Source organism: Cannabis sativa, chromosome 7 (genome assembly GCF_029168945.1).
Source record: "Cannabis sativa cultivar Pink pepper isolate KNU-18-1 chromosome 7, ASM2916894v1, whole genome shotgun sequence".
Taxonomy (NCBI): domain Eukaryota; kingdom Viridiplantae; phylum Streptophyta; class Magnoliopsida; order Rosales; family Cannabaceae; genus Cannabis; species Cannabis sativa.
The window spans coordinates 57820784-57884164 of NC_083607.1; the positions used below are offsets into that span (position 1 = coordinate 57820784).

The 63381-nt window shown below is 34.1% G+C and overlaps 2 protein-coding genes across 3 annotated transcripts; one reads left to right on the top strand and one right to left on the bottom strand.

The window, feature by feature from the left end:
* Positions 1-24043: 24043 nt before the first annotated feature.
* Positions 24044-28184, bottom strand: LOC133039776 (uncharacterized). Its single transcript, XM_061118724.1, has 2 exons — positions 27455-28184; positions 24044-27300 (listed from the first exon to the last, which is right to left on the bottom strand). The coding sequence occupies exons 1-2, from the start codon at positions 28182-28184 to the stop codon at positions 24044-24046; spliced, it is 3987 nt and encodes a 1328-aa protein (XP_060974707.1).
* Positions 28185-50562: 22378 nt separating this feature from the next.
* LOC115697832 (auxin response factor 6) lies at positions 50563-57560 on the top strand. Of its 2 annotated transcripts, none has more exons than XM_030624973.2 (16): positions 50563-50865; positions 51269-51531; positions 51618-51662; positions 52215-52327; positions 52826-52924; positions 53006-53062; positions 53151-53306; positions 53712-53796; positions 54009-54099; positions 54285-54449; positions 54533-54655; positions 54760-54835; positions 54948-55095; positions 55217-56382; positions 56463-56653; positions 57145-57560. In XM_030624973.2, exons 2-16 carry the CDS (start codon positions 51501-51503, stop codon positions 57341-57343), a joined length of 2745 nt encoding a protein of 914 aa, XP_030480833.2. In that variant the 5' UTR covers positions 50563-50865; positions 51269-51500; the 3' UTR covers positions 57344-57560. The 2 variants fall into 2 exon arrangements, with proteins under 2 accessions (XP_030480833.2, XP_030480832.2); XM_030624972.2 differs by having other exon boundaries at positions 51272-51531.
* Positions 57561-63381: the final 5821 nt, after the last annotated feature.

Here is a 63381-nt window from a genome sequence, read left to right on the forward strand (position 1 = left end):
GTTACTGATCAAACCAAACTTTGGCATCAAAGGTTTGGTTAGTGAAAGGGGAATCACTGAACTTGAGAAGCAAGGAATTTTGAAAAGCAATCTGTCTCGAAAGCTATACTTCTGTGATGAGTGTGCTTTTGGAAAAAGGTGCAAACTAAAATTCTCAATTAGTTTACACAGATCTAAACACCTTTGGGGACCTTCCAGATTTAAAACAGATGGTGGAACTAGCTACTTTGTTTGTATAATTAATGAATACTCTAGAAATGTATGGATTTTCTTACTTAAAAGCAAGGATGAATCTTTTAATATATTTGTAAATTGGAAAAGGCTGATTAAAAATCAGATTGAAAAGAAAATTAAGAAACTTAGAACAAACAATGGTCTTGAGTATTTTTTAGGCATGTTCAAGGATTTTTGTGCCAGCGAAGGCATAACAAAGCATCATACATCTCCAAAGACCCCTCAAAAAAATGGCCTTGCAGAAAGAATTAATAGAACACTCATAGAAAGAGTGAGATGCATGCTAAGTGGAGCTAGTTTGGAAAGACAGTGTTTGGGTGAGGTAGCTAAAATTGCCTGCTACTTGGTGAATAGGTGTCATTCTACTAGAATTGATTTTGTGAAACCTCAACAGAGGTGGACTAAAAGAGCTCCTAACTGTGATCACCCGAAGGTGTTTGAATGTTCTTCCTATGAGCACATAAGGTAGGACAAGCAACAACCAAGAGCCATGAAATGCCTATTTCTAGGCTACCTTGATGGAGTGAAAGGCTATAAGCTTTGGTGTATTGTACTAGGCTTTCAAAGATGCATCATTAATAGAGATGTCATTTTAATGAAAATGAAATGTCTATGAAATTATAGAAGAAAACATACACTCAATGTGAGGACAGCAATAGAAGGGCTTAGATTCAACTTAACAATGGCACAACTAAAAATGAAATGAGAATAAATGAATATACATCCACTAAACCTTCCACAACTCAAGGCGGACTTGAGACATATCAACTAGCCAGAGATAGAGAAAGAAGAGAGATTTACCCTCATGATAGATTGGGCTTTGCTAAACTAGCTGACTACATTGGGTTTGCATTATCTGTGGCGGATGAGATTGATATTGTAGAACCAAAATCCTACAAGGAAGCTATAAATAGCAGAGATGGTGTAAAGTGGCTCTTTGCAATTCAAGAAGAAATGACATCCTTGATCAAGAACAAGACCTAGATCATTGTAAAGAAGCCACCAAGATAGAAACTTGTAGGCTACAATGGATTATGAAGGTAAAGGAATGCATTCTAGAAATTGAAGATAAAAGTAACAAAGCAATGTTAGCTTCTAAAGGATTTACTCTGAGAGAGGGTGTAGACTACAATGAATTTTTCTCACCAATGGATAAACAAGCTTCCATAAGAGATATAATGGTTAAAGCTGCAAGGTGTGAATATGAAATCCATCAAACAGATGTAAGAAGAGCTTTCCTGCATGGCAAAATTGAAGAGAAAACCTAATGAGACAACCTGAAGGTTTTTAAAGTGGAGATCCATAAGAGGTCTGCCTGCTGCAAAAATTCCTTTATGGCAAGAATTAGATTCAACAAGAGCATCTTTGACCCTATGTGTCTACTCAAATGGTAAATTTTTTTTCTTCTATTCTATGTAGATGACATACTCCTGGTTGAGAAAAGCATGACAGAAATAGAAGTTATAAGAGGTCTTTTAAGTAATGAATTTGAGATGAAAGACTTGGGAGATGTTAAGAAGATACTTGGTATAAAAATTACAAGGAAGAGACCTAAAAAGATTCGCCTATCTCAGAAGACTTTTCGAAAAGGTCTTGAGCTAATTTAACATGAGTAGTGTAAAAACCTGCCAGTATTCCTTTGGCTGCTCATTTCAAACTCTCAAAAGTCAGTCTCCTCAAATTGAAGATGACAGAAAGATCATGGATCATATTCCATATGCAAGTGTTATAGGCAATTTGACGTATGTCATGGTCTACACAAGGTCAGGCCTAGGCCTTGCTCATGCCATGAGCATCATAAGTGGGTTCATTTCTAACCCTGGAGAGCAACACTGGGAAGATCTAAAGTGGATAATGAGGTATCTTTATTGGTTTAGTCTACAATGCTAACAACGAAACAAAGGAGGAAGTTACAGGGTATGTGGATAGTGACTATGTCAGGTGCATAGACACTAGAATATCCCTTACAGGTTATGTTTTCATACCTCAAGGTGGATATATCAATTGGTAATCAACTCTTTAGAAGGTAGTAGGTTTGTCATCCAAAGAAGCAAAATATATGACAGCAATTGAAGCTATCAAAGAGCTCGCCTAGGTGAAGGGTTTAACTAATGAACTTGACTTCATGCCAGACAACATCACAGTGTATCGTGATAATCAAAGTGCCTTGCACTTGATGAAGAATCAAATATTTCATGAGAGGTCAAAACACATTGAATCAAGATGCATTTCATCTAAGACATTATTGCCAGAAATGAGGTTCAAGTTAGCAAAGTGAACACTAAAGATAATCATGCAGACATGTTCACTAGAGGGGTTCGCATTAGCAAGCTAAGGGATTACCTAAGAATTCTAAACATCTGTAACAATAGCTAATGCCCATAATGGAACAATTATTAAACATAAGGCTAATTAGGATTCCCCCGAACTTTGACATGTACCAAATCATGCCCTCTGAACTTTTTTGACCATTAAAAATTCCCCCTGAACTATTGAGATTGTTAAATTTAAGGACTTTTGTCTAATTTAATTCAATTTTACTAGTGTTTCAGTGATTGTTTATTTACTAAATCATGCTCCCTAGACTTTGATATCTACCAAATAATGCCCCTCGAACTTTGATATATGCTGAATCATGCCCCTAAACTTTCATCCAAGTTAGAATTTTTTTACTAAAATTGGACAAAATTCCTTAAATCTAACAATCTCAATAGTTCAGGGAGAATTTTAATGGCCAAAGTTCAGGGAGCATGATTTGGTACATGTCAATGTTCGGAGAGAAAAAAAATCCTAATTAGCCTAAAAATAATTTTTGTAACACTACCTTCAACTAAAGGTGGATTTGTGGAGTTAGTAAAAATTAGTTAAAATATATTTCTATTCCCTTCAAGAAGTGAGCTAGCTTGACTTTAACTTAGGCAGCTATAAGAAAATCAGTTATGAAAATTGGGCCATCTCCATCTATCTTGGACAAATTCTATATACAGTGCATTGATTGATCTCATTCATCACCAATTCCAATTCCCTCTCTTCTATATTGTATGGACCAATAAAGTAGAGAACTTGAACCTATTTGTGAGTCTTGTAGTTTTTTTATTTTATATTCCAGTGTATAACACCATTATAGCACCAAGAACTCAATCCATAAAGATTCAAGCCTAAGGTTGTTCTCCTGGAGTAGACAATTGTCACTGCCAACAATTAATTGATCGAACCTTGCAAACTTTGTGATTTTGTTTTTTATTTATCTCTTTTCTAAAGAAAAGATAAAGAAATAATACAAAAACTGTTTATTATGGTCATAATGCAAAAATCTCAACTCGGCTCATTTATTTCTATGTTGATCAGTCTTTGGAATTTGATCTTGAAATTGCACTAACTACTTTGCTCTTGTGATTTTCCGAGGTGTTTCATCACCATATCATGTTTATCAAGTTTTGCTTAAAAACTTAAAAAAAAAAAAAGGCAAACCTATCACATAATCACATTTCAAACATCTTAAACCCGGATTAAAATGAAATAAGAAAAAATCATCTTCAAAACTCAATATCAAAGAAAATAAAAAACATAAACCATATATCAGATATATGGGTTGGTCTCACAAGGGAAGAGTTACATTGGAGTGGATTGTGTTCGACGGAGCTTAATTCATGCTTGACGAGCTCGAGAGAATAGAAAGGATAAGAGTAAGGAGAAATAATAATAGATAAAAAATGGTGGTGGTGGATTAGGATCAAACTGAGAAAGAGAGATGGTGGTGATGGTTTCGATGGATCAATGAGAAACAAGGGAGATGTGGGTGGCGCTTTCAACAGACCCGAGAGAAAGAAAGAGAGATAGTGTCGGTAATGGTTGGAAGTAAGGGTGTTGATTAAACTGCCCGCACCACACCGCACAAAAAATGTAGTTTGAAATTCTTTGCGGTACGGTTGTGGTTTACATTTTTGCCAAATCGCGTAATGCGGTGCGGTTTGCGATTTTGAATTTAATAATCACGATTCAAACCGCACCGCATTCTATTTTACAAAAATACTAATTTTTACATTATGATTTCTCTTTTCATATATGAGCAACTCATATGCTTACAAACTCCAAGCTATAAAATTAAATTTAAAAAACATCCATATAAATTATTCTCATTTTTATTTTTTCTAACTTCTTATTGTTAATATATTATTACTGATATATATAATATGTAATATATATGTATATTATATAAATTTTTAGAGACAATTTAATACAATAACTCAATTAGTGTATATATTATGACATTAAAAGTTTGATAAGATAGTTTATTTTTTATTTGATTACTAATTTTTTAGTTTTTTTTTAATGTTTGATAATGATGTTAGTGTAAACCGCACTGCACCATATTTTTGCGGTGAGTTTTCGCGCGGTTTTAAAGTCTTGCAGAGCAGTTGCAGTTTGAAAAATTGCAAAAACCACATGTGCGGTTTGATTTGAAAAAATAACTTAAACCCGCACTACCCATACCAATACCACGAACAATCTTAAATTTGGAAGCTTTTGTCCAATTTTTGTCAAGAGAAAGAGAATGAAGGGAAAAGAATTATATTTTTGAAAGGCGTGTAACATGTAATGTTTTTTTTTTTTTTTTTTTTTTTGTATTAAAGTGTATAGAAATTCAAATCTTTCATATATTTTGCCACAGTTTACTATTTATCACATTATTATAATATTATATTACATTATAAATAATATATAACAAGAGTTACGTGATTGGGAGGAGCATATATATATATGAGTTTTCTAGTGTAAATTAAAACAAGAAATATATACAGAGATTATTTTCTTACTTATTATTTTGTTGGGTGGGAAATGATAGCACTATAGGTGTAAAAGCAAAATGTTAGACTAAAACACTCACAATATATATTATATAATATATAGTATTTAATTTGTATGGATTAGAATAGAAGATGATGAAGACCAAAATTATTCAAAGTGGAGGATAATACTGTCCCTTTCAAACCTCACCTAGCTAATCAATTTCTTATACTACGAAAGGATGTTTAGCTTTAGATATCCATTGAAGCAAGTTTACGCTATTCACAAAAATCACATAATAATTTTTATATGTATATTTATATATATTCCAAGGTGCACTGATTTCTTTATTGCATGTCATCCCTCCAAAATCACTTTAGTTCTTAACTCAATTTAATTGGAATTTTTATTATTTAATGTTTTAGGGCAAAAAGTGAAAAGAAACTTTTCCATGTGAAGATATTGCTGGTTCTTCAAAATTCTCCCATATTTTGCAAATGGTCAAAAGAGCTAGCTATATGTGTTCCATATGGTGCCTATATATATATAATATATCACCTACCAAGATGAGACAAATTAATAGGTATATTCTAAAGTTAATTGGCCTTTCCTCATAAGATTAAGGCATGAATTTTGGTAATCTTTTGCATGAGTATGTTCTCCTTAGTTTATTTTATTCAAAAAAAAAATATATTATTATGATAATCAAAGATAAGGAGTAATATATAAACCAATATGTAGTGTAGGCACCAACCTAATCTAGCTAGCTTCTTTGTTAATAAAAATTTGGTTTAATTATACATATGAACTAATAAAAAGATAAGAGTCTCTTTCTAAAAAAATGAGATTAAGACCTAAACTTTCTAAAGTAAATTTTAGTCAAAAATGAATGTTTATTGGACCATATTGAATATTTTTAGGCATATCCAAATTCGATTCAATTATATATTATGTTAACCCTAAAGATTGAGACTTGTGATTTTTGAGGCTTGTCCATTAATCACATGTCAAAGAGAATGAAGGAGTACTTCTCCCTTGAAGACCGAGCACTCGCGAGAAAATCAACTGCATGGCCTCTTAAGGGAAATGAAAGAGAGTGTGGTGACTTGGGGATAGATGGAGAGAGTGTGGGTGGGACATGGTGAGGGTGTGGGTGAGACATGGGGAAAGATGGGGAGAGTGAGGATGAGATGGGGAGAGTGTGGGTGAGTTGAGGAGATGGGAAAGAAGAGAATGGAGAGCTGGGGAGATGGGAAATAATAGAATGGAGAGTTGGGATGATGGGGAAGAAGAGAAGAGAAGACACTCGACATGCATGCAACGAGGGCCGCCTAGCATCTATGCCATACGCTTGATCATTGTAACAACTCATAATGTCCCTTAATAAAATGACCAACTATTGGTAAATTTTTAGACGAAGAATCTAAAGGACAAGGCAAGCACGTGAGTGAGAACATATTAAGGTACAACCACACCACCTGCAACACCTGAGCTCGGGGAGAGGACGAGTAATAGAGAAGTCTTGCATGGAAGCTCTGTTGTCTTGACAAGAAGTACACTGCAATCACTACTCCTGCACCCAGAACCACCTGGCAAAAATTAATACACGCTGGAAGACCACCTCCTATAGCTGCATCCTATATCCTACATCGTCCTTTCCTGATACCTTGGGACCACCATGGAATCAACTTGTATTTTGAAGCCATTAAAGATCCTTATAAAAATCTCTCTTTTTTATTGAAGAAGGGGTTTGAAACTCTTTGTAACAAAAATCTCTCAAGCTGTCAATATAAAAAACATATTTTTCACCATTTTACTCTGTGATTTCTAAGTTTTATCTTCATCTTTATTTGCATTACAAACTGATGACATTTATATAGAGTTTCCAGCCACTCACATTGTTGAGGAGTTCTTACTATCAACATATTGTATGTTAGATTTCGCCAAATAATTTGATCCAATTAATTTCAATCTAATGCACTTGCGATCCAGAAATTCCAACCATTTAAAATTCAACAAATATCAATATGCATATACATATGTCACACACATAATCCTATCACAATCATCGTTATATTACTTTTCCAACATGCTTTATAATAATCTAAGCAGGTATTTCAATAGTAATTAATACAAACAATTACCATACCATGAGTCAACCTGTCTTCGCAACAATGTACATATTCGAATAGTCTTCAAAATTTTTAGAACCATAGTTGCTCTGATACCAAGCTATAACACCCTAATCTATGGGGACACCACGTGTGTAGTTTTATAAACTAATTTAGTAATAATAGGTTAATTAATTATTAAAATCTTTGATAATATTAAAAACTTCACGAAAAATAAAATCCAAATAATAAACAACATAACGACACTAAAATTTAATTCGGAGGATTCATGTTACAAAATTTTTACAAAATGACTATATGCAGTAGTAACTAAAATACACAGCAGATAGAAAATAAGAGGTTCTATGGGAATCAAGGTAGAGATGGATGTTAGAACTATTCTAATTCTGAGTGTCCTCGTTGTAAGAAACATGATCTTGGGGAATGTAATTGGAAGACATGTTTCCAGTGTGGAATGGTGGTTCACTTTAAGAAGGATTGCCCTTAATTTAAGAAAGATTAATTGGAATAAGAGGCGAAACCCACTCTAGCTTGGGTGTTTGCCATCGCTTAGGCAGATGCTGTCGCTAGTCTTTCTATGGCAACGACCGGAGGGCAAGGAATCATTTATATTTGTTGGGTCTGTTCACGGTTCTCAATTCCAATCATTTTAGTATTAAAGGTTAAGGATTTACTACACAATGGATGTGTAGAATTTTCAGCTGTTGTGATTAACTCCAGCAGACCCAAAACATTTGGGCCTAAGCATGTTAGGGTGGTAAAAGGGTTCTTCGATGTATTTCCCGAGGAGTTACCATGATTACCACCGTAACAAAAAATTGATTTCATCATCGATTTGGCACATAGATCAGAGCCTATTTCAAAGGCATCTTATCGAATGGCTCTAACAGAACTCCAGGAGCTAAAAATACAACTTTAAGGGATATTTGATTTAGGTTTTACTCGACCCAGTGTGTCACCCTGGGGTGCTTCAGTTTTATTTGTGAAAAGGAAAGATGGATCCATTTAGATGTGCATTGATTACTGGGAATTGAATAAGCTAACTGTTAAGAATAAGTACTATTTGTAAAGGATTGATGACTTGTTCGATCAACTTCAAGGAAAAATAATTTTCTCTAAGATTGATTTGCGCTCAGGGTATCATCAGCTGAGAATTTGAGAGGAAGATATTCTGAAAATTGAATTTCGGACTAGGTACGACTATTATGAGTTCTTGGTGATGTCATTTAGGTTAACAAATGCTCTGCCAACCTTTATGGACCTTATGAATAGAGTATTCAAGGATATCCTCGATAATTGTGTTATAGTATTTATTGATGATATCCTTGTATACTCTCAGTCAGAAGGGGAGCACGAGCAACATCTTTGAATGGTTTTTCTATGAATTAGAGATCACAAGTTGTATGCAAAATTTAAGGAGTTTTGATTATCATTAGTGTCCTTTTTAGGGCATATTGTAGGAGAGGATGGAATTATTATTGATCAGGGGAAAATTGAATCAGTTGAGAATTGGCTGAGACCAAAGACAGCTACTGAGGTTTGAAGTTTCCTTGGATTACGGGATATTATTGATGTTTCGTGGAAGGGTTTTCTTAGATTTATATGTCGCTAACAGAATTGACTAAGAAGAATTAACGGTTATTATGGTCTGACAAGTGCAAAATTAGTTTTCAAGAATTAAAGCAGCGATTGATTTCAGCTCCAGTGTTAGCTTTGCCATTAAATCAAGAGAAATTTAAGGTGTATTGTGATGCATCCAAGTAAGGTCTCGGATACATTTTATGCAAGCTGGCAGGGTCATTGCTTATGCTTCTCGTCAGTTGAAGGAATATGAACAGTGCTACCCGACACATGATTTAGAACTTGCTACTGTTGTATTCCCTGAAGATTTGGCGGCATTACTTCTACAGAAAATAGTGTGAGATTTATACCAATAAAAAAAATCTCAAGTACTTCTTCACTCAAAAAGATTTGAACATGAGACAAATATAGTGGTTGGAACTGGTCAAGGACTATATGATTGTGAGATTTTCTTTATCATCCCAAGAAAGCCAATGTGGTGGCGGACGCTTTGAGCAAAAAAAAGGTCCCGGACAGGTTTTTAGTACCACAATGATCTCTCCTCAATTTGTTTTCAGGTATGGTTAGGACTGTTATTGAATTTGTGGTTGGAAAACTACATAACCTAATGCTTCAGTCAGATTTATTAGAAATAATCAAAGAGGTACAATTGAAAGATTTTGAGTTAGTCTAGATTCGAGAGGAGATATTAGCTGGTTGGGCTAAGGATTTCTCCATCTCAAATAATGGGATGTTACTTTATAAGGATCAAGTATGTGTTCCAAGCTATGATGAGCTCAGGAATGAAATACCGAATGAAGCACATTCTACACCTTATTCATTACACTCGGGTTGTAACGTCCCCGCTTCAAGCCTCCATTGAGTCCTTCCACCAACGGAATGAATGGCTCTTATACACGAGTACGTCACTCTGACTGCTTCATGGACTGACGACTAGCCCTATAGACCAACATGAGTGTTTCCAGCATGCTTTGTCCTCACTCGCACGCTTCCTGGGAAAACTTCCTAGGAGGTCACCCATCCTGAAATTACTCCAAGTCAAGCACGCTTAACTGTGGAGTTCTTTCGTGATGGGCTAACGAAAAACAAGATGCACCTTGTTGATATAGGTAATACCAATCAATCTATTTAAGCCCTCTTCAACTATGTAGTCTCATACCTGCACAGTCTCAGAATCATTACACTTGACCTTCCCTAGGCGGTGTGGGATTGCACAACTTACCCGGTGTTTCGCCTTACGAATCACGGAACTACTGACTGTCACAATCACCCCCCCTTACAGGGTTCGATTGTTAGAAATATTTTAGCAGGACCTAGATTTACTAACAAGTATGTTTCATTAACATCCTAATATGAATTCTAAAACAATGAAATAAACACATATAAAGTTTTGGAAACCTTACATTGGGTGCAGCGGAATATAATGACTCCTTCCGTTCAGATCTCTATCCCTTGATTCCTTTCTGTAGTAGAGCATCACCAAGATCTGAACCTGGATCTCTTTCTCTCCTTCCTTTGATGCTGATTCTCCTTCCTGTTGTTTGGAATCTCCTACAGTCTTACACACTATAATTGAGATACCACTTGATGTGTGTGGGCACTCACTCATTCACTAATGGCTGAAAATATTTAGTGTGAAGATAGGTTTAGTATTTCGAATTGAAGAAGAAAGAAGAAGGAAGAGGTCTCATCTAGGTTTTTAGCTTTGGAGGCATTAGTTGGATAATGAGACCATAACCTTCCTTTTATACTATTCTTCAATAGGGTTAGGGTTGAATTAAATGGATTAAAAAAGAATAAAATATTGGGCAAAAATACCTCTTGGCCGTACACAATAAGTGGACCACTCTCTAGTTACAATTTTGCCACTTTATTTCAACCACTTATTCTTCTTTTCAATAATACCATATTTTTCCAATTCAACCTTATAAATGCCAAACTATTTATTTAATAATTAAAATAACTATCAAATAAAATTGTCATTTATAATATTTATTAATTAGACTTCATAAAGTCTATTAATTAACAAATAAATCCCAAAACACTATTTCTTCACAATTAAGCCATAACATAGTGAAAATTCATAAACTAGACATAGTCTAATTTTAGAATTATAATTGATTAATCAAAATCAATTAACCGAGTCTTACAAGCAGTATGGTCTCAACTAGTATGGGGACCATGGGTTTATATATCCGAGCTTCCAATAAGCAGATCAAGAATTTATATCTTAAATTCACTGACTTATTAATTCTTCGTTGAATCCACGCATAGAACTTAGAATTGCACTCTCAGTATATAGAACACTCTATATGTTCCACCATATAGACACGTCATTAGTTATCCATTGTTATAATCCTAATTTGATCAATGATCCTCTATATAGATGATCTACATTGTAAAGGGATTAGATTACCGTAACACCCTACAGTGTATTTTATCCTTAAAACACTTAACCCCGTATAAATGATATTTCAGCTAAGTGAAATGAGTACTCCATCATTTATTTTCGTTTGGTCAAGCTCGAAGGAAATTATTCTTTACTTTCGATTTGTCAGATAGAAGCTATAGATTCCATATTTATGTTAGCGCTCCCACTCAATTGTACTATCATGTTCCTAAAATGTACGTATCACCCTGACCCAAAAGTAGGCTTAACTAACAAATCAAAGAACATGTATAATACTCTTGAGATCGAACCTAAACATATCAGGATTAAGATCATTTGATCTAGGATCAACATGTGATATTGAATTGAATAGATATTAAGGTAAATTTAATATATCTAATCAAAGTTCAATATCGACCCCTTCCGATGTATACTCCATACATCCGATGCTGGTAAACTTTTCCAATGCCCTAGAAAGGACATAACACTTATCCAAGGTGTAAGAATACCTATCGCTGATTATACCATGCCAGTCTAAATCCAGTGAACTGACAAATCAGGGAATAAACTTCCGAACATATAATTAAGATTATATTCCACTGTGTTGACAACACTATAATCATTAACAAATTCATATGTTCTGGACTTAAATAGAATTCATACATTATGTACATATAATCATGAAATAAATCATGTGAACCATGCAACATTAAATGTTATTTCTGATCTTTATTAATAAGTAAATCTGATTATATTTAAATGGGTTTTATTTAGGGCACAAAACCCAACATCGATGTCCTCGTCGACCACACTTCTGGCTGGGTCAAGGCTCTGATACCATTTGTAACGTCTCCGCTAGCTTCAAGTCTCCATTGGGTCCTTACACCCACTGAATGAATGGCTCTTAGTGACTGCTTCATGGATTGACGACTGAACCTACAGACCAACACGAGTGTTTCCAGCATGTTTTGTCCTCACTCGCACGCTTCTTGGGAAAACTTCCCAGGAGGTCACCCATCCTGAAATTACTCCAGGTCAAGCATGCTTAACTGTGGAGTTCTTTCGTGATGGGCTACCAAAACACAAGATGCACCTTGTTGATATAGGTAGTACCAATCAATCCATTTAAGCCCTCTTCAACTGTGTAGTCTCATACCTACACAGTCTCAGAATCATTACACTTGACCTTCCCCAGGCGGTGTGGGATTGCACAGCTTACCCAGTATTTTGCCTTAGGGATCATGAGACTACTGACTGTCACACGGGTATTATTAAGATGTACCAAAATCTGAAACCTCTTTATTGGAGGAGCGAAATGAAGAAGGATGTAGTCGATAATGTATCTAAGTGCTTGACATGTCAGCAAGTCAAATAGAACATCAGAAATCGGCAAGGTTACTATAACCTTTGACACTTTCTGAGTGGAAGTGGGAAGATGTTATATTGGACTTTATAATTGAGTTACCTAGAATCGTGGGAATGTATGATTCGGTAGTGGGCTCTTTTATAAAGTCAACTAACTTTTTTTGGTAAAGACAACCTATATAGTGGATTAGTATACAGAGTTGTAAGTAAATGAGATAATTTGTCTTCATGGAGCTCTAAAATCCATTATTTTAGACAGAGATTCGAAATTCACATCTAAGGTCTGGGAAAGTCTTCAGAGAGCTCTGGGTACAAAACTGAAGTTCAGTACAACTTTTCATCCTTAAACTGATGGACAGTCTGAGAAGACAATACAAATATTTGAAGATTTGCTACGAGCCTGACTATAGACTTTGAGGGTTCATGGACTAAATATTTGCATTTGATAGAACTATCTTACAATAACAGCTATCATAGTAAAATAGGGATATCTCCCTACGAGATGTTGTATGGTAGGAAATGTCGTTCCTTTATTCATTGAGATAAAACTGAAGAAAGAAAATATTTGGGTCCTGAATTAGCTTAGTAGACCCGTGAGGCAATAGAAAAGATCAAGGCTCGATGCTTGCGCTGCAAAGCAGACATAAAAGTTATGCTAATCTTAAGCACAGAGATATAGAATTTCAGGTAAGAGAACATGTTTTCCTGCGAATCTCACCAATGAAGGATGTCAAGCGCTTTGGAAAGAGGGACAAGTTAAGTCCTAGGTTCATAGGGTCATTTGAGATATTCAAGTCATGGTGATCTCCACTAATCTACGCTCAAGATTGTGAATGAGAGTTTCTATATATATTCTTCTTCTTCTACCTTTCTTATATATATATATATATATATATATATGTGTGTAAATACATATATATAGTGAAGTATATGTTGTTGTAATATTTATTTAATCTTTTTGTTAGTCCTTGTATTATATTGCAGGTAGACTATTTGATTAATGATATCTCTTGACACTCTTTTTTCTCTTGAGCTTTATTCTACTAAATTTAATTTTAAAGGTTTAATGAGGTCATTTAAAAAAAAAACAAAATAGATAAATAAATATAAAAAAACACAATTAAAGAAAAGAAAAATGACCCAAGCAAAAGAAGAGCATAATCACCGAATTTTGTCCTTATATATACGTTTCTTTGCTATTAAATAATAAAAAAGAAAACAAAGAGTTAATTATTATTTTTATTACCTTAGACCATTCCTTTGCACAATGATATCATATTATTGTAGGCTTTTCACAATATCTATAGGTACTAGAAAATCGATTTGGTAAATTTGCCAAGGGCCAATGCTAAACCTTATGTCATTTTATTATATTTTGTTTTTCTAAGTACTAGGTTAGGAGATTTGTTAAAGGACTTTTTCCAACCAAGTCTCCCTTGTCCCCTAAAGATAGGGAAAGAATTGCTAGCTAATCTAATATTGTAAGAGAGAAACTTTGGTTATATATATTAACTTTATTATTGTTGTTGTGGGTCTTCATTTAATTACCCTAGCTAATAATTACTAAACCCTATCTTATAAATCATGTCATGTACTCTCTCACACAATTAATATATTCAATCATATAATATGTGGTGAGAATATAAATTGAGATCATCACCATTTGACCTAATTAAATTTCTGTACGTTTGAATCTTATAAGTTTATAGTTTAAGTAGGGTTTTTTTTTTTCTGATAAGTAAGACTTTTATTAAAATCGAAACTCAAAGAGCAGCCACAAGGGGCACTGCCTCCCTTACAACAGATCTTTCACAAACAAGGTTAACTCTAATGAGGTAGGCGAGCCTATCCGCAATTGGGTTTTTCGCACGAGGGATAAACATAAAAGAAGGTGAATAACCATTATTTTGCTTAGGTAGGTCGATTTGTGTATATGATCTTATCAGAATATATTGACGTCTCGTAGAATATATGTGGGTGAAATTATTGTAAGATCTAGCAAAATTCACTATGATAGAACTATGTATGTAAATAAATTGGTGGCGAAAATACTTAAGTAATCAATTTTGTTATGGTTAACTATTTATATAAAAAAATTAATAGCAAAATTCGTAAGTAAAATTATTTTTTAAAAATAAATACCTATATATAAAAACAATTCAAATTAACTTTATAAAAAAAATAATAATAACTCAAAATAAAAATTAATAAATTTTTTAATTATTAATATATTTTTTTAAAAAATAATATCATTAAATATTATTATAATATGTATAAAATTTTAATTGTATACAAGCAATCTTATCGTAAGAATATACATCTTACATTATAATAGCCACATGATTTAAAATTAATAGTTAAAAAAAAAAAAATTCCTATCGATAGGGAACTTTTGATAGTTCCTACCATAATCTTACCATGCCATATACATATAAATGATGTGCACATATAGATCATACATAAAAATAATAGTTACTTTTAATAAGTTTATGTACATACATTTATATATTGGTGATTTTATAATGCACTCCTATACAAAAATCTATCGATATTGTTTTGGTTTTTAGGAGAATTTTTTAGTCAAATTTTTTTATAGTCGTTTATGTTATAATTTTTTAAGACTACTTATAAAATTTTAAAAAATTTAAAATAATTTACAATATAAAAAGTAATGTTCAAATAATTTATTTCACGCGTGTATATAATAAAAGAGTCATAAGTGCAATAGATTATTTGAACATTGTTTTCAGCATGTTAAATTCTTTTAGATTTCTAAAAATATTGTAGAATATCTTAAATAATTGCAACGTACATAACAATAAAAAAATATATTAAAAATTTTTCTTATTAAATACCAAAATAGATAAAAATATAGGGACACGATTTTGTCCCGTGATGTACGACAGCCATTAGATGGAGGAGTTATTTGATCTGCGGGTTAGGTTGATCTAGAGATAATTAAGGTTAAAAAATGGTAACGTACCCTGAGACTCATCTAATGTACCACGGAATACATTCCGTGAAAGTACATGACGGAAAAAAATCGTATCTGTAAAAATATATCAATACACATCTTTTAAAAATTGTATTGTAATGTGTCAAAAAAAAAATGTATTATAAGATGTATCTTGGATAAGAGAAATACCTTATCCTATTTTCTCTATTATTGTAAATGACTGTTGATTTATAATAATATTGGAAATTTCTCAAAAAAAAAAAAATACAACTAGTTGAAATTTCTTCATATAATATGTACATCTATTTCAAAGAGATGTAGTGTAAAAAATTTCAATATTTTAAACTTGCAAAATTCATCCAACCCACTTAGTTTGGCCATGTTCAAAACAGTCTCTCCATCGTTGTAAAGCCAAAACAACACCCTTCACTTTGCTCATACTTCTTAGAATTTCCGCATCTCTACTTTGAAGAATTCTCTCTCGGACTTTCATGACAATCTAGTGATATATAATTATTCGTCTTTTATAATCTGAATCAATCTTTTTCATCTCATTTTTTCAATTTATAGTCCTAAGTCTTTTAGATATAACTATAACCTCAGTGAAAAAAACTCATCCAAAAATATATTGTGAAAAGATTGAAGACTTTGAATATATTGCAATTGCAATTATGTGTAGAACAAAACAAACCCTATAATTTTTACTAAACTAATTTTGGATTATTGTTAATCAGAAGATTTTGAGAACAAACCATGGAAATTTATTATAATTTGGAAAAAGAAGAAGATGGAGAATGACACATAAGATTGAGACAGGAATGAACCCAAATTATCCACTTTTTCCGTTCTCTCTCTCTCATTGTCAAGTCAAGTTGGTTTGAAATTACTAAAATGCCACTTGGGTGGGTAGTGGCGGCAGTGGCTTTGCAAAACGCGTTGGAGGGTCAATCTTGTAAAATCACGTATTGATGCCGGTTTCGTATATCGGTTCCGTACAAGTGACAGTGACCCATGGGGATGCATCACACTCAAATACTCACTCACTTGTTGGTCCTCAAGTCTCATCCATCACCCCATGCGAGTAGCACTCCCAAAGTTGTCCAAAAATTTCACCTCATCTCTAAATATAGGCTAATTAAGATTTTTAATACCCGAATTTTGACATTTGCCGAATTATATCCCCTAAATTTTTAAGGTCGTTAAAAATATTCTTTAAACTATTGAGATTTGTTGGATTGAAGGACTTTGTCCAATTTTAGTAAAAAAAAAACTTACATGGATGAAAATTCAGATGGCATGATTTAGTACATAGCAAAGTTCGACGGGCATGATTTGGTAGATATTAAAGTCTGTGGCATAGTTTAGTACATAAAGAATCACTAAAATAGTAAAATTGAATTAAATTAGACAAATGTCTTTAAATCTAACAATCTCAATAGTTCAGAGAGAATTTTTAACGCCCAGAAAAATCCAGGGACATGATTTGGTACATGTTAAAGTTTAGGGAGTGAAATTTCTAATTAGCCCTAAATATAACATACAGAAATGTTAAAGGGTACTACCTACGGTGTCTAACACCTTGTGATGTGGTCTCGTAATCTATAATATTACTATTAGGGTAATTTAATATCATGTCTCACTTATTTTACTTTGATAAAAATTATAAGAGTTTTTACAAAAATATTAAATTTTAGGTAAAAGTTTATAATTTTACCGTCATATAAAATTTTTTACGAAAATAATGTCTTTTTATAAAACAATCGCAAAACAACAAAACAGAATAATTAAAATAACAGTAGAACAACTAAAAAACAACCGTGGAACAACAATAAAAACTTAACACGGTATACAGTATAAAACTTACACAGTATTTTTGAAAAAAATTCTGCCCCTACAGTAAAAAAGTAAAAAAAGAAATTAAAAATTTCAGTATGTTGTGTAAAAAACTCAAAATTAAAGAATCGCTAGCTAATTATAAAATTCTTAGCTAGTTATATGAGTGACGATAATATTTTTACACAGAACATGAACAAATATGGTGAAAAAGGACATATCTGCCTTAACCGACAAGTAAAGATTACACATCCTTGTAATTTTCCATTCACTATAAAAGCATATCCAGAGGTTGTCACATAATCCATAATAAGACTAACCAATCTTTTCGCAAAGCCAAATTTTCTCATAATTTCTCTCAAAAAACTCAACTCCACCCTATTATAAATCTTGCTCATATCCAACTTTGGCGCCATAAAACTCCTTCTCTCGTTATTTTTCTTAAATATCAAATGGAGCAACTCAATCCCAACAATCACATTATCATGTATTGATTGACCTAGCACAAAGGCACTTTGAAAAGAGGAAATAAGAAGACCAAGAGTGCCTTTCATATGTATCACCAAAGCTTTCGACACAATGTTATACATTACATTGCATAAAATTATTGTTTGATACTCCTTGACCACCTTCCGTTTGGCTACTTTAGGAACTAGAACCACATTGGACATATTAAAAGAGTGTACCGACTTCCTGTCATTAAAATTTCTAAACACATATCCTGGGGTTGTAACAAAATTCATAATAAGACTAACCAATATTTTCGCAAAGCCAAATTTCCTCATAACTTCTCTCAAAAAATTCAACTCCACCTTGTCATAGGCCTTTCTTATATCCAACTTTAGTTCCATAAAACTCTTTCTCTCGATTTTTCTTAAAGCAAATGGAGCAACTCAAACCCAATAATCTTAATTGTCTGTATTGATCGACCTAGCAAAAAGGCACTTTGAAAAGAGGAAATAAGAGGAACAAGAGTATTGTTCATCCCTATTGCCAAAGCTTTCGACACAATTTTATATATTACATTGCATGAATTTATTGGTTGATACTCCTTAACCACCTTTGGTTTGGCTACTTTAAGAACTAGAACCACATTGGACTTATTAAAAGAACGTACTGACTTTCTGTCATTTAAAATTTCCAAACATATAGATGTCACCCTAAGACCGATAATATCCTAATAATTATGAAAAAATATTACATGAAAACCATTAGGCCATGGCGCCTTAGTTGCACCAATTTCCTTGTCCACCATATAAATGTCATTAGATGTAAATGGAGCCACTACAAGATCATTTTCTGCCTGGCCAACATGGGACTTAACCCTAGGAATACCCTCCTCGACAACTTCAACTATCGCCATGATGTCTGAAAAATCTCAACAAAATATCTTTCTATCTCAGCCACAATACTAGCCTCATCTCCTATCATTTGCCCCACTTTAGTCATGATTTCTTTGATGACATTTTTCTTCTTCCTCGAGCTCGCCTTATTGTGAAAATACTTAGTATTACGATCACGTGCTATCATCTACTCTGCACGAGATCTTTGCTTCTAGTAAAGCTTTTCCCTAACCATCAAGTCTTCTAATTCCTCCTCTAATCGTTTCACGTCATCCATATTGACCAAAGGGGTGACAACTTCCATTAAAGAACTTTTTTTTTTGTGTATAAGCCACCTAGATAGACCCAAATTTATTTTTGCTCCAATGGGATAGTCGAGTAGCACACGTATCAATAGCCATATGCAAGGCCTCTTAGCAATCGAGGGTTGATGTTGACGAATACCACAAACCAGCTACATATCATGGCGTTCACTCCAGTGTGTCTCGAATCTAAATGATCTTCTACTACAACGAGTTGGCTATCCCACCACATTCTCTACCACAACAACAACAACATGGCAAGCATCTGAGATAGGAAAAAATTCATGTCAACTCTGATTACACACAAATCGATAAAGCCTCTCCTGAATATGAGCTTCCCCATTTCTTTTATTCATCAAATTGGAACCTTGTACCCCAAATCGTCGAACAAGCAATGAGCCAACACATTTTGAAAAGCACTCATTGTTAAAATACTTATATCATTCTCACCCTTCTTCTCACTTAGCAATAAGATCTCATTGAAGTCCCCGCCACAAATCTAAGGGAGAGCAAGCATGTCCTTAAGCTTACTTAATAGACGCCATGATTCACCCTGTAAGTGAGCTTTTAGGTGATGACCATAAAACCTAGTAAACTGCCATAAGTCCATGTCAGGACACTTAACAAGTGCATCAATGTGTCCCTTCGTAAAGGACTTAACCTCTACATCCCAATCATCATTTCGTATCAAGATTAACCCACCACTTTTCCCCAAATAGTTCACATGAAAACTATATGCAAAACCAATCTGTATTTTAACCCCTCCATTCAACCGCCATTAAGTTTAGTCTCTGACAAAAAGACTAAACTTGGGTAGTACATACGAACAATTGCTCGTAAAGCAGTGAATGCACCAGGGTTCCCCAAACCCTGGGCATTCCAACATAGAATACTCATTGTTATCCGTGTTTCCGTATGAGAACACGTGTAATTCCAAAAGTGGTACAATTCAATAACTTTAGGCCCAATAGTAGGCCCAACCAAGATAGTGGACCATGTTTGTTATCCAAGCCATGTCCTCCACATGTTGTATAGAAGATCCGTCCAGGCAAGACAACCCTCCAACATAGCGAGTATCCAAAAGACCTTAGTCAGAGTATCAGGGAAAGTAACAAACGAGTCTCCAAACATCTATCTCATAATCATATTCATTAATTACCAAATCTCGCGATATCAAGACTTAATTTCTAGGATCTCATCCGAGGATCATATCTTCCCAATATGGAAAGATAGTAATTGACGGTCAAGAATTAAAGTGTCTTTATTATCCATAAAAGTAGGACACAGTTTGATAATTATCAAGATGTGGTCTCCATGTTATCAAACAATCAACGCCTCATGGACAGGGCATCACCAAATCAGCCCAAAGTCATTATATTATATGTATTTACCCCATCGGTGGGCAAGAACCTTAGCACTATAAATATTAAAAAAAAAAAAAACCCAAGGTTAGAATTTCAATCCTTGAGTACTCAGACAAAATCTAGCGTTTAAATACTTGTGTAAATCATAAGGCATTTCCAGTCTTATAGTAATAATAGTGACTCGTGGACTAAGGCACATTAACATCCTAAACACATAAAAATTTTGGTTTCACCCTTCATTGATTATTATTTCTTTACCTTTCTCATATTTTATTAGTTTTTGGAAATTTCAATAAATACTCATGTCTCTTGGCGGGTCTGCACCACAAACTTTGCTGATATATCTTCATCCATAGCCAAAGAGTCATTTGGAACCACCAGTGCCTTACTTTTCTTATTTTTCTTAGCACAGTTAGAGCTAGTTTGGCACAACTATGTTGTGGAAAAAAACAGTTGTAGCTGTGCTGTAAGAAAAAATAGTTGTAGCAAAATTATGAAAATAAACTGAGCTGAGTGTGGTAAATTATAATCTAGTTCATTATAATCACAAATATATATAAAAAAAAAATTAATTCATTATAATCACAAATATATAAAAAAAAATTGAGCTGATCATTATAATATTATAATCTAGTTAATTATAATCATAAATATATATAAAAAATAATGTCTCATAATTTTTTTTTTATTTTTTTTAATATATTTTTAATTATTTTTTCTTCATAGTATAAACTTATATGCATTTGATATGTATAAATAATTTATAATATTTTTAAATTATATTTTTATCACATTTGCTTAAAAAAAATTATATTTTATAAGATGACTCTAGGTTGATCGGTTTGTTAAAATATAAATATATAAAAAAATTGAGCTGATCATTATAATATTATAATCTAGTTAATTACAATCATAAATATATATAAAAAATTATGTCTCATAATTTTTTTTTATTTTTTTTATACATTTTTAATTATTTTTTCTTCATAGTATAAACTTATATGCATTTGATATATATAAATAATTTATAATATTTTTAAATTATATTTTTATCACATTTGTTTAAAAAAAATTATATTTTATAAGATGACTCTAGGTTGATCGGTTTGTTAAAATATAAATATAAAAATAAACATAAAATATTTTTTAAAACTGAACAAAAAATAAAAATTTTAGTATTACTTATTTTAAATATTTTTCTTTCAAAAAAAATATTTTTATTTTTTGTAATATATAATAAATAATTAAATACATTTTTAGTACAAAATAATCTATATATATACATAAAATGACACTCTAAAATTTTTCTAAAATTATTTTTCTTTTCTCTCCTTAAATCTCTCATTTTTAATATTTTATTAGAGCATAAATCTATAATTAATATTTTACTATTATTTTAATAAGTTATTTTTCTCTTCTCTCTATAATTCTCTCTTTTTTTATATTTAATTAGAACATAAATTTAAAAATTGATAATTTTATATTATTTTAATAATTTTTTTAAGAAAACACATTATATATATACTATCACACGTTGTTATTATTATTATTTTTTTTAGAAGATACAATTCTACCAATTTTTTTATTATTAATTAATAAATTTTATTTAATATATTATTTTTATAAAAGAAAATTATGCTGATTCACTTATTTATAAAAGTGAGCTGTTTACTCATTATTTGATTTGTTTTATATATACAACAAAATATATTGGGGTCAAGCCTAGGATCATGTTATACAGATGAGATATGATTTTAAAATAATATGATAAGTTTTCTATAAATTTATTAATTTTTATAATAATTCGAGGGGTCAAACCTAACATTATGTTATACAAGTCGTGTCTGACTTCCATTATAATAACGAAATTCGGTAAATACGAGTTGGATCGGTCTGTTTGTACACACCTAATTTTTCATACAAAATTATATGAAAAAATAGATTAAAATTTGATACAATTCATTATTTAGCTGTCATTATTAAATAAAATTTATGATTTATTATAAATATATAATTTAAAATTTTTAAACATCCGCCACGAAGCGCGGGTTGTTTACTAGTTTATTATAGAGTCTTTTAATCAAAATAATTTTTTCTAAAAGTTGGGTTGTACCAACTTTATTTTTTAGCTGTAGCTTCTCCATAAATTCTTCAATAAGCTGTTTTTAAACTGTTTACCAAACATTTTTTTATTACATCTTTTTTTTTAAAAAAAATATACTTTTCTAAAAAGTTGTGCCAAACAAACCCTTATCCAATTCTAATTGAGATATCTATATAAAATAAAAATAATTAGTTAAAGTGACTTGTCATATAAATGTGTATCACGTGTATATATAGTTTATGTGTGCAAATATCATTAGGGAAATTTGATTTTTTATCCTTACATTAGAGAGAATTTTTTTCCCTAAACCTATAATACATTATATTGGTAAGATGAGACAACATTTACTATATTCCCACATTACCTCCCTCATTCAAATCTAACCTCTCTCTTTCCCCTCTCTTTCTCTCTCTCTCTCTGTCTCGCATCTCTTCGCCACACGCAGACCGCCCATAGCCGTCAACGCAGACCGCCCACACCCGTCCACGCAGACCGCCCACACACGTCCACGCAGACCGCCAACACACGACCGCCCCCACCGTCCACGCAGCCGCCCGCCCCACGTCACCCACAGTCGACCGCCCCCCACTGTCCCCTCTCTTTCTCTCTTTCTCTCTCTGTCTCGTATATCTTCTTTTTTTTAAAAAAAAAATTCATTCAATTTTTGGTTCTTAAATTGATGAAATAGATTAATATGTTGCAATTTTCAGTAAAATCTGTTAGTTAAGGTTAGATTTAAGATGAGATCTGTTAGTTAATAGGGTTGAAATCGGTATGAGTTTTTTGTCGAAAATAGATTTTTTAGGTCAGGTCCGATGGGGTCCGATGCCCGTCCGATGGGGCCCGATGTCAGTCCGATGGTACACAAAATTATTTCATTTTTGGGTTTTTTGGAAGTCGGTTTGCTGGGGGTCGATGCCCGTCCGATGTGTGTCCGACAATACACACATTTAGCTCAATTTTTTGGCTTTTGAAGGTCGGGCCCGATGCCAGTCCGATGTGTGCCCGATGGTACATGATTTTAGCTCATTTCTGGGCTCTTTAAGGTCAGGTCGATGTGATGTAATTGGAGGGTTGGGTTTTACTAAAAATTATCCCATTTTACAAATAGGAAATTTTATTTACACCTCTAAATTTTTTAAAGCCACCCCATTTTAATAATTTTAATTTAATATAAAATTTATATCTTTAGTTATACTAAATTTTTTCAACTTTTTCCTTCCATTTCATAAACTTAAAAAATATACCTATCAAATAAAATAAAATTATATTTTAATTATGACAAAAAAATTAAAATAAAAATTTTTATGAAATTTTCTTAGTAAAAAATAAAAAAATATATACATGAGTTAGAAAAATTATGAAAATAAAATTAAAATAAGTATTAAAATTAACACCAAATAATGTGAGAAAAAAATTTTAAAAAAATATCAAGAGTAATTTTTAAAAATTATTTAAGTTTATATTTCTTTTAATAATAGGGTGTATTTATAATTTAGCGGGATGCAAATAAAAGTTTCCTTTATAAATTTCTTAAAGTTTTAAATTAGTGGACCAATTTTAGTCTGCATAAAAATTCAAATTTTTCTATCATCACACCAAACAAAATAGTGTGAATTTTTTTTTTTTTTGAGGGAAAATACTTGTTATTATTAAACAAATAGAGATTCGTTTACAACAACAGAGTATATAGGTGGAGGGATAATCTCCAACCAAGTACAAGTCTCATCCAACCCTAATGCAAATTTAGCGAGTCCATGAGCCGCGTCATTTGCAGAACGTTTAAAATGTGTAACATTTACATTAGGGAAAAAGGATAATAGACTAACAACATCAAGAATTAAATCTTTAAATTCAGAATTTGAATTGAAGGGAGCTTTCAAAGCATTGGCCACCATAAGAGCATCGGTCTCAATATGCATGATCGGCAGGTGGTTTTGGATAGCCCAATTGAGACTGTGAAAAAGAGCCTTTGCTTCCATCTCATGAGATTTAAAGTTTCCTGTGATTGGCATTGAAAGAGCAGCTTTGACATGACCATTTGAATCCCTAAGAACAGCCCCTACACCAGTTGTGTAAGTGGAAACATTAACTGCTGCATCAATATTAAGCTTAAAAGCACCAGTAGGTGGTTTCGACCAAGGAATAGTAGCTGGTGTCATTTGGAGAGTCGTAACTGGGTGCACGATTGCAGAAGTAGCAGCAGTAGGTGAAGTTCGATGTTGAGCTGCACTAAAATTCTGCATGAAAACAGTAGAAAAAACAGCAAGATCCTTGGCTGGCCGAGCACTTTTACCGTGAACTACTTTGTTTCGTTCAGTCCAAATCGCCCATAGAGTACAAAACAGTTGCTCCATTTCTGGTTTTGTATAAACTGATGCAAGATGAATCAAGTAATCACCATGTTTCATAGAAGTACAAGCATGCCAATCAAACCTGTAATTAAGAGATCGCCATACTGCTTTAGCATATTTGTAGCTAAAAAGAGCGTGACCCGTGGTTTCCCAAGCTTGTTTGCAGATGGAACATGTGGAGTCGGTGATAATCTTCCTACAAACAAGTGAGGTTGCAACTGGAAGAGCATCATGAGTGATACGCCAGGCGAAGATCTTAACCTTTTGGGGGATCTGAAGTGACCAAAACAGCTTCCACCAAGCTAATTCAGAAGTTGAGCATGAACTGATGTCGGCATCTTCCAGCGATGTTGCAAGATGATAGGCACTTTGTACTGTGAATATTCCTGAAAGTTGATGATGCCATATCAATTTATCTGCTGTACCGAAGTAACTTAATGGAATCGTCACGATTTTCTCCAAATCAAGTTGGCAAAAAAACTGCTGCAGTAAGGGTACATTCAATTGTCTCTCTTCAGTAATAAAATTTGCAACCACACCATTGGAAGGCCCCGAGTAGCAAATGGGAAGGAAGGTAGTGTGACCAGGAATCCAAGGATCCGAACCACAATTAATAGATCGACCTTCACCAATTTTCCACCTCAACCCTTTGATCAACAGCTCACGGCCCCATGTAATTCCTTGCCATGTTAGTGATGGGGAATGACCCATAGAAGCTTCTAGGAATGAATTGTGTGGAAAATATTTGCTCTTAAGAAGTTGTCCAATGAGTGAATTCGGGTTCTCAAGTAGACGCCATGCTTGTTTCGCTAGAAGAGCTTGGTTAAAGTGTATAAAGGATCTAAAGCCCATACCTCCTTCACCTTTTTTTTTGCATAGCAAATTCCAAGAGCGCCAATGTATCTTTGAGCCATTCTCATTCATACCCCACCAAAAGTTGGCCATCATACTTTCAAGTTGTTTGCAAAAATAGACCGGTAGACGGAAGCAACTCATAGCATATGTAGGAATTGATTGGACAACAGCTTTAAGGAGGACTTCCCTTCCACCGGCTGAGAAGAGTTTTTCGTTCCAAGATTGCATTAGTTTCCAAATCCTCTCCTTAATATTGCTGAAAAGTACCTTCTTATCTCGTCCCGAATAAGATGGCAAGCCAAGGTATCTTTCATGACATTCACGAATAGGCATGGATAGATGGCGGTGAAAGAAAACTTGGGCAGCTAAAGTTGTATTCGGGGAGAAAGACATGACACATTTGTCAGGATTGATCATTTGTCCAGAAGCTAGACGATATGTATCTAAGACCCTCTTGATGGCTCGGCATGAACTTTCATCAGCTTGACAAAAGAGTAGACAGTCGTCGGCAAACAACAAATGAGAAATGGATGGAGCATGTCTCGTTAGCTTGTAACCATGTAAGTTGCCCATATCTTGCTCATGTTGAAGTAGCCTCGACAAACCTTCAGCACAAATCAAAAAGAGATAGGGGGACAAGGGGCAGCCTTGTCGTAACCCTCTAGTTGGCACTAAAGAACCAAATACTTCACCATTGATGAGAAAAGAAAACTGGTTTGTAGTTAGGCATTTCATGATAAGTGCAACCCAACCAGTAGCAAAACCCATCTTTCTCATTACCTCTTCAATGAATCGCCATTCAACTCGATCAAAGGCCTTACTCATGTCAAGTTTTAGAGAGGCAATTCCATGACGCCCTGTGGTCTTGTTCTTAATAGCATGGACCAACTCGAAAGCCACCAGAATGTTATCAGTAATCAACCTATTAGACAAAAAAGCACTTTGCGTCTCAGAGATTACCAAAGGAAGAACCTCCTTAAACCTGGCAACAATCATCTTTGTAACCAATTTTGAAATGACGTTGCACAAGCTAATAGGACGAAAGTCTTTCATGGTATGGGGTTTCTTGATTTTCGGAATGAGAGTGATAAGTGTTCGATTGAGGCTTGAAGGATCCGCACCATTATTGAGGATGCTAAGCACGGCTTGTGAAACTTGGTCACCAACAATAGACCAATGTTGTTGGTAGAACATGGCTGACATTCCATCTATTCCCGGACTCTTATCCGCAGACATGGTTTGTAATGCATTTCCAACTTCATCGTTTGTAAATGGTGCAAGAAGAGAAGCATTATGATCATCAGAAATCACAGTAGGAATACACTCCAAGATAGAGGCAAGGGCTGTATCATCTATTAGACCAGCTGTGAAAATATCTGAATAATAATCTCGCACAACCATGGAGATTTCATCTTTAGAGGATACCTTTGCACCAACATCATTGAAAAGAAATTTTATCTGATTGTTTGATTTCCTGGCATTGGCTTTAGCATGAAAGAATTTTGTATTCCTATCCCCACAAGCAAGCCAATCAACCCGCGAGCGCTGCTGCCAGTAAGTTTCTTCTTGTGCCAATAATTCATCAAGAATATTTTCAGCTTGTTTTAATTCATCAAGGTGACTGCCGGCCTGAGATAGAGAGTTGTTGAGTTGCTCCACTTTCTTTTGAGTTTTTTTAATGTTTTTTTCATCTTTCCGTACTTGCTGTCATGCCATGTTTGAAGTTTGTCCGCACAAGAAGTCAGGTTGTTTATTACAGCCAAAATTGGATCAAGTGTAGCAGAGTTTGACCAATTTGAAGCAATAATCTCGGGTCAGACAGCCACAATTTTTCAAATCTGAACCTGCTCTTACGTTTGCTGGTGTTGTGTTGTGCTGAAAGTAGATCGAATGAAGCGCAGATGGCACGATGATCTGACTGATAATAGTCAAGGTGCTGGACATTTGGTGTGTGGAAAAAATCCTCCCAATGATTATTAACGAAACACCAATCTAGGCGTTCCTTAATGGTGTTAGCGGCTGTACGATTTCTTGCCCAAGTGAAAGGATCACCCTCGATCACGGTTTCATGTAGACATCCTTTATCAATGGCTTTCCGAAAAGCTTCCATTTGAGATTCACTTCGAAGTGATCCACCCGATTTGTTACTGTTAAAAAGGATTTCATTGAAGTCACCTATAACAAACCAAGGAAGGTGAGGAGCAACATCCGCAAGTCGTTGGAGCAAAGTCCATGAGGCTGATCTGTTATGAGCTTCGGGAGCACCATAAAAGCAGGTTAAATGGAAAGTTGGGCTGTCATTCATCTTCAAATAACAATCAAAAAAATTTGGACCAAAGTTCAAGAGAGAAATGTCAATATCATCTTTCCAAAGTAACATTAGGCCACCACTAAGACCCAAGCGAGGAGATTCCAACCCATTTGAGAAGAGGAGTGATTGTCGGAAGCGAGAAACTGAGTTTATTGGTAGTTTTGTTTCCATAAGAAACAAAACTTGGGGCGATTGCTGCTGAACAAGCAACCGTAAATGTCTGAACGCACTAGAGTTCCCCAAACCCCGTGCATTCCAGCTTAGGATTTTCATGATGAGTTGCGGGGTTGCCTTGCAACCTCCGCACTTGAGTCTTTGGAGAAACTAGAATCTTCATTTTCAGAAACTAGAGTCTCAATGTCATCGTCTCTTGACAAAGGAGAAGATGATGATCCTTGGGCATTTCGACATCGTTTCAGCATACTCCTCATGGACAAGGAGTCATTTTGCCTTTTAAAAGTGGTTGCTGAAGGCTGATTTTCTTTGGCTATGGACACTTTAGCTTTAGTGTAGGTTGGGAGATGAGCCATAGATTGAGGAATAGTTGTGGGTGGATGAGTGGTGTTGAGAGAGATTGGATTAAGAACAGGTGGGTAAGTAGCATAAGTGTTGCTCTGCAAAACAGGTATGTATAAGTGAGAAAGATCCGTGACAGCAACAGTAGCAGATCCATTTGTGTTGGCATCAGATGTAGTAAAAGTCTCAGTAGAATGCTGGAGAACTTGCTTATTTTTTTGGTTACTGGTGTGTGAAGTGGAGTGGTTCAAGTTGCTTGCAAATGGTTTCGATGGTGGAGGTTGCTGATCATTAATGTTGCAAGTAAGTGGGAGTGTGTTTGACGAGAATGATAGAGGTGATACTGGTGTATTTGTATTGCTAGTGTGGGAAATTGGGTGATAATTGTTGCTGGTATATAATGCAGGAGGTGATGAATGTGGGTTGGTGATGTTGCTTTGATGAGAGGGAATGTTTGGGGTGTAAGGTTGCAGAGATGCAGAGCGAGGAATGTTACTGAAATGGCTGTAGGGAGTGAGAGATTTAGGGAAATCACTGCTAAGGCTGGCGTTGGAACATTGTGTGTTGGGCAGATTCGGTTGGATAGAGGAGGGAATGGTAGTGGCTGATGAAGGAGTTTGTGAGATGAGACTGTTGGTGTCAATATGTGTAGGAAATGGTGGATGAATGGTACTGGTGTGTTGTTGAGGCCTGGATAGTTGGTGATTGGAAGATTCTCCATCAAGTAGAACACGAGGGTGAGGTTGTCCACGGGAAATTAAGGATGGAAGTGTGGATGTGATTGTAGTGCGGGCCAATCTTGTAAGTAAAGGCCAAGCATTTCCTTTGGCAAAATCCGTTCTGTAGCGATCATAATTATTGGTTGGTAATTTTGCCCCTTTCATCCATGGGCCATATTGGAAATCATCATCATTACCGTTGTCCATTCTTTCCATGAAAGCAACACACTTCTCAAAAGGGTGGCCTAGACGACCACATTCAAAGCAAAATTCTGGTAATCTTTCGTAACGAAAGTCAATCCAAAATTCATCTTTTATTTTGGGCAGCCGGATCATGAGACCTCTCAACAATGGCTTATTAGTACAAAGTTTAACTCGAACCCGCAAGAAAGGACCCCAACCTTCATTGGTAGAATCATCAAAAACTTCAATGAATTCACCAATTATATTTCCAATTGCTTCAGCCAACATTTTAGATTTACTCAAAAAAGGTAGGCGATATATTTGAACCCAAAAAGGAGTGAAAATCAAATCTTCCTTAGAGACATTTTGCAGAGCATCTGGTGTACGAAGCACAATTAAGTGGTTTTGAAAGTGCCAAGGTTCTTTGTTCAAGACCCTTTGTTTATCTCCATCGCATCCGAACTTAATATGAAATAAACCATCTGTTTCCTTATATTCAGTAATCAGAACGTGGAATCGACCTCGCCAATGACCCGACATTTGGTCAATAAAGATTTTGCTGTAAATATTTTGATGAGTAAGGACTTTGGCCAGTAGAGTGTGGTGATGAGTAACAGGCTGCGTAGAGCAGTATTCAGGAACTGTGAAGATGGATCTTTCCTCATCAGTGAGTGAAAAATTAGTGTGCATATCATTGGTTATTGAATCCATGGTGGTGATCAGAGAAAGTCAGTGAAGGGGAATCTTGGTGCCGGCAAGGAGAAGTAGCATGGAGGGAACGGTTATGTGGTAGAAATTTTAAAAAAGATTGGTGAGAATAGCAGTTTGAGTGAAAGAGATTAGCAGTTGAAGAGGAAAAGTTTGTTAAAAAGAAAACATAACTAAAAACTGATAAAGACCCAATACGGGCACTTATGGGAGAAATCAAATTTAAAACTTAATTATACTATTACAGATAAATACTTAACTTATTTTTTTTAGTGGTAAAAATATATTCTGTTAATATTTTGTTACAAATACAAAATAGTGTGAATTAAATTAGATCGATACCCATAACTTGTCCATTAGACATAACATGTGTATATTATTTTTATTATTATTATTATTATTATTATTATTGATTTTAATTACGTAACTTATATATTTTGTTGAGCCAACAAAATTATACCGATGAGATTTTTATTTTCTAAAGATGGATCGATCGTATAATTACGTATTTGCTAAATAAACAGAGAATGAGACCCAAGAAATAAAAAAGAGTCTGTTCTTGTATGTACAATTAATAATTAATATAATTAATAATTAATAATTGTAGAGTTATGTGATGAGTAGCTAGACAATAAAGATAACTAACTTATTTCCATTGGTCCAGGTTTAGCTAACTCATCATTTTTGTAATTCTAACGTTGTTACCAATAATTAATAATTAATTACCTATACATATATATGGTTTATTATTAACTAAATAATATATTATTATATGATGACTTTTTTTTTTTTTGAAATAAAGCGTATATATATTAGAAGGAAACAAATAGTCAGACCTCACGGTCATTACAGAAAATATTACTCGGAATAGTAGAGACTTCTACCATACCAGAAATATTGTTGGCAAACACCCACTTGGCCACATTATGGGCCGCAAAACTACAGTTTCTAGAAATATAAGAAAAATTACAGCAAGTGAAAGAATTAGAGAGATGTTTGCATTGTCTTGCGTAGTTCTCAAGCTGCCAAAAGGATTCGTCACCCTTTAGGTTCTTGATCACCATCTTAGAATCACTCTCCACTATAACAAAAGGGTGATGCATAGTGGCCGCCGTCTCCAAAGCTAACATACAAGCCGCCGCTTCCCCAATAAGAGAATCACTGAAGTGAAGCTTGTTAGTCGCCACCCACAAAATCGATTCCGTATGATCTCTGGCAATTGCCACCACACACATGGATTCCGCCCCGACTCTGACATCGCAGTTGATCTTGACCCACTCCTCAGGCGGGGGGGACCAATCCCGAGTATCAGCAACCTGTCGAGACTTGAGCAAACTGGATCCATAATCAGCGTAACAATAATTTATAGAATCAATGTAATGTTTCAAGCTACCCATATTGTTATTATGAACCTTCTCGTTTCGAGCCCTCCAAATCGTATCAACCACGATAGAAGCATAAAGGAATAAATCATCTGTATCCACTCCTCTGGTCCTAAGGTTCCACAGAAAACTAACCCAGTCCCACATACGGGCCCCAGATTCCACAACAGGCATAACTCCCCAAGGGGAAGATCTCCAAAGGTGAGACGCCAAATCGCAATAGAGAAATAAATGCTCCATAGTTTCGTCACCATTACCACAAAAGGGGCAGGTGGTTTCATTAATACCCATTCTCTTAGAAAGGATAGCCCTAACGGGTAGCGCATTGGAGAGGATACTCCACCAAAGGACTTTGTGACGCTCCAGAACTTTTGAACTCCACAGCTTGTTCCAAAGGTTCGGAGCAACATTACACAACGGAGCCCGTCTCATAGCTTGGATCAGATAGGCCGATTTGGTAGAGAATCGACCATTAGAGTTCTTTGACCAGATCCATCTATCTCTACCCTGACCACTCGGTTTACCGCCCCTCAAGATACTATTAACTGTTTCCCTGTGAAAGAGATCATTGAGCTTCCGGATGTCCCAATTCCCGTCAGGTAAAAGCAGATCCGACACAAATTCAGATGTTCCCTGGTAGTTTTGCTTGGGCTTAGGGTAAAAATCCCTGCCATGTATAACCCATGGGTCATTCCAAATGCTTGTATCGCTCCCATTAGCTATCAGTTTGCAAGCCCCTTCCTTTAGAATCTCTTTTGTACGCACCACATTCCTCCAAAACCAGGAGTCAGAACTCTTAACATCACAATCAAAGAATTGTCTACCCCGCAGGTATTTTGCTCTAAGCACCTTACAACATAAAGACTGGTTCTCATTGAGAAGATCCCAACCCCACTTGGCTAAAAGGGCTTGGTTCATTTCCAAAGATTTGCGAAATCCAAGCCCGCCCTGAGACTTGGGTAGACACAGGTGGTCCCAAGCCTTAAGACAGATCCCTCTGTTACCTTGTTCACAACCCCACCAAAAGTCTCTAACCATCCCGTCAATTCTTGAAGCCAGTTTTTTTGAGAGTTTCGTCGTTTGCATGGTATAAACAGGCAATGCCAGGCCACCGTATTTGATCAACGTGGCACGACCTGCCTTAGAAAGTGATTTTAATTTCCACCCATGCAACTTCTTAACCAAATTATCCAGGATGAAGTTGAAATCAGCATCCTTCTGACGGGATCTAAACAAGGGGAGTCCCAGATAATTTATGTTTCCCATCCCACAATTGAGCCCCAGAGCCTGTTTAATACTCCTCTTCATCCCGATACTTGTATTACCAGAGAAGAAAATGGATGTTTTGAGCTTGTTAATACTTTGGCCCGACCAATTACAGAATTTCTCTAAGCACTGCCACATCCCCTTGGCTTCAATCAAATTAGCCCTGCCCACCAGAATAAGATCATCGGCAAAGAAAAGGTGGGACAAAGATGGGCCATTTCTGCTCAACTTAATACCTTTTATAGTTCCACAGTTTAGAGCATTCTCAAGGATGCGTGAAAGAATTTCCGCCGCCCAGATAAAAATGTAAGGGGAGAGGGGATCCCCTTGTCGAATGCCACATTCTGGGTTAAACCCACTAATCTTCCTACCATTGAGCAGGAGGTTGAAAGATGTCGTTGTAAGGCATTGTCGGACCCAATGGCGAAACTTCTCAGGAGCCCTGAAGCTGCATAGGACATGATCAATAAAAGACCAGCTTAACTTATCATACGCTTTAACTAAGTCAATTTTGATAGCAAAAAAACCCTCCTTCCCTTTCTTTTTCTTGAAAGAATGGATAATCTCTTGGATTAAGACATTATTATCCTGGATGCTCCTGCCCGGGACAAAAGCAGCTTGGGTAGGACAGATCAGTCTCGGGAGGATCACTCTAACTCTGTTAGCAATAACTTTGGAGATCACCTTATATATGACATTACAAAGGGCAATCGGTCTAAACTGAGACACTTTCTTTGGGTTAGGGACTTTAGGAATGAGTGTCACATTAGTAGTGTTGAAGCCTCTATGTAAATTTCCAGTGAGGAAGAAATCTGTCACAGCATCACAGAAATCTTTTCCTACCGAATTCCAATAATGTTTGAAGAAGAGAACAGACATTCCATCCGGCCCAGGAGCCTTCATACTACCCATCGAGAACAGTGTTTGTCTTATTTCTTCATAACAAGGGATAACCTCCAGCCCTGCTTGTTCCGAGGGGGAGAGGTGGTCCGAAATCAGGTGATCTAATCTTTCCAACGGCCCTTGGGGCGGGTTTTTAAAAATATTCCCCAGAAAATCAGTGAATTCTTTTCCAATTGCATCTCGATCAGTTAACCAAACCCCATCCGAACTCAGGATGCTCTCCACTGAGTTCCTTCTATTCCGAATTGTAGCCGCGAGGAAGAAGAACTTAGAACATTTATCACCATCCTTTATCCACGAAACCCGGGATCTTTGCTGCCAGTAAATTGACTTCCGTCTTAGGGCCTCATTAAGATTATTCCTTATCTCCATCTCCTGAGCCCAGGCTCTAGTACCCGTAGGCATACTTTGGATAGCTTGTAACTGGTCTTGTAGCTTGGAAATGCACGTATCTAGCTTGTCGTATTGTTCCCGATTCCAATTAAGCAGAGCAAGGCGCGATGCACCCACTCTCTTATAAACTCTGGCCGGGGCCCAATCATGAGAAACAGATCCCCACGCATGTTCCACAATTAAGGAGCTACGGGGGTCCCTAGTCCACCAGGCCTCAAAGCGAAAAGGACGCCTGCTTCTGGAATCATGGACAACAGACTTAATAAAGAGAGGCCTATGATCAGAATTGCAGGTGGCGAGAGATTGAACTACCACCCTAGGAAAGAGTCTTAGCCAATCATCATTGCCAAGAGCTTTATCCAGGGCTGACTTGATGTGCCTGCTACCATCTCTATGGTTGTCCCAGGTCATGCAATCCCCTTTAATTGGTAAATCAACCAGAGCATGATCATTGATGAGGTTTGAGATAAAGGGGGTAAATTGGTCCTTTCCCCGGGATCCTACTCTCTCTGAGTCACTCAGCACAAAATTCACATCCCCAAGGATTAGCCAAGGTCCTCCGAATTTACGACCAAGCTCCATCAAGTTAGACCAAAAGAGCCTCTTTTCATGATAATAAGGGGGTCCATACACACAAGAAAGTAACCAAGGATTCCTAGGGGGGTCCGAGTAAACAATACCGGAAATCTGATTTTTTGAGATCATAATAGTTTCAAACATAAACCCCTCTTTCCAAGCCAAGATAATACCCCCCGCAAGCCCCACAGCCGGAAAAATAATATTATGATAAAAATGGAGATATTTAAGAGTACGTACCAAACTTGTAGCTTCCACTTTTAATTCGGAAATGAAAATGAAATCAGGATCGCACGACCGAATCAGGGCTTTTAATTCCAGAACTGTAGAGGTCTGCCCAAACCCTCTACAGTTCCAAGCCACACCTCTCATGGCTCCTGTGGAGGAGGAACATCGTCCTCCTCCACAGGGGTCAAATTCACCTCATTAGCACCGACCGCCGAGCCCACAACAACAATTTGAACCAAATTTGTTGGCAGAATTGAGATATCCGCCAAACGGGCCTTGGCCTTCCAAACCGTCAGTCTAGAGGATTGTCCCAGAGACACTGGCATGTCAACTTGCAGGGATACATTTGCGGAGATCATAGAACTCCCCTGCTTGGTCACTTCATCACTATCCAAAGGCTCATCTTGTTGAAAATTAATCTCTTGGCCACCTCCCAAGGTTCTAATTTCATACAAGTCCAACTTTCCAAAATGATTAAGCTCTAGTAGCAATAAAAAAGAATAAGGAAGAATTAAAAGAAAAAAGTTAAACAAGGCCTTATCTTCATTGGTAGAGTAATAAATTTTCCCTTCTGCCCAATATTTAGGAAATCATATTGGCCCAATTCAATAAGAGGAGTGCACGGCCCACCATCCGCCTGAGCACTAACAACCAAAGGCCCACCAATAATACGCCTTTTACCAACCCGATCCGTAGCCAACCCACCTTCCACAAAGCAATTCTCCACAAGAGGCAAATTCCCAAGTCCATTTGGACCATTTCCAACAACATTCGGCCCATTAGTAATATTGACCGGCCCAAAGACTCCTTTACCACATCCACCATTCAAAACTGTTTGTGCACACGAGGAACGGTCACCTGGGCTTTCCTCTAAAATAGGAAAAATTTCAAGAAGCTTTCCCTCCTCCTTAACGTCAAAAGGAAACTTATTACCCAACAGAGAAATAGTCATTTCACAGTTTGCAGGTTTGTACTTGGACTGCCAGGCAGCACGCAGGGAAAAGCCTAGACCAGCTGGCTTTCGAGAAGTCACCATCTTCGCCCTTCTCGATTTGCGGCCAGGCCCAATCCTCACCGCCGGAGGCGATCGGAGCATAGCCACAGATGGAGAAAAGGTCGAGAAAATCAGTCGAAGAGCAATGAGAGCTCCATAACAAATATCTAGTAACTAATTTAGAGGTAGAGATGAGAGGTACTCTGTTTCTATTTCGTGCTCACAATCAGATCCGAATCGGCCTGACTCGGCCGAGTCACACTTAACAGCTACAAACTCAAAAAAATCGTGTTAAAAACCATTTCTGCAACTCTCTCCGATCTCTCTCACTACTCAAATCTCCCGAAAATTGGCACCGGCGACGAAAAATGGCCGGCACCGCCACGAACCTCCTCTTGGTTCTGATCGCCACCAGCTTCGTAATCAGCTATGTCTCAGCTGCCTCTCCAAATATAGGGCTAGACTCCTTCCTCTCGCAGCAATCGCGTCTCGACCCACAAGCCTCCAACGACTCTTTCCTCTCTCTCTCTTCCTTCCTGAAAAAGTCTCTCTCTCACTCCACTCCGATTTCACACAAGACCCATAACCTCATCTCCTCTCTTCTTTCCCTCTCCGTTTCAATCTCCATCCATGTCCGTCTCGTGGGTAACTCTTTTCCTTCCTCTTCGTATACTCTCCTCGAGTCTTTTCTCTCCGCCTCACAACCCTCGAATCATTTTCATGTCATCACTCCCTTTGATAATCTCCTCCACAAACTCGCCGTTAAACACTCTCTCCATCTCCCCTTCCTATCCTATATGGCCATTCAGCACCAATATCAATTCAATTCTATGTGTATTTACTCTCATAATCTTTCTTTCAGAGCAACAATTCAACTTATAACAAATTTGAAATTAATATCCTATTATTATATGATGACTTATTGCACCCCATATTTGGAATGAGAAGTTATTTAGTTTTTTATTTTATATTATTATTATTATTATTATTATTATTATTATTATTATTGTTCTTATTATTACATGATGGCCATTTTATTATACTATACTTCATGTATAAGTGAGCCTAGCTTATACATAATTTTAAGAATATTCTATTGTCCCATGCAATGCTGGATATATATAATAATTAATTAATATTTTTATTATTTTAATGATGTTTTCTACTTATTAATATAAATGCAAGTTGGAATTAAAAACTTTAATAAGTCTTCAGCCAGTTATTAATATCTTTGAAGCTTTGGAAGTATACCACAAGGTTCACAATGTGAATTCATAATTAAGTGACTATTTAATGATTATATATTTTTATTGTAATGATAATAGTTACATTTTTGTTGACTTGTAATAGCAGAGTTACTAATATGTAAAAAAAAAATTAAATTAAATTAACTATAACTAACTATTTTCCTAAAATAATTAATTTTTAATTTTAATATTTAATAAACTCTTTTAAAAATTAATATTAATAATTTTATTTTTATATTTAAATTTCTATTATAAATTTTTTAACAGTTAAGTCATTTAATTATTATAATATTTACAATAAAATTCTATTATTTTATAAAAATTAAACTTCTACCTCTTCTTGTTAAGTTTATCAAGAACACATGTTCAAGATTCATAACCAATAATAATTAATAATTTTTAAATTTTCAATTCTACATATTCAAGATCAATAACCAATAACAATTATTAACTTTAAAACTTTTTTCAATAACAAGTATTCAAGATCAATAACCGATAACAATTAGTAACTTTTAAACCTTTCAATAATATATATTCAAGATCAATACAACCAATAATGATCAATAATTTTAGACTTTCGCAATTTTTTTATGATTCCACTTCAATCAATTGATACATATACAGTAAATTTAGAACTACAAAGAAGGAAGAATAAAGTAATTTCGTCTCTCTGAGAAAATAGAATTACATGACGGAGGGTGAAATGAAGTACAGATGTGTCGAGTGCGGTAAAAAAAATTATCTTTAATTCTATAATTGTTATTATATTTTAATTTTTTTTATTATTTCTTCTCTTTTTTTTTTTTTTGTAAAAAAAAAAAACTAAATCACTTGAACCAATCTTGAACTAACACACTTTAGCACTTAAAGTAATAGTGATTGAGTGTAGAATTATATTTAATTAGAGGTCATTCTTATACTGTTTTTTTATTAATTAAAGTTATGAGTGTAGCAATTTTAAATAATAAGGAGTATTATTACAAAGATTTCAATAATTTGAGTGAAAAAAATGAATTTCTAAAAGATTCTTATTTAGTAATAAATTGTAAAAGAAATAATTAATATTTATTAGTAATTTAATTTTAAATATAATTAATTTTAATTAAGATTTTATAAAGTAATAAAGTATCAGGTTACAAGTTATTAATTTATTAATTTATTTTAATTTTTAAATTAATTACAACAATTCAATAGTAATCCAATGATTAAAAATAAATGTAACCATGATGGTTACATATTTGATGTAACCATTGAAACTTTCTCCACATATATATATATATATATATTTATAAACTAGTAGTAAATTCATAAATAAGACATAGTCTAATTTTAGAATTATAATTGATTAATTAAAACTAATTAACTGAGTCTGTAAGCAGTATTATCTCAACTAGTGAGGGGACTATGAGCCTATATAGCCGAGCTTCCAATAAGTAGATCTAGAATTTACCAAGTAAATTTCCTAACTTATTAATTTCTCATTGCGCCACTATAGATTCGAAATTGAATTGCACTCTCAATTATATAGAATGCTTTATATGTACCAAGATATAGATACGTTATGATTATCCATTGTTACAATCCTAATAGTCAAAGATCCTCTATAGATGATCTACACTAAATAGGGACAAAATAACTATTCTACCCTTCAATGTACTTTATCCTTAAAACACTTAGCTACCTATAAATAGTATTTCAGTAAACTATTTTAATTTCTTGAAATGAGGCCTTAATACTTTATTTCTATTCAACCAAGCTCAAAGAAAATCATTGTTTCACTTCTAAATACTTATAGGAGCTATACATTCCATATCTATGATTAGCGCTCCCACTCAATTGAACTATCATTTCCTAAGATGTAAATATCTGCCAAAACTATTTGTTAGCTTCCACAAACAGCTTGAAGAATATAAATAATACAACTAAGCTGAACCTGACTATATCAAGATTAAGATCCATAGACCTAAGATCAACCAGTAATATTAACTTATAAAGATATAATGATAAGTTTATGATATCTTATACAAGATCAATATCGGTCATATCCAATGTGTAATGACCGCTTTAGTAATTTGGATTAGTAAAGGCAATTAGCACTAATTTTTATTATTTTATTATTATTTATGAATTTATTTAATTGTGGACCCCAATATTTGGAAATAAACATTAGATTTATAATTTCTCAATTCCAGAGATTTTATTAAACTCTAGGGGTATTATTTAGCTTATATGTGAAATATGCAATTTTTGTAATTTTTGCTCGGCGACAACAAAAAATGCGATGGATGGCTAAATTGATCACATGGGTAAGTTTAGACCCTTATTTCTTAGTGGGAAATATTTTAGAGAAAATAAATTATCGGGATTGAGCGGGGTTATGGAATTTGACCATTTTACCCCTAGCTTTTGAAAAACCTTAGTATTGGGTTAAAGGGCAATTTTGTCTTTTGGTTTAGTTGAGTGATAGGTGGCTGCCCTAAGTAAGTGACACCTAGCAAGTTAATATTCAGCAAGGATTAATTGAGAAATCCTTTTTCCATTTGAAGAAACATCAAGAAAAGTAGGAAAATAAGGAAAATAGCATTTTCTCTCTCTCTCTCTCTCTCTCTCTCTCTCTCTCTCTCTCTCTCTCTCTCTCTCTCTCTCTCTCTCTCTCTCTCTTTCTTTCCTTCGGCTGAGGCGAACCAGGGCAAGGACCAACCTTTCATCTTATTTTCTCTGAGATTTAGCTAGAAATTCAAGGAGGAATCAACAAAAGGTAACCCGAGATCATTGGTTTTGTATTTTTTAAAGCTTTTTCTTTAGTTTGTGTATGTGAAATTGAAGTTGGGGGCTGTTAGGGTTTGATGCTTGTATAGTTCGAATTCTAGGGTTAGTTTGGTTTGATTTTAGGTCATAGCAGCTGGTTTTGAAGGTTGGATTAAGTTTTATGCAACTTTAAGCTTTGAGTTCAAAGCTTTGAGCTCTAATGGCAACTTGAGTTTTATTGGTTTGTTCTGTGAAATACTGGCTGGAATTTATTGCTTATGCCCTTATTAGGTACTCTGGAGGGTTTCATGGCATTTGGTGGAGAATTGAGCAACAAATGAAGGGCTTTGGGAAAACTGGTGCAAACCGGCTAGCCGGTTTGCAGTGCCACAAAAACCGGCTAGCGAGTTTTGGCAGGGTTCCCCGGGCCTTTCATTTTCTCAATTTTCGTCTTTGCGGTGCCTCGGTTGGGTTTTTCCCCATTTCTAGAGTTAGAATAACCCATTGAGAGTATAACAGAACCTAGGGTTTTGGTTTTGGGTTTCCTGGGATTAGGGTTTTAGTCATGTAACTTATCCGGTTTCAAAATGTGATTAGGACATCCATCTAGCACGAGATTTCTGTTCAGGTCGACCAACACACTTGAATTCGGAAATCATGTAAGAACTTAATATAATGTGTGATATGATTATCTGAATGTATGTATATGTGTGTATATATGCATGCTTAGATTGTTATTTACATTACCAACACTTGTATGGTTATGATACAGAGTGCATTGGTATAGTGAGTGTTGTTTGTGAGTACAATACAGTGATACCAACACGAGTACGAGAAAGTGCTGAGGTGTGTGGTATATCACTCAGTGGTACTCAGGGTACGAAGCAAACCCTACCAACACTCGTATAGTGAGGTACGTTGTGTATGTGGTATAATGGATGTACCCTAGTATTGAACGTTCATGCTCATCTGTTAAGCCCTGTAAATAGGTGTATGGGCGCCTAACTACAGGTCAGAAATTATGTGATATGTTATATGCATTTCTTACTGAGTCTGTCGACTCACAGTTCTGCTTCCATGTGTAGGTAAAGGAAAGGCAAAAGCTGAACAGGAGTGAACCTGAGCTCGGATGAGATTGTACATGTCAAAGCAGCGCGACTTGGAGTGTTCGGTCTCGGGACATCTGGGGATTGTATTTTGGTAGTCGTTGTGCGACTTGTAATAAATGTATATTTTGGAATGTTAACTTTAAAAAGTTTGAAAACGGGATCCCAATACTTGTAAATATTTTATTATATTATAAAGTTTATTAATTAATATAAAAGTTTTAATTTGACACGATTTTCGAGAAAAAATTTTTGATTAGCAAAGATTGCACTGTAATTGAAAAAGCACTGTAGCGTGCCTTAGCATTAGGGCGTTACACAATGTATACTCCATACATCTTATACTGTTAAACTTTACCAATACCCTGGAAATGACATAACACTTATCCAAGGTGTAAGTATACATTATCACCGATTATCATGTCAGTCTAAATCCAGTGAACTGACAAATCATGAGAATTAAACTTTTGAACATATAATCATGATTATATTTCATTGTGATGACGACACTATAATCATGAACAAATATATATATTTATATATGTTCTATTAAGTCCAAAACATATATATATATTTATAAATATATATATTTGAACTAAAACCTAACCATCTTAGGATCGAGATCGTTTGATCTAAGATCAACTAGGTGATATTGAATTGAATAGATATTACGGTATGTTTATTATATCTTATCCAAGTTCAATATCGGTCCCTTCTGATGCATACTCTATACATCCAACCCAAGTTTACTTCAACCAATGTCCTGGAAAGAATATAGCACTTATCCAAGGTACAAGTAAACTACATTGTAGATTATCCTATCAGTTAAATCCTGTGTACTGATAAATCATAGGAATACGTTAAATCACACAATCTTGATTACTTTTCACTGTGTTGACAACACAATAAACAAGAATATCTATGTGATAAAGATTTGGATGAATTTATAAATCAAATAAATAAATAAATGATTACATGAACCAAATAACACATTAAATGAGTAATAAAAATAAATCTATTTCTTTATTGATAAATGATTACATTGAAATAGAATTTTATTTAGGGCACAAAGCCCAACATTTATGCTAGCCAATCCTACAATAATCTCATTAAATCTATCAATATTATCATCTAAAGAAATGGAAGAAATCATTTTAAAGCTGTATAACCTTTATAGCAAATTAATCTTGCTAGTAATTAATGACTTTAAGTATAGTTCTTCAAATTTGTTCTAAACTCCTTTCGACGTCTTCTCTGCAATGAGTTTTCTTCGAACATTGTTTGATAGATACACGATGATCATGTAGTATGCCATCTCCTCCATTTTTTATTTTTCCTATGGTTTCTTCTCAGCCAAAAGTTTCTCATCTCTAAGAACCTTGGATACCTTTAGGTGCACTAGGATCCCTTTCAAACTTTCTCTCCATAATGCAAAGTCTCCTGTTCCATCGAATTTCTCCAATTCAAAACTCGACATTGATGACATTAAAGTTTTTTCAACAATTACAGCGAAAAGAATCCTAATTCTGCATTCTTGATCGATTACCAAGCTCTTATTTGTGGAGAAAATATAACTAAAGGTGCAGAATCAAATCAACTAAACTTTAAACAATCAAACAATTAGAAATGACAAGATTAATCAAATCACAAACAATAATTGGAGAAAATACGGATGAACAGAGTAAGGGAAAACTAGAAAACAAAGCAATCAATACCAAGATATATAATGGTTCAAGTCCGATAGATCGATGTGATCTATGGCTCTACTCTAGTTTTGGGAACACCACCAAATTCCCTTTATTGATTGAGCAAGAATAGGTACAATACAGTCGAGATCGATTCTATGTTGAGTTCTCTCAAAGTGTTTTAACTGTCACACTCTTACCCAAGAATCTTCTTTATCTACAAAAGATTCTTCTTACAAAACCCAAACCCAATCTCTCTCTTTTCTCTGCACCTCTCTCTGCCTCTCAATCTTCTCTCTCTCTCTCTCTCTCTCTCTCTCTCTCTCTCTCTCTCTCTCTCTCTCTCTCTCTCTCTCTCTCTCTCTCTCTCTCTCTCTTCTCTCTCTCTCTCTCTCTCTCTCTCTCTCTCTCTCTCTCTCTCTCTCTCTCTCTCTCTCTCTCTCTCTCTCTCTCTCAACCTGATCGATTCTGATCGATCCGTCTGAAATAATAAATGTTGGTGGTATTTATAGGCTTAGGAACTCCCCTTTGACCGAGATCTCCACGTCAGCATAAATAAGAATGCATCAGGGAGTGAGTATGATGGCTCTCGGAGTCACGGACCAAGGTTCTCGCTGAATGACCTTCCCGGATAGGAATGAGCCAACTAGAGTCGACTATCCAGGATTACCTTCTAGGAGGAACAACCTAGGGCTAGCTTTCCTGAAGGCTCTTCCTGGAAGAACAAGAAAGCCTTCTAGGATTAGCTTCTGCAAGTCAACTAATTTTCAGGAGTGACAAAAGCTCCAAGAGACCTTTTTCATTTGGAAGAACTATACACCTAGATTAACTTATCTATATAGAAATTAACGTGTTTTCTAGGTTAAATAGATTGCATGCTTTATGGATCTATTGCTTGGTAAAAAGATTTAATTATTAAGCGCTTCGCCTTGATTAATTGTTATAGGGAGATTGGAAAAATTTTCTGCTTCAGCGTTTTCTGTGGGTTTAATAGTTTAATTGAGAAATTGAAATAATTTTTCTTATTATTAATCTTGAATGATTGCTGAGGGTGGAGATTAATTCTTAACTATTTCTTAATATTGTATAAGTATCTATCTTTATTTGCTTTCTAATTTATTATTTAATCTTTATAATTAAAAATTCCCACTTTTCATTCTTGTTAATAATTTTTGAATAATAAATTGATAATAATCTTTGTGGGATCGACCTGTATTTACCGTCATACTGAAGCAATTCGTAATATAGAAATACAAATTAGTAAAATTATTGTGGTAAATGACACGCATCACCTTACAACAACTTCTAGATAGTAAAACTCTCTTTAAATAATGTCTAATGAATAGCAGTGACACTAGATAACAAAACTAAATAAATTAATCTATCATGAGCAAGAAATGCAGTAAGGGCAGTAAGAAAGTGTATAAAAAGGTTAGTTAATGAAATTATAAATAGAAGTGGCAAAACAAATTTAGACACGACACACGACACACGACACGAATTTTATGGGTTAGGATTGGAAAAATTAGACACAGGACGAAAACAGGTCGACACGAAATAAAAACAGGTCAAACACGATATGACCCGCTTAACACGAATTTGACACGATTTTTTTAAATATTATAACATAAAAATTAATAATAACATAATTATATAAAAAAAATATATATTTAGTGATTTATGTTAAGTTAAAAAAATTTAAATTTAATTTTCTTAACATGAAACTGAAAATATTTTAAAAATTTTAATTTTTATTATATATATAATAAATTATATAATATATAAATGTATATAAGTTTTCTAATGGAATCTAAATCTATAATTTTTCTCTATATCTCCAGCTTCAATAATAGCAAAACGAAACATAGTGGGTCGACACGAACACAACACGATTTTTTACGGGTCGGGTTAGGGTTGAGAAAATTAGACACGAGTAAAAAAAACGGGTCGATACATCTGACATGAAAATGTAAAAGCATGTCACGTAAAATATGACACGAACGCGACACGAAGACACGTTTTGCCACCCCTACTTATAAAGCCTCTTTTTTATCCTAGTGATGTGTGGGATCAAATATGCCCAATTTCTTTATTCTTTGGCTATAGTACATTTGGAAATAATATCTTTCTTACCCAAAAAAAAAAAAAAATCATAAAAAAAAATATCAAAATCAGATAATATTTTTGTTTTTAAATTTTTTAATTACAAAAATAAAAGTAAAATTTATTTTTAAAAAATTTAAATGTGTTCTATAACCACTATTTATTTTTAATTTTAAAAATAAAAAATAAAAGTGTGTTCTATAAATTTTATTTCTATTTTCATTTGTTGATTTTATAATTAAAGTCGAGTTCGGGTCTGGGTTAGAATCTAGGTCGGGATCCGAGTCTAGGTTCCAAGGTCTAAGTTGGGGTAGGAGTCTAAAATATTGATAAAAAATTGTTTAATTTTTTTTTTTGAAAGTGACCTCTTTTTCGTTTTCAAAATTTTTAAAATTTTGATTTTCAATTAAAAAATTAAAAAGTAAAAATTTTTTTATAGAGCATAATTTTAGAAAATATTTTTATTATTCTAAGTTTAAAGAAAAATCTAATTAAAAAGTTATTACCAAACGCGCATACACAATATATTAACAGAATTAAAATTATTAATACAAGGCTAAATAGCGGCATAAATACCCAAAGTTTTGAGTTTGTAAGTAGCATAAACCCAATGATTTTTTTAGTGGCATAAGTACCCAATGTTTGTAAAACTGTAATTTTGCTCTATTTTCATCAATACAGACTCCGTTTTAAATTTATTAAAAGAAGATTTGGAAGTAGCTGATACAACATACTTTTGTTTATACCAAGTAATTTAGAATCTGGGTCTTATATGTGCCCTATTGAAGACAATAACAGAGTTTGTACTGATGAAACTGAAAGAAAATTACAGTTTTATAAATATTGGGTACTTATGCCGCTAAAAAAATTATTGGTTTTATGTCGTTTACAAACTTAAAACTTTAAGTATTTATGCCACTATTTACCCTTAATACAAAAAGAGAAGACTAATGTGGTATTGATTTTTATTGTTGTATATCGTTTATTTCTATATGTTACAAACTTGCAAAGTAAAACACTGCACTGATCTAATTAATTTAAAACATAATTACACTTTGTGAGAAAGTTTTCTTTTAATTAATTCATGATATGGCTAATTTAATTAAAGTGATAATAATCATAACATTATATTTCTACTCATAATATGTATTATATAAACATTATACATATACTTTTGAGAGAAGATATTCAAACTTGGTACCACCACAATGATCAAGTTTTCTCACAGTATTTCTTATGTAATTAAATTAATAATAATTAAATACATATAAATTAATGACATCCCATTATTATAGAGTTAAGGAAATGATTTTTATTAAGGCATATTGATTAGAAAATTGGCTGCTTTATTAATTGTAAAGCTTAATTATGTGCACATTTAAGTGCTTATATAAGGAAAACCTTAAAACCATGTTGTTTCTGCAATTAATTATTAACTGCATGCTTTAAAAGCAAATTATTTCTATTAATTTATTGCACTATTTAGTTTGTAATCAAATTGTAAACTTACACTTTTACCAAAAAAAAAAAAAAAAGAAAGAAAATTTATCCAACAATTTATAATATTAATAATGAAAGAAAAAAAACCCTTAAACTAATTATCCTAATATAATTTGGTTGGATTGTTTTGTGCATTTATATTTATATATATTAGTAATTACCCTTCATGAATAGACTATATGGTGTACTAAGATATGTATGCATAGTGATAATGATTCTCTGAAATTTATACTATTATCAAAATCAAACAATGAACTATGATATTATCTGATATGAAAATATATAAGTGATATTGACATTTCTCAAAAGAAAAAAGAGAAAAACTATACAAGAGAATTATTATATAAATGATAATGATATGTAATATGTAATATTTTAAAGCACACACCCCATACCATTTGGAAGCTAAAATTCAATGATTGTGGGAAACTCTATATGTGTGTGGAGCAATTTCTGCCATAAAAATCTTCATGAAGTGAAAGAACAACAACAACTTTGATTTATTAATTCAAAAAAAAATAATAAATCAAATGATTTTTTTTTAATATATATGAACCACATTATACTATCTATGGACATTCATAAGATTACAAAAGGCCCCAACTTATTGACTATATATTTATTATAAATAACAATAATTTATATTATTCCCAATTTATTATTAACTCATATGAATGAAACTTTACCACACACACATGAGTACAATACAATAAATAAAAAACAAATTAATGTAGTGTAAGAAAGAATGAGTGAAGGAAAATTTGAAGTAATGTGAAATTTATGGAAGATACTAAAAAAATGAAACATCTAGTATGGTCCCATGTTAGGTTGGGAATCCCTACTTTCCTTTTGATTTAAATGAGATGGACACTATGTGATGAATATCTCTAATAGGGTCATCCCACATAGTACAACCAAGTATTGGGTGGACCTAATGACATTAAAATAAAAATTAAAATTTGAATAGTTAATAATGCTCTTCTCTCTAGCTATGACCACCACACCTATTCTTTATAATGAAATATCTCATCCATAAATATACATGTAATATATAATATTATATGATGATCACCCTTTTGATGTAATTAATAATGTTATATCTTCTCATATCTTTGTCAATTATATAGTAATGATCATATCAAGAATAGGAAAGGTTATAGCTCAAAATACCATAGATTGGGTAATACCCTAACTTGGTAATAGCTTCCCAATTCTTGCTATATGCAACTTACTTATTCTTACATCTTTCTTATATGCATTGACTTATATACAACTCTATATGTACTCTCTTTTTTTCTTCCCACTCCTATTTGTTTTTAGCTTAGTTAAATTATTATTTCATATTATATATATGGTTATCTTATCTCCCAATATATATTTCATATTCAACATATGTATATATGTGTATTACTAAGATATCATTTTACACAATAAGTAAGATACAATTCTAATCATCTACATTACAATCCCGACCATTTAATTTAATCATATACTTCAATGAATGATCATGATCATTTTTGCACTTTATAAATAAGATATAATTGGTGATGTAATTTTTTTCCATGGAAACCTGCTCTTAATGAAATGACAATTCTCTGTTTAAATTGGGAACAAACAAAGATTATTTTTGTTTCAAAATGTTAAACAGAGTAGGAATGAGAATGACACTCACTGCTCTAGCAAAAACCCATATATTATTTCATTCATTTTTTTAGTAGTGCTTTATATTTTTTGTTTTAGTATATTAGTAATTTTTTTTTACAAATTTTTTAAGTTGTATTTTGAATAATAATTATAGGATAAGTCTGCAAATGCATGCAGCAAAATATATAAATCATATTTTTGGTATTGTAAATTATTCAGAATTTTTTTAAAATTTACAAATAATATTAAATAGCTACAACATATATGCGATCATAAAAAAGCTCTTTTAAATGCTGAAACAAATATGAAATCTATCGGAACGACTCTATAAGAATTTATTACAAAAATTTCCATAATTAGATATTTAATAATAAATATTTTAAATTTTATGTAATTTATTTTTTATACAATTAAATGTTTATTATAAACTTTTTCAATATAAATGGGTTTCCAGCCAAATAAATCCCAATAGAAAATATGGATTATTTTACAAATACATAAAAATAATAAAAAGATTATAAAAAATACAGTTGTATAGAATTTTCAATATTTTTACGATTTTATTTATAGAAAATATGATTTTTGACGTATTTTTATGTTGTACTCTTGTTAATTTGATGTTGATGTTTTATTGTTATTTTGATATTATTTAGATGTTATTTTTCTGATACTTTTATATAGTTTTTTTATTGTTTTCGTATTATATATTTTTATAGATGGCCGTAAAAATATAAATAAAAAAAATATTTGAACGTAAAAATGTAAAAAAAATTTATAAAAAAAAATATATATATTTTATGTAATTATTTTTAAAAAAATATGTAAGAATAGAGATTAAAATTCTTAACAGAAATAAGAACAACGTAAGGAACACTCCTTGTGCCCGTATGCATTGATACACTTTGATCATTTATATTATATACTTTTAAACAAATGGTTATATTCTTACATATGACTTGATACTTTTACATTTAATTTTGTGCGGCTGACTAATTATATTTGAATAGGTATAGATTAAAAGTCCGTTAGAGATATAACTTTGATACTATGATAAAAAAATATGAGATCTTAAAACCAATTAGTAATAAATAGAGTAATCTATGTTCTTATATATAACTTAATACTTTTACATTTAATTCATGTAAAATAATATTCTCTAATATCTCTTAATAGATATTTCATATTCATGACCATTTATTTTAGTCATATACCTTAGATGAATGGTTATGATTGTACCGAGTATGTATATATATATATATATATTTATAATAAACTTGAATAGAATTTTATAATCCATTAAATTTAATGTTGTGTTTATATACCTATGTCATATTCTTCATCTCATAGGGAATAACAATAGTATATAGTAGTGAAATTCATGAACTTTCTTTTTGGTTCTCAATTTTTTTTTTTCTTTTGGTTTAAAGAAAATGGAAAATTGTGAAATTAATTTTGAATATGGACTATGTGTTGGCCCATCTTAACATGCATGAGTAGGATTGAGTACCAACTTGCAAAGTTGCATACATTGCTATCACTATACTTTTTCTCTATAGTGCCAACTAATCATTCCATGCATGTCAAAATTTCAAACTTGTTTATATATCCTTTTTAAAGAATTTTACCCTTTTTCTTTTTTTAGGGTGATAATTAATTATTTATTTATTTTAAAAGGGTAATTTTGCAAATACATTATTTTTATTAATATTATTATTTCTCTACCTAAATTGAACTTAAATAATAATAATAAAAATGTTAAAATTGTAAAAATAGTGTATCAATATACTCTTTTTTTTTTTAATGTTTTTAACATCCAAATACAAATAGTTGCCCATTTAATTATTTTATATGATAATTTACATCATAATTATTTTAAAACAATTTATAAAATTTTAAAAAATTTAAAATAATTTAAAATACATAATTAAAGTTCAAACTATTTATTTTAGATGAGTAATGCCAAAAGTCATTAATAGTGCTTAATATCTTGAAGAAATTACACTACATACCTTTTTTAAATTGATGTTTTTGATTTTTACCTCCTTTCTTAAAATCTATTAGTTATTATGTTTACCACTTTTTTCAATCATTCCACCAATTTTATCCTTATCACTTCACAAAATTCTCTATTTTTCTCTAATCAAAATTTTGTTCCAACTTTCTCACAAACATACACATCCATCTCCAAAGAACATAAATTTATTATATTTGAAATTATGTCTTAATTATGAGTGTGAGGATAATTTGGGTACAATACTTATAAAAATGAGTATATTTAAATTAAATTTTATTTGGAAGTAAATTTGATTAATGTATATATAAAAAAAAGTATTCTTTAACTTCTCCATTTACCTTCTTTTGCGTCAATATTACTATTAATCCAACTGAGTATTAGATCTCATATAGTTTAATATAATAACTTTTAAAGAGTATAGCTAACCAATCACAACAAGACAGCATATTTAAAATACTAAACATCTTTAGTACCTAATAACAATATTCATTCTAAATGCGTATAAAACAAAAGAAATACACATACAACAAACTATTTAAAATTTATTACATAACATTAGAAAATCAAAGATTAAAACTATTTAATTGTCAAAAACACAAAATAGTGCATCCATGCAAATAGTGGATTCACAATAAAATTTTCCATGTTCAAAAATAATTTTTTTCCTTCACAAAAAAAAAAAACCCAAAAAGCAAAAGGCAATATAAATTGTGCAAAACCTTCTCTCTTACAAAAATCTGACATGTTGTTCTTCTCACTCTCTCTCTCTCCTCTTCAAACTCATATGCTCTTTCTTTCTCTCTCTCTCTAAAATGTTTCTTTACTTTTTCTCTTTGTATATAAAAAGAGAACTAAAAAAATAATGGCGGTTGTGTATTGATTGATATTGGAAGCTAATAAAAGAGAGAGCTTTAGAAAGAGAAAAAAAGCCACACAACGAAGAAGTACTACACCACTACCACTACTACTACTACCCTTCTTACCACCATTTCCATTACTGGAATCAAACTCAAAACCCAACTCTGGATTTTCCATATGTGTATGAATATATTCTCTGTTAAGAAGAGTATCTAAAACCATATATGTAAATTCATTACGTACCTTAAAAAAGAAAAAAGAAAAAACCTTTGCTCCTCCTGGAATTTAATGCATATGCCCACCACTTAGAATCATTTCTTAGCTATATTGAGATCTGGGTTTTTCATGGTGTGCCGTTCTGAAGTGGGAGATCTGCTTCTTTTTTAGCTTTGTTGGGTTTTTTTTTCTGGGTTTTCGCCATAGATGCTTGGTTTTGTGAGCTTGGGTTAATTGGGTAGTTTGAGAAAGACACAAACTTTTTTTTTCTTTTAATTATTATTACTTATTTTTGTTATTAAGTTGAAAAAAAAAAGTGTTGAGAATCTCGAGGTTTAGTTGAAAAATGTTGATTGTTGTTGTTGTAGCAGCAGTAGCATGAAGTTGGTGATTGGAAGAAGGTGATCAGTGAAAGCGGATGAGGCTGAAATCAATCTTGTTTTGCAGTGAAACTGGCTTTGGTTGAAGTTTTTGGTTTCTTTGTTTAAAAGTTTCAGACTTTGAGTGAAAGAAAGAAAGAAGAGAGAGAGAGAAAGAGAGAGTGAGAGGTGAGAAGAGAGAAACCTCTCTCTGTGCATGGAGGACTGTATTGGGATTTAAATGGGTTCCTTGTGGAGTCAAAAGAAAAGAAGTGAGCTTAAGGATTATTCAGTGATTTGGGTGAATTTTGGTACTTATTTATTGTAATTAAGACAAGCTTTTGGTTAAAATCTTCAGAAATGAGGCTCTCTGCAGTTGGTTTTAGCCCTCAGCCCCAGGAAGGTATGATTAATATTCCTAATACACTTTCTCTCCCTTTTATCTTAAACATAAATTAACAATCTTTTTCTTTTCTTGTCCTTTTTATTATGGTCCCTAAATTGAGTTCTGGGGTGAGAATATTTTGTGGGATTTTATGTTTCTTTTTTTTGGATTTAAATGTATCTTGGCTCCATTTAACTACTTAATAAAATCATTAAACTACTAAAATCTTGATGACCCAAGTTTGTTAATTATTTAATTTATACTTAGATTATGACCTTTTTGTCTCTCTACCTTGTTTGTGGAGACCCAAAATTGAAGCAAAGTTTGTTTTGTTTGTTTTCCCTTTCTTTCTCTTAGGAATCTTATTTCACTCTCCTCCAATTTCTCCATCTTGCTCTTTAAAGTTTTGATCTTTGATAGCTTACCATTGTCCTTTAGTTCTCTTATTTATGAATTTTCCCTCTTGATGAGATCTTTGAATTAATATACTATGATTCATTATTAGCATTATTATTACTAGTATCATTTTTTTGATTATAATATTTGTATCTCTCTTATTGAATTTTGCAGGGGAGAAGAGGGTTTTGAATTCTGAGCTATGGCATGCTTGTGCTGGTCCACTTGTTTCTTTGCCTGCTGTTGGAAGCAGGGTTGTTTACTTTCCACAAGGTCACAGTGAACAGGTCAGTAAATTTTTCATTATTACTTTCTTTATATTTTCCTTCTTGTGTTTCTTTTTTTCCAACAATGCATTTTTTGAAGGAGATCTTAAGACATGTGAAGAAGTATTTGTTAATTTTGTTCCTTGAAAAAGAGATAAAGTGAGTGAGTGAGTGAGAGAGAGAGAGAGAGAGAGAGAGAGAGAGAGAGAGAGAGAGAGAGAGAGAATAATACAAAAATTTATTTTATTTAAAAAAATTCATGTCATCAAGCTACTTGTTTAAAAAGCCTTAAAATGAAAAACCCTTGTGCTGATTCTGTTTGTAATTGTCAAAAATTAAATATGTTAGCTTGAAGTTATTAGAATCCATTAAATATTTAAGATTTTGGAGCAATTTAAGAAAATTCGCTAATGCACGTCTTGTTACCGATATTTCAAGAGATTGTTGTTGATCACTTGATAGAAAAGAAATAAGAATGAGTTATAGTGTTCTTTATCATGTATTGATGCTGTTATGTAGGTTGCTGCATCAACAAACAGGGAAGTGGATGCACATATTCCTAACTACCCTAGCTTACCGCCACAGCTTATTTGTCAACTTCACAATGTGACGATGCATGTAAGCTTGTTTAGTCTGATTGGTTTACGTTTTTACATAGTTTTATAAGCTGGTTTTCAGTCTCAAATTTATGATCTTCAGGCAGACATTGACACCGATGAAGTGTATGCACAAATGACTTTGCAACCACTAAGTCCGGTATGATGCAATGAAATGTATTTTTCTTGTTTCGGTTTACTGATTTTACAGCTTGTGTGTATCTCACATATGACCTTATGATGTGTAGGAAGAACAAAAGGAGGCCTACCTTCCAGCAGAGTTGGGCGCTCCCAGCAAACAACCGACAAATTACTTTTGTAAAACCTTGACGGCCAGTGACACAAGTACCCATGGAGGATTCTCAGTTCCTCGCCGGGCAGCTGAAAAAGTGTTTCCTCCCTTGGTAATTCCTTTTCTTTTTCGTTTTTCTTTTTTCTTTTTTCCCTGTTCTCTATACTGCGTAGTATGGCCCGTCAGTTTTGAATTGTCTCCTATAATTGTGGGGACACTGAGATCAATAATGAAAACAATGGGACACCGGCCATTTTTATTCAAAAACATGTGCATACTTTTTCTTTTTGTGTCCATTTTATCCTCCCAATCTCTCAGCTTGACACTAAAAAGAATCATAGACAAAAAAAGAGTTAAAGGAATAACATAACAAAGTGGTCAACATAATTGGGAGTTTTAACAAGAGTATTTTTTTATGTCAAAACTTTGTCTATGTGACTCAAATTTGGTATAGGACATTGATATTTGATTCTATGCTGAGTCTGGTTTTTTTCGCATTTCGTGTTTTGATCTGCAGGACTTCTCCCAGCAGCCACCAGCACAAGAGCTAATTGCGAGGGATCTTCATGATAATGAATGGAAATTTAGACATATATTCCGTGGTTAGTTTTCTGAGAGAAACCTTTAATCGCAAAGCAGATTCTTTGTTTCGAGAACAATGTTAAATGTGTATCGAACACTTGGAAGAATTGTGACTTCAATTATGATTATTTGTTTTCGTATGGTTGCTGTAGTTGACTTAAGATTGGCCCGGTTGGGGTTCTTTTTATAATGTTAGATTGAAGTAAATATTTGTTCCCTTCCTTTTTTGCAGGCCAGCCAAAAAGACATCTCCTTACAACTGGTTGGAGTGTTTTTGTTAGCGCTAAAAGACTTGTCGCTGGTGACTCGGTGCTTTTTATCTGGTAAGGATGTTAATTTGCTGTTGGATATATGCTCAACAGGCATGCTTTGGATTTCAGCTCATGTCGTGTATGAACAACATCGAATAAGAGACAGTTGCTTTATTTTTATTATTATTTTTCGCTGATTATTCCATGCCTTGTGCTTTAACTGATTGTACTTACATAGTTACAAATTCTCTAAACAGGAATGAAAAAAATCAGTTACTCCTTGGCATCCGGCGAGCAAATAGGCCTCAAACTGTGATGCCTTCATCAGTTTTATCGAGTGACAGCATGCACTTGGGGCTTCTTGCTGCTGCTGCTCATGCAGCTGCAACAAATAGTCGCTTCACAATTTTTTATAACCCAAGGTATGATTGTTTTTCGCTTCTGTTGGAAGTGTATTAATTAGTTTCTAACACCAAGTTTAACATCCACATTAATCCTTTTTCAGGGCTAGTCCATCTGAATTTGTCATTCCCCTGGCCAAGTACGTCAAAGCAGTTTATCATACACGAGTTTCTGTTGGTATGCGCTTTAGAATGCTGTTTGAAACAGAAGAATCAAGCGTTCGTCGGTAAATTTTAACCTTTATGCTTCACCATATTCAATAATGTTATAATTCGAACTTTGAAGATGTGTAAGAAAATGCTAACTTTAGAAAACTGTGTTTAATGACAGATACATGGGCACGATAACTGGCATAAGTGATTTAGATGCTGTTCGGTGGCCTAATTCACACTGGCGCTCAGTCAAGGTTTGTCAAGAACTATTATGTGTATATTATGTAAAATGTTTTTTCTGTTCAAGTTCCTTTAGACATGTCCAATGTATCACCGAAATGCTGACAAAATGCTTGATTAATGCAGGTGGGCTGGGATGAATCGACGGCAGGGGATAGGCAGCCGAGAGTGTCCCTGTGGGAGATTGAGCCGCTAACAACATTCCCCATGTATCCATCACCATTTCCCCTTAGGCTTAAAAGACCTTGGCCACCGGGACTTCCTGCGTTTCACGGTATGCATTTCTGCTGCTACCTTTAATGGATGGTGCAGTTCGGGCTCCATTTTTAACATCCTTTAGTTTAACGTCGGGTATAAACTCATCTTACCCGGCCATGTTCCTAAATTATTTTTAGGTATGAAAGAGGACGACCTTGGCATGAACTCTCAGCTTATGTGGCTTCGAGGAGATTATGGAGACCGTGGAATCCAAGCTCTAAATTATCAGGGTGTTGGGCTCTCACCATGGATGCAGCCAAGGTTCGACGCCTCAATGCTTGGTCTGCAACCTGACATGTACCAAGCTATGGCTGCTGCTGCACTTCAAGAAATGAGGGCAGTTGATCCGTCGAAACCAATACCGACTTCCCTTCTGCAATTCCAGCAGACTCAAATCCCAAACAGATCTGCTGCTGCTGCTGCTTTGATGCAATCCCAAATGATGCAACAATCTCAACCTCAACAGGTGTTTCTCCAAGGCATGCAGGACAATCAGCATTCAACACAGCCACACCTTCTTCAGCAACAATTGCAACAACAGCATTCATTCAATAGCAGTAATCAGCAACAGCAGCAGCAGCAGCAGCAACAGCTGCCTTCACAACAGCAACAGCAGCAACTAGTTGACCACCAGCAAATTTCAAGTGCCGTGTCTCCAATGTCCCACTATTCTTCATCTTCTCAATCACAATCACCGTCCATGCAGACCATCTCTTCAATGTGTCAACAACAGAGTTATCCCGATTCAAATGGAACTGCTGTGACCACCAGCATTGTTTCTCCCTTGCACAGCATATTGGGTTCATATCCACCAGATGAATCATCCCACTTGCTCAACATGCCTAGGAGCAACATATCCTCATCGGTCTGGCCATCAAAGCGTGCTGCAGTTGAACCTCTTATATCTTCTGGACCTCAATGTGTTTTGCCTCAAGTTGAACAGTTGGGGCAGCCACAGAATAATCTCTCCCAGAATTCTGTTTCGCTGCCACCCTTTCCTGGCAGGGAGTGCACGATTGACCAAGAAGGGAATACCGATCCACATAGCCATCTTTTGTTTGGTGTCAATATAGAACCCTCATCTCTTCTTATGCAGAATGGAATGTCAAATCTTAGGGGAGTAGGCAGTGATAATGACTCCACAACTGTACCGTTTCCTTGTTCTAGTTACATGAGTACTACAGGAACCGATTTTTCACTTAATCCTGCAATTACACCTTCCAGTTGCATCGATGAATCCGGTTTCCTGCAGTCTCCAGACAATTCAGGCCAAGGAAACCAACCGTCCAGAACCTTTGTTAAGGTGAGTTGTCTATGGCTTCCAAAATGTATTGCTCTCATGGAAACATGTCTTTTTAATGGAACAATATAATTTATTAACAGGTTTACAAGTCAGGGTCCTTCGGGAGGTCATTAGATCTCACCAAATTCAGCAGCTACCATGAGCTGCGAAGTGAACTTGCTCGCATGTTCGGCCTTGAAGGCGAGTTGGAGGACCCCCTGAGATCAGGCTGGCAGCTTGTATTTGTTGACCGGGAGAACGATGTTCTTCTCCTTGGCGATGACCCCTGGCAGTGAGTTCTCTTTTACCCTTTAATTTACTCTCTCTTTAGTATTTGTTGACTCGACATTCATTGTAGGCTAATTAGGATTTTTATTCCCTAAATTTTAACATGTACCAAATCATGTCTCCTGAACTTTTCTGGCCGTTCAAAATTCCTCCTGAACTATTGAGATTGTTAGATTTAAGGATTTTTGTTTAATTTCATTCAAACCAGACTTTGATATCTACCAAATCATGTCCCTCGAACTTTGACATTGACTAAATCATGTCCCCTGAACTTTCATCCATGTTAGATTTTTTTTACTAAAATTAGATAAAAGTCTTTAAATTCTACAATCTTAATAATTCAGGGGGTATTTTTAACGACTTTAAAATTTTAGAGGGCATAGTTTGGTACATATCAAAATTCCGGGGGTAAAAATCCTAGTTAGCCTTCATTTTAAAAATCGTTAGAACAACATGGAATTTCTCTTCTTAATTAACTTTTTACTACAACAACAGGGAGTTTGTCAATAGCGTCTGGTGCATTAAGATACTTTCACCGCAAGAAGTGCAACAGATGGGCAAACGAGGCTTGGAACTTCTCCACTCAGTCTCGATGCAGAGGCTTTCCAACAACAGTTGCGACGATTACCCGAGCTGTCAAGATTCAAGAAACTTGAGCTCAGGGATAACGTCGGTGGGGTCACTCGAATACTGAACATTTTAACCGGTTAAAAAAATACCCTTTCTCTTTCTGTAATATAAGCATCTATTTCCAAACCCCTTCCAAGGGTGGGAAGTCATAGATAGCCTAATCCTCTCTCTAAGTAGCTTACTTTACAAGTTAAAAATACTGTAAGTAAAGGATATATACAACATTATATTTTTTGTTATCTTTTGCTATTGGATTCATGTCATATATATTTTTATATAAATATATATATGCATTGTAATATGTTAAAAGATCAGTGCTTCTGAAGAAAGCTGATCTTTTCTTTTTCTTTTTTTCTTTCATTATCTCATCAATTTATTCATGATGAAAGAAAAGCCTTTATTATATATTAAAAAAGATACCAAGTAAGATGTACTTTTGATTTAGTTTGGTTTCTTTATATATTTTTTAGTATTTAGTTACTTTTGAACTCATCAACTGTTTTGTTTGGTGGTTTAAATGTTTTTGAAAACAACCCATAAAATTAAATTTATAAGGGGATTCCACATTTGTATTGACTTTCATTGCATTCACTACTTTGTTGTGTAAAAGTCTCCTTTCATTCTCACACGCAATGTGTAATAAATTTTATTGACATTGATGGTTTCATATTACCATGTGAAGTTTTCTAACTCTTATCTTTAAATTTCACAAATACAAATTGTAGTGACCAATATTTTTTTAATTATTATTGTTATATTTTATATACAATTATTCAATTTTGTGATGCTCTTAAATTGGATTGGATCGGATGAATACCAATGAATTTGAATCAACACGCGTATGGGCACTATGCCCATTATTTGTAGGCTTGACACTTTGTATTTGGCCTTTAAAGAATGGGACCAAGGGATGTCGGTAGGCACATGGGATTTGAATTTTCTTGGAATTTTTCATTATTATTTATAAATTTCAATGAAAGAAGGAATGAAAGAAGGAAGAGAGGCAATGGTTTTTGGTTTTGTGATGTCTTTTCTTTTTTTATTGAATTATTATAATGTATGTGTGGGGTTAGTATGGTTTGGGTGGCCAATGTAAAAAGGTGAAGTTAAAAAGGCCTTAAGACCCTTTGGTTTTGTGGCTATGTGACTATGTATGTGAGTGGGGGCTATGCTATTTTGAGTACATGAATTATGCAATTTCTTCCTTTGCTTTATTATTTTTTTTGTTTAAATTTTTTTTATATATTTTTTTTTCACTTTTTTGAGGGATGGAATGGTGGTGAGGATGACACCTTTTTGTCACTACCAAACAAACAAAATCTAGTACCATTCAAAGGTAGGTTTGGCCAATCCTATTCCTACCTTCCCAAACAAACCTACATTTAAGAAAATAGGAAAATTAAAGTGGGATGGTATGGGGGAATTGGGACTCTTCTCCTCCATTACTTTCCATTCTATTTCAACATTTTTTTTCTTTTTCTTTTTGATGTATGCTTTTCTAGCTCATAGCATATGACCAAATTTCAAACCATATCTATATTTATTTCATCTTCGTGTAAAATTCACCGTCCTCCTGTTTACATGTATTTATTTTTAGACAAATTAGAATTTTTTTCCCTCGAACTTTGACATCTACCAAATCATGCCCCCTGAATTTTTAAGATCGTTAAAAATGCCCCCTGAACTATTGAGATTGTTAAATTTAAGGATTTTTGTCCAATTTTAGTAAAAAAAATCTAACATAGATGAAAGTTTAAGGGACGTGATTTAGTACATATCAAATTTTGAGGGGCATGATTTAGTAGATATCAAAGTCTAGGGAGCATAGTTTAGCGCATAAATAATCACTGAAACGGTAAAACTGAATGAAATTAGGCAAAAGTCCTTAAATCTAACAATCTCAATAGTTTACGGGGAATTTTTAACAGCCAAAAAAGTTCAAGAGGCATGATTTGGTACATGTCAAAGTTTGGTGGAAAAAAAATCCTAATTAACCTTATTTTATATCGCACCAAGTGACTGTTATAATATTATACTAGTTTGTCAATTAAAGATTAGTTCTTCAGTTGATAAACTTATTATTATTGTTGATATTAAATTTCTTTTTATCAATTTGTCAAATTGATTCTTGTCTTTTTGTTATGATGTATTCTATAATCAGTTAGATATTATATGTCTATAGTTACAAGTTTACAATTATATGTCTAAATAATCTAATATTAAAGATAGAGACTATTAACTAATGTTTTACTGGTTTTAACTGTCTTTTATTTTCTATTAACAGTTAGTTAATTTCAGTTAGTTTCTTTAACTAACTTCTGTTTTGCTTTGTAATCTTTGAGTATAAATAAAGTGCTTACTGCTCATTTTTAGAGCTAAGCTTTCAGCTAATTCCTCTCTCTCTGTTCTTTCTTTTTCTCTGAGTTTTACTCTAGTTTTTACCATCTGATTTAGCTTGATAAGCTTCTACATGGTATCAGTCGCCTTCAATGGAGTCGTCGATTCCAATCTCCGATCCTGCTCCTCCGACAGTCACAGCTCCTGCACACGATCTGTCTGCTCAAACATCTGACTCTGCTTCTTCGATGTGGAACCCGTTTTCCAGTTCTCTTTCAACTTCTCTCACGATCAAGCTTGATCGGACCAACTTCCTTTCTTGGAAGTCTCAGGTGGTGCCTACTGTTATTAGCCATGAGTTGGATGATATCCTCTTCAGTGGCATTTCTCCTCCTCAGTTCTTGGTTTCTGGTCAACCCAATCCGGTTTATCAGCAATGGAAGAAACGCGATCAACTGTTACTGTCCTGGCTTCGTTCATCCATGACAGAAGGGGTTCTTGCTTCTGTTGCTAATCATCACACATCATCGACTGTGTGGCACGCGTTAGAACAGCGATTTGCTAGTCAATCCCGTGCAAGATTGCTCCAATTGAAAGGTCAGTTTTCCAATAATCAAAAAGGAAATCTGTCTATTTCTGATTTTGTTGATAAAGTTCAGTCTCTTGCTGATTCTTTAATCATCGCTGGCTCTAACATAAGTGAACAAGATATTGTTCTTCAGATTCTAAATGGTTTAGGTGCTGAGTTTGATCCTGTTGTTTCGGGGATTACTTCAAGAAGTGATTCCTTGTCACTTGATGAAGTCCAAGCCCTACTTATGTCCCATGAGAGCCGCTTAGAACATCACAGCTCCATGACTGACATCTCCATGAAAATTCAGGCCAATCTTGCTGTTGGCAATAACAAATATAACTCAGGAAGGTACATTCCACCACCTGCTCGAGGAAATGCCACAGAGAGTTCTTCAAGAAATGGTGTCAGGAGCAATTCTCGTAGTTCCTATGTGTTTCAGCCCAGATTAATTTGTCAATTGTGTCTCAAAAGTGGGCACACTGCGGTTGTATGTCACTACCGCTTTGACAAAAAATTTGTTCCTCCAAAACCTGCCCCTCCACGTGCCTATCATACTGAACTTGAAGTGGACAATGAGAATCAGGTACATAACACTACTGTTCTACCCGATTTTGGTGATGATCATCTCTGGTTTGTTGATACAGGTGCCAATGTTCATGTTACAAATGGCTCTGAGTCCCTTGAATCTCCTACTCCCTATGCTGGTACTAAAACACTCTCTGTAGGTGATGGTAAGACTTTGCTCATAACTCACATAGGTTCCACTTCCTTATCTTCCAACAATTCACCAAATTTACACTTAAATTCTGTTTTGCATGTTCCTGCCATGAAAAAGAATCTCATAAGTGTCTCTAAATTAACACATGATTATAATGTGTATCTTGAATTTCATAAGAATTGTTGTTTTGTTAAGGACAAACTCACTGGAGCTGTTCTTCTCAAAGGACCAATTAAGGATGGCCTCTATGTTCTTGGTGATTCAAGTCAACCCTCACATACCCTCCAATGTAATCTCACCTCATTCTCTCAATCTACCCCTGCTCATACTTGTCATAGTTGTTGTAATGACTCCACTGTTTCATCAGTGACATCTTGTAATATGCCAACTATTAATAAAGAATTTTGTTCAGATTACTCTTTACAATATTCTCCATCTGTTTCTTTCACTTGTCTTAATCAAGACATAAATCTTTGGCATCAAAAATTGGGGCATCCTTCTTCTGCAATTTTAAGCAGAATATTAACAAATATACCTCATACAGGAACTTTAAAAGACCTACAATTTTGCATTGCATGTCAAAAAGGCAAAAGTCACAAACAACCTTACTCCTTGTCTACCAGTCATGCTTCTCAACCCCTTCAGTCAATTCATACTGATTTATGGGGTCCATCTCATATTTCATCTAAGGAAGGATACAAATATTACATTCATTTTATAGATGATCATACTAGGTACACTTGGATTTATCCTTTAACACTTAAGTCTCAAGCCTTTGATGTCTTTCTTAAGTTCAAAAGTATGGTTGAAAAACAATTCAATTTGCCTATCAAGAGTGTTCAGTCCGATTGGGGAGGGGAATACAGACCATTTGCTAATTTTTTACATGATCAAGGAATTCATTTCCAACATCCTTGTCCACATGATCATGAACAAAATGAAAGAGCCGAAAGAAAACATAGGCACATTACTGAAACCGGTTTGGTTCTTCTTGCTCAATCTGGTCTTTCATTATCATATTGGTGGTATGCGTTTCAAAATGTTGTTTTCACAATCAATAGACTTCCTACTGCTGTTCTTGACTTTAAAAGTCCATATGAATGTTTATTTGGAAGTAAACCAGATTACAAGATTTTAAAACCATTTGGGTGTGCTTGTTTTCCACATTTGAGACCTTATAATAATCACAAGCTTGAGTACAGATCAGATCAGTGCATATTCTTAGGTTATTCATCTCGTCACAAAGGCTATTTGTGTGAGAATTCACAAGGAAGACTATATATTGCAAGGAATGTTGTCTTTAATGAAGGATGTTTTCCTGCATTTTCTACTCCCTGCTCATCACAGGTACATTCAACATTTTCTAATAATTTTCCTTGTGCTACATATCATTTTCCTCCTGCTGCTTCTCATTCTAATCTTTTTTGTAATTCCTCTACTGCTGCATCTCTACCCGAGCCATCAACCCAACCAGCACCAGCAACAACATCAACCAATATTCACCCCACACCAGTTACAATGCCACTCTCTACACACCAGCAGCCTATACCACATCCACAACCCTCATTTTCCCCAACACAGCAGCCTCCCCCACACCAGCAATCACCAATTATACCCACTACACCCAATATTCACACCACACCAGATATAATACCTTCCTCTATCCACCAGCAGCCTACACCACTTCCGCAGCCTACCTCTCACCAAACACAACAATCCCTTACACACCAGCAACCACCAACAATACAACAACCTATATCCCAACCCCTAAACCAGTCCTCTATTGTATCTGGTGTACAGCAGCAGTCTACTACAAATCAGAATGTGATCCCTACTGCAGAGCCATCTCATCCACCAACATATGATTCAAGCATCATTTCGCGAATTCACAAAATGAAGGCAAGGTCTCAAAGTGGGATTTACAAACCAAAAGCCTATCTATCCACAAGACACCCACTTGCTGAATCCTTATTTCCTACTGAACCAAGGACAGTTCAGCAAGCCCTTAAGGACCCAAAATGGTTTAACTCAATGCAAAAAGAGAATACTGCCTTAGTTAAAGCCAAAACCTGGACATTGGTCCCATATCAGCCTCACATGGATGTTATTGACAACAAATGGGTGTATCAGATCAAACTTAATGCAGATGGTTCTCTCAACACTTATAAATCAAGATTAGTGGCCAAAGGTTATCTACAAACACCTGGTATTGACTATGAAGAGACCTTTAGCCCCGTGGTGAAACCGGTTACTGTTAGGACTGTTCTCACCTTAGCAGTCACTTCATCATGGCCTGTTAAGCAATTGGATGTTAGTAATGCCTTTTTGAATGATGATTTGCAAGAAACGGTCTACATGAGGCAACCTAGAGGCTTTGAGGATCCAACAAAACCAACTCATGTCTGTCATTTACATAAAGCTCTCTACGGATTGAAGCAAGCACCAAGAGCTTGGAATGAGAAACTAAGGCAAA

Bases quoted from the DNA above. Each gene is read 5' to 3' on its own strand.
- LOC115697832 (XM_030624973.2), top strand. From the start codon at position 51,501: ATGGGTTCCTTGTGGAGTCAAAAGAAAAGAA. The intron at 52,925-53,005 runs GTAAGCTTGTTT...TATGATCTTCAG, and splicing joins TTCACAATGTGACGATGCAT to GCAGACATTGACACCGATGA. The intron at 54,450-54,532 runs GTATGATTGTTT...ATCCTTTTTCAG, and splicing joins ACAATTTTTTATAACCCAAG to GGCTAGTCCATCTGAATTTG.
- LOC133039776 (XM_061118724.1), bottom strand. From the start codon at position 28,184: ATGAAAATCCTAAGCTGGAATGCACGGGGTTTGGGGAACTCTAGTGCG. The intron at 27,301-27,454 runs GTAAGAGCAGGT...CATGACAGCAAG, and splicing joins ACAACACAACACCAGCAAAC to TACGGAAAGATGAAAAAAAC.